This window comes from Callithrix jacchus, chromosome 1 (assembly GCF_049354715.1).
Source record: "Callithrix jacchus isolate 240 chromosome 1, calJac240_pri, whole genome shotgun sequence".
NCBI lineage: Eukaryota > Metazoa > Chordata > Mammalia > Primates > Cebidae > Callithrix > Callithrix jacchus.
Window position 1 is genome coordinate 25,322,476 of NC_133502.1, and position 72,089 is coordinate 25,394,564.

General features: G+C 45.1%; 1 protein-coding gene across 1 annotated transcript; it reads right to left on the reverse strand.

The window, feature by feature from the left end:
• Positions 1 to 19,021: 19,021 nt before the first annotated feature.
• IRS2 (insulin receptor substrate 2) lies at positions 19,022 to 52,696 on the reverse strand. The gene is made up of 2 exons (XM_035293921.3): positions 48,200 to 52,696; positions 19,022 to 21,487 (listed from the first exon to the last, which is right to left on the reverse strand). Exons 1-2 carry the CDS (start codon positions 52,176 to 52,178, stop codon positions 21,483 to 21,485), a joined length of 3,984 nt encoding a protein of 1,327 aa, XP_035149812.1. The 5' UTR covers positions 52,179 to 52,696; the 3' UTR covers positions 19,022 to 21,482.
• Positions 52,697 to 72,089: the final 19,393 nt, after the last annotated feature.

The window sequence follows — 72,089 nt, forward strand, 5'->3', positions numbered from 1 at the left end:
GGATGCTGTGGCCACGGCTTTCAGGCACCACCAGGCCATGGCTGGTAGGCCCTCGGGCAGTGCAGGTGCAAGGTAGAACCATCCTTGCTGTGGACAGTCCACCCAGAAAGCAGTGGCCTTGGGGGTGAGCCAGAGGATGGGGTGACTGAGAGAGGCCCTTGTGGGGATGGTGGTTCTGAATAGAGGTGAGATCAGAGAAGGAGCTGGGAACCAAACCAGACAGTTTTTAGGACGTGGTTAGACTTTGACACTGCGTGAGGTTGGGGCATGTCTGACCCACTTTGTCACCAGCATCGTAGTGGCTTCTTAGTAAAGAACAGGCTGAAAGGGGTAAGACAAAGGGCAGGGGGACCTGCTGGGAAGGGGCCATTACCAACATCCCGGCCAGGCAGGGGTGGCAGAGGTAGCGGGGGGCCTATGAGGCTGGGTGAGGGTGGAGGGGACACCACTCTTGTCACCAGTGCTGGGAAGAGGGAATTGCCATAGAGTGAGAACAGGAGGCTCTGGGGAGGGGTTCTGCTGTGGGGCAGAGGGCTCAGTTTGGGACAATGTTGATGCTTTTGGAGCTCATCAGCCATCCTGGTGGGTGACTCGTGGAGGCCACTGGATATTACAGCTCTGGGGAAAAAAATAGAGTCATCAGCATATTTATAGCCCTGGAACGGATGGGATGGCTGTTGTGACAGTGAGCAACTGCGTCTGAGGCCCCAGCACTTGCAGGGTCCCATGGGAGGCTAGGGCAGTAAGGGAGCAAGCAAACCCCACCCAGAGCAGGTGGGCAGTGAGAACAGATGGCCACTCTGCTGCTCTCAAAACCAAATGCATGGCCAGGCATGGGGCTCCCACCTGTAATCCCAGCATTTTGGGAGGCAGAGGCCGGCAGGTCACCTGAGGTCAGGAGTTCAAGACCAGTTTTGCCAACATGGTGAAACCACCCCCATACACACTAAAAATACAAAAATTAGCCAGGTGTGGTAGCACGTGCCTGTAATCCCAGCTACTCTGGAGATTGAGGCAGAAGAATCACTTGAACCCAGGAGTTTCAGTGAGCTGAGATTCTGCCCCTGCACTCCAGCCTGAGCCACAGAGCAAGACTTCATCTAAAAAAAAAAAAAAAGTGCAGAGGTGCTTTACATCTTTACATAGAGGCGAATGGTGGAAGACGCGGCTATTTGGTGAAACCTACGTGACTGAAGCATTTGCATGGAGAGAGAGGGAAAGGATGGAAGAAGGCAACATGAACTAAATAACTCTCCCTTTTGTTTGCTTGCTTGTAGGTTTGCCTTTATGAATGCCAACATGAAGTTTTGAACCTTAAATTTAGAATAAAAATATGGAACACCCAGTTTCCTAGAGTGAGGGCACCATTCTGAATTTGCTGCCAGTGGACCTGGTGTGGGTTTTGGGGCCAATGTCCTTTTCTGCTAAGACAACTTGGCCTCTTGGAAGGAAAGCTGGACTTGGTTGCCATGACTCAGACTGTTACTAAATTTCTTATGATGTCTCCGCATGTTAAAACAAAATCAATGTGGACATCATGGGTTTAAACATAATTTTGAATGAATGAGGGAATTCAGGTAGATAGTTTCTCATAATGCAGTATCAGTTGGTGAGATCTTCTAAAGAAACGTGTACGGTTCTCTTGGGAATTGTTTCATTAAATCCAAAAGGCAAAAAAAATAAAAACGCACTTCTGATAGATTTGTCGGAGTTACACATAATCATATCTTTCAAGAGCAGATGTGCCAAAATATACACCACGGAGTGTGGCTAGGTGACCCGAACTGCCCACGAATTATCAAAATATACACCGCAGAGTGGCTAGGAGACCCGAACTGCCCACGGATTATCCAAATATACACCGCGGAGCGTGGCTAGGAGACCCGAACTGCCCACGGATTATCCAAATATACACCGCGGAGCGTGGCTAGGTGACCCGAACCGCCCACGGATTATTAAAATATACACAGCGGAGCGTGGCTAGGTGACCCGAACTGCCCACGAATTATCAAAATATACACCGTGGAGTATGGCTAGGTGACCCGAACTGCCCATGAATTATCAAAACTCAAAGTTCGTTCCCCACAGGACTGAGTTTTCAGACCTAACCATGATTCCTCAAACAAATGACTGCAAAGGGCCAAACGTCACATTCTTTGAGGGATCTGATGCTCTTGGCACGGAAGCTTTAATCAGAGCGAGACTCAAACCCACCGGAGTTAAGCTCTCTGAAAGGCTTTATTCCTTGGCAACCATAAGCAGACCTCTACAGCTGACTGTTTTTAAAGGATTATCCCTGAATTATAAAACCACAGTTACCACCTTATTCTTGTAACTCTAACATATCATTTTGAGTCAATTTTTAAAACTTGATACATGAGAGTCAAGATTGAGGGTCAAAGGGTCAGTGACTGATTCTTACCCTCAAAGAGCATATACTTGAATAGAGAATGAAACAAGTGCTCCGATTCAGAGGTAAATACTATAAACAAAAACCAAAGTGCTTTGAGTCAGTCACTTGTTGGAGGGATCAGGAAGGTCTTCATGGAAGGGTAACAGTGGAGAAAGGCCTTCAAAAATGGGGAAGATTTTCCCAGGCGGAGTTAAGAACAAAGAGAAAGCAGTTTGTGGGGAGACAGGAAGCACAAATGTGCTGGGAGTGAATTTGAGATCTTCCTGACTCCGGGCTGTGATGGCAGAGAGGACCTGCCCATGAGCTCTCCAAGATGAAGCCGAAGGTTTCATGGCCCATGTTATAAGGCGCTGGAATGCTGAAGTGTAGAATTTGGACTTTATTTGGTAAGAATGGGAAACTACAGAGGGTTCTGGAGTAGAGAAGTGTGATCATGGAAGCTGAGCATCGGAATGATTCATCAGGTGATGCCTCAGAGATTCTCTGAATGGCACATAAACCAGAGACAAGAAGGTGAGTCCAGCTGTTTCTGTGGCCCAGCAGGAAGTTACAGGAAATAAGTGACATCAGTGGAATGGCAAGGGAGGGGTGGTTACAAGTGATGTTTCAGAGAGGAATTGATTGGATGTGGGGAGGGCCCAAGGGAACTGTTGGAAATAAGTGTCCGTCTCTAAATTTTAGCCCTAGTGACTCTGAGAAAATGGTCAAGAAGTGGAATTGGTTTTCAAGGAAGACACTGATCCATTCTGGACACGTTAAATTTAAGATGCCTTTAGAAAAAACAAATTAGGCCAGGCGCGGTGGCTCACGCCTGTAATCCCAGCACTTTGGGAGGCCGAGGCGGGTGGATCACGAGGTCAAGAGATCGAGATCATCATGGTCAATACGGTGAAACCCCGTCTCTACTAAAAATACAAAAAAATTAGCTGGGCATGGTGGTGCATGCCTGTAATCCCAGCTGCTCAGGAGGCTGAGGCAGGAGAATTGCCTGAACCCGGGAGGCAGAGCTTGCAGTGAGCCGAGATCACGCCATTGCACTCCAGCCCAGGTAACAAGAGCAAAACTCCATCTCGAAAGGAAAAAAAAAAAAAAAAAAAAAAAAAAAACAAGAAAAAACAAATTAAGGCACACTGCTGGCAAATGGCACATGTAATAGCCTGGTTTCTGGGATTTGAGATGTGGCTGCAGAGAAAAAGGCAGTAAGGGATCTCCAAAGAAGGAGATCACACAGGAAGGAAGTGAGGAATGAGAAGGTCATTGTTGGAAGCTTGGGCGTCAAGGACATTTAGAGAGCAGAGGGAGAAAGAAGGAGTGGGCATGCAGTAGCCGAAGAAATGTACAGCCACCCACCCTGCAGGGAAGATGAGGGCAGAGTGGCTGTGCATAGGTGTGGAACTGGCCAGACTCAGGGTGGGGCCCTGATTCTGCTAGTGGGGTCTTGTCACCTGAGACATCTATCTGAGCACCCTGTCAGCGCGTCCCTGCATTGTAAATGGGAGTTTTTGCAAGGGTGAAATAAGATGCAAGGTGTTTGGTATAAGATCTTGTGACAACTAGCACTAAGGAATGGTACCTGTGACCTGCATTAGGCAGGGAGGAGTCAACCAGGTGAGCTGCTGCTGCAGGAGGATGAGAGCTCTTGCAACATCATCGAGAAGGCTGTTAGCCCTGCCTTTCAGTGGCTGAGGGTGGCAGAAGCCAGATTGCAAATGGGCAGGGCATAAGTGGTAGGGCAAGAAATAGATGGATATTTTATTTTTTCCCTTCTCTATCTGGACAAAGGTCTTTTTCCTTCCAAGGTATAGCTGATTTTTCTCTCTCAAGAGCTTCCCTGGGGAGGCCCTGTTTTCTAGTGTCTCTGTGGGTCTTTGTTCTTTGCATGAGGTCCCAATGATGCCACCCAGTCATTTACTTTCTTACAGGCATGTTTTCCACCAGCCACCCACACTGATTAGCTGGAGAGTGACTCAAGGCAGGAATGATGCTCTTGTCATAGAACAGCCTCTGCTCGAATGCTTGCTGAACAGCTGGCTAGCTCTGAGCACGAAGCAGAATGCAGGAAGGTGGGGTGTGTGAGTATCAGGGACAGCTTGAAAAAGGTGGGGGCAGGCTCCTGCTTGGGGCACCTCACCTCCTGGATATGAAACCACTTGTGTGGAGCAGGCCCAGTAGCAAGGGAGAGGGCCAGAGGAGAGGGAGTTAAAAAGTCCACATATGGAGTCACCTGAGATGCCATGAAAAGAGATAGGAATAAAGACACATTAATGGGACCTAAATGGAATTACAGACTTGAGGCCGGGTGCTGTGGCTCACACCTGTAATCCCAGCACTTTGGGAGGCTAAGCCATGCAAATCATCTGAGGTCGGAAGTTCGACACTACTCTGACCAATGTGGAGAAACCCCATCTCTACTAAGAGTACAAAATTAGTTGGTCATGGTGGCACATGCCTGTAATCCCAGCTACTGGGAAGCCCGAGGCAGGAGAATTGCTTGAACCCAGGAGGTGGAGGTTGCAGTGAGCCAAGATGTGCCATTGCACTCCAGCCTGGGCAACAAGAGCCAAAACTCCGTGTCAAAAAAAAAAGCATTATAGATTTGACTCGTAGTGTCACCTGCCACCCAGAGTCAGGATACCCCTTACCACAGGTTACCTGGGGCCTGGAATTGGAAATCTATCAGCCTTTCTGGGTTGATCTCTTGCCTCAGTTTATGCTCCCACAGCCACCTTGGGATCAACGTGGAAAGAAAAGCATGAGAGACTGTGCAAGGGAAATGGGCTGGGAGGATGAGGAAGAGGGGAGGGACGGGAGGTGCCTACCAACAGGACATGGAACTGAACCACCACACAAGCTCATGTCAGACACCAGCACACCTTGACCTTTGCTCCCAAGTCCGTGAGTCAGGATGGGGGTTGGCGAGTGCTCATCCTGCTGGCTTCCTGCGTGTTTGGGACAAACAAGCTTGATTGACACAGGCTTGCCAGTCAGCAAGGTCAGGGGACCTCTGCCGGAGTCAGCAGCAGCCCCCATAGACTGGTGATGTTTGCATTTATTTACTACAGATTAAATGACAAAGATCTCAAGTAAACACCATTAGAGGGTAATTAACATTGCTGACCCCCCAAGTAGAGAGCAGTTATGTGCCTGCAGATGATCGAAGGAAGGTCTTAGGACCACATGAGTTATTTAGACAAACTCCTCTACATTCCTTTGTATCTACTCCTAGCTATTAGCTCAAGGTAAGAGGATTAGGCTGCCTTCAGCCACAACCTCTTCCAAGAAGAGGCCTTCCAAGAAGGTTTGTGTTTTCTGTAATTTCTCCCACTATTCTGATCGATCTCCTGCAGATGAGAAACCTGATCTTTATGAGACGGGAGACAAAAAATTTGTGGATGAATGGTGTGGTGTCACGCAAACTCCAGTTGAGAGGCAATAAATATCTCGCATCTTCTCAGCTGCATTGACTTTCTTACCAAATGTGGCAATTGCATCCAGCAAAGCGTCAGGCACATTTGCAGAAAGGGAGAAGGAAAGTTATCCAGGGCCACACTAGACTGAGATGGGGTCACGAGAAGAATCAAGACCATGATGTTCACATGGCTTTCGGTTGCTTCTCCCCAAGCTCTGGAAGGCAAATCTTGCATGGACTGCTGGGATACAGAGGTGACTGCAGAGAGGCCTAGGGAAGAGGCAGTCATTTGGGGTGAGGCTCCTCCTCTCTTTCAGGGTGATTTTACAGATGATCCTTCCCACCAGGATCCTTCCAGAAGGGTCTGCACTAGATCCTCCATCAGACACCCCTAGTGTGGACCAAGACTCGCAGCATTCCAGCAGCACCCTAGCCTCAGAGCCCAGACAGCTCAGGGTCTCAGCCTCCCCGCTGCCATGTCTGTGAGTCTATCTTCATGTTCTGCCTCTGGGCTTTTAAACCTTGTTACTGTGCCCCCTGGGTAAGGCAGAGTTTGAGGAAGAACGAATAAGAAAGGGCCACTGACTTTCAGGAGCTGTCTCCTCTTCTCAACGCACGTTTCCTACCTGCTGTGTGGCTCACATCACCTGCCATCTTTGTCCGAAATGTGCAGCCTGGCCCAACACTGGCATCACCCAGGAGCTCCTTAGAAATGAGGCTCTCATCCTCCACTCGACCTCCTGAATCAGAATCTGCATTTTAACAAGATCACAGGGAGATTTATGTGCATGTTGACATTTTTATTAGGTGCAGTGGCTCATGTCTGTAATCTGAACACTTTGGAAGGCCAAGGCAGGGAGGATCACTTGAAGCCAGGAGTTCAAAACTAGCCTGGGATACAAGGGTAGTTAATTATTGAAGTGCTCCAAGGTATGCCTGTAAGTATATTTAAAGTGTATATTGAAATAGTTATTGTACCTTTATCTAGAAAATAATAACTTGTATGTTTCCTTTGTAAAATAAAAACCCACATGTGACTGGTATACAAGAAACCAGCTGATCTAAAGCATAAAGGCAAAACTAGTAGACTGCAAAAAAGGATGGAGCTCACTCTTCTCAATCTCTACAAACCGTGTGTGTGTGTGTGTGTGTGTGTGTGTGTGTGTGTGTGTGTGATGGAGTCTCGTTCTGTTGCCGAGGCTGGAGTGCAGTGGCATGATCTTGGGCTCACTGCAATCTCCACCTCCCAGGTTCAAGCAGTTCTTCTGCCTCAGCCTCCCAAGTAGCTGGGACTACAAGTGTACACCATCACACCTGGGTAATTTTTGTATTTTTTAGTAGAGATGGGTTTTCACTGTGTTAGCCAGGCTGGTCTCAAACTCCAGACCTCATGATCTGCCCACCTTGGCCTCCCTTGCTGGGATTACAGGCATGAGCCACTGCACTTGGCCAAAACATTTTTTAACATTAGCTAGGTATAGTGATGTATGCCTGTATTCCCAGCAACTCAGGAGGCTGAGATGAGAGAATCCCTTGAGCCTGGCATTTCAAGACTGTGGTGAGCTCTGATACCACCACTGTGTACCAGCCTGGATGAAAGAGTGAGACCCGGTCAAGAAAGAAAAGAGGAAAGGAGAAGAGGAAGGGGAAGAGGAAGTGGAAGGAAAGAAAGAAAAGCAGAATTATAATTAAATGACACTTCACCCAAGGTTTTCCAAATAAAAACTTCCAAAGAAACTAGCCAACAAACATTCTTACCTTTCAATAAAGGACTCTCTTGACAATTTTAGGTGTGCAGCAGAGCACCAAAGCAAAACAACACCGACTGTTGCTGTTCAGCTTAGTGACTGACATGGCTTCAACACCTGCCTGGTACAGTGCTTCGCTCACTCTTTAAGTCTACCATTATGCACTTTTACTATTTCACTACCACCCTAAAATTCTAAGCAGTCATATTCTCATGGCTACTGATGATGAAGACCAGGAGGTTCCAAAACATCAACCTTTCTTTGGCCACCGCCCCACCTGACTTGAACCAAGGTTTCCCGAGTTCATTTCCTGGGGCCTTTGATAATTCCATGCCTTCTCCACGGGCCACAGATTGAGAAGAGTGAGCTCCATCCTTCTTTGCAGTCTACTAGTTTTGCCTTTATGATTTAGACAGCTTCAGATCAGCTGGTTCCTTGTATACCAGTCAGAAGTGTGTTTTTATTTTACAAAGGAAACATACAAGTTATCGTTTTCTAGATAAAGGTACCATAACTATTTCAATATACACTTTAAATATACTTACAGGCATACCTTGGAGCACTTCAATAATTAAAAGTTTCACCTGTCTGCCTGACTGCCAATGCAAAAGAAACATAATTAAAAGTTTTTTTGTTCCTTCTTCAAGATAATAGTTTATAGAGTAGCTTAGTGAAACACTGAAACTCCAGAATGGAAGAGGATGTGTGAAATCCCCTTTCCGGTGTGAACTTTAATTCTTAAACAGTCAAATGAAAGCACCCGTCCGCCTCTGCAAGATGCTAACCATCTGGCCCCTGCATCCTGCCTGAGTCACCTGATAAATAGCTGCAGGTTGCTTTAAGCACACTGTGCCTAGCACAAGCTGTTTTTCTCTGCTACTCACTGCCTTTAGGTGTAGATATTTACTCCCAGGGTTGAGCATACTTTCAGCCACACCTGGATGCCTCCAGCTAATTAGGAGGAAACTTTTAGTGGAAAGGAAACAGCACACCTTTGAGAAGCCAGAATGTGTATGCTGGAGAAAGGTTAAGTGGGAAGAGAGGGGACTTCTCTCCTGAATTGAGTAGCTTTGCTTCCTACTGGAAAAGTGTGCAACTGAGAGGAGGCAGAGATGCTAAAAAGCTCTGTGGCTGCTTCCTGCTGTATTCAATTAGCCTTCCAGAGGATGCCAGAAGGAAGGTTCAATTACCAGAGCAGCTCCAGGACTTAAGAGAATGCTGGAGGGCAAACCAAGGAGGCTGCCATCTTGCAGCCCTGGTGAGACCGAGGCAGGGGAGCTGTGTGACTGGATTATACACAGAAGCATTATTTTAGTTTCTGTTGAACTGGCTGGAGCTATGCACGCTACCCTTTGCATGGGGTATTGAAAAGTCACCTAATTTTAGAAACTCAGAAGGGGAAAGCGGTAAGAAGTGGGAGAGCACGTCTCTCTGAAATGCCCAAGCATTGGCCTTGCTGGAACGGGCCTCATCAGGGGAGCGGGGCCACTGGCCTGGGAGCAGAGGAGGAGGCCCAGGGCTGGCTCTGGCCTCTTGGCTGGACGTCATGGTTTCAGGCCTAGCAGATAAAAGCAGGAGGCATTGACTGTGAGCCAAGAGCTCAATGTTTTCAGAAAATGGACTGGATGGGAGGAAAGAGGGTGAGTATGCTTTCACAGCAGTAAACAAAATAATGGCCACCTGCCAGGGAGGAGTGTGCGGACATCTCCAAGCAGGAGATCCTCGAAAGCTCCACAGAGTGGCTGAGGAAGCCTTCTTAGGGTTATGGATGGGGTGGCCGGGCAAGGGCTACCGTGCCCCCATGTAGCAATGGGCATAAGGCCTCAGCCACACCCAGCAGGGAGGCCAGCAGCAGAATCCCAGGCAAACACCCCTAGGGTTGGCTCCTCACGCCTCCACTCCCCGGCTCAGCTCCCTGAAGGGCAGGGCGGTGGAGGAGAAGCAGAGCCAGGCGGTGCCCTCAGCCAGCTCTAGCTCAGGCTGCTGGGGCTGATGGGTGGAGCTCGTGTGGATGAAGCCCCTTACCCCTGAAGTGAAGGTTATGGTGTTCCTGGAGGAAGGGCATGGGGCTCCACTCTTAACTGAGGCTTCCCATCCCCTGAGAGAGGGTGACAAGAGGTGTCCAGACACATCCATAGAGACAAAGGAGTTTGCCAAGGCTGGCCACAGGAGTTTCTCATCCAATGCCTTTTAAATGAACTGGTCTCTGTCGCGGCTAGGGAAAGCCTGCTCTCACACACCCAGCACTACACAGTTACAAAACAGATCCAACAGTGCCATGGCAGACCTCACGGTTTCTGGGCAGTCTCTGGCATTCGTGTGAAAAGACAGCCCGAGAGGTTGAATTCTTTGAAAGCCTTATCTTCGGTCATTTTAATAGGATATGACAATCTCCTCTCCTCAGCATGTCGATAAATTTTTATGACCCTTTACTGTCTGAGTGCAGGGGTCCTGCCATTGCTTGTTTTTATTTTCTTTTAGATAGCATGAACATGTTTAGCAGATGTAACCAATGATGGTAATTAAGATTATAATAATACCGATAGCAATGTTTATATCCATGGATACAGAAAATACACAGGCTGATATGTTATTACTTGTAGCCATAAAATGAAAGATCTTAAACGTGTGGGTGGGTGCGTCCGCATCGAGATCTTATTAGAGTGAGTACCCAACCCATTCGGACACAGGTTTCATCGGAAGCCTTTTGAGTGGTCAGACAGCAGTGAGAGAGCACCTGTTACCCTGCAGCACAGAGCTGTGCCTGGTCATGGCAAGGTGCACTGGCTCTCGGGCTTCAGAGAACAGCTTATCAGTACCGTGCCCGTGTGCAAGGACAGGACTCCTTGATGCCCTGGAACCTCCACTCTGACAAAATCTCCTTGGACACATCTGCACACAGAGAATCAATTGTACTCTCAGCTGTGGTTTCTGCAGCAGCTCTGGGTCACAGGAGAAGCCAGTGCATTGTTGAAACAGAAGAGACCAGGCAGTGCCCGGATGGAAACCAGGTATTGAGCACTCAACCCCATTCCTATGCAGGCAGGTGTCACACACACCTTCCGCTGGCAGGCACACTGTCTACATGAATGCCTAGCCTCCCTGTGCCCTGCCTTCTCTCACAGAATATGTCGGCACCCCCAGAGAATACACCTTCAACGCCAAAGGGGAGTTTCTGTCTGTCTGCTTCACACTGTCCTTCCTCCTCTGCCACCCCTTCTCTGTATGAAGAAGGGAAGCAAAGCTCTTAATGATCACCCTTAAATGGCAAGGCTTTGATAGACTGTTTCTATAATTGGTTCTCATTTAAATATGGGAGTTCTAATTAGAAAACTGTAAGAAGTGGAATGAGAGGGCAGCCACCAAGTCATGGCCATCTTTCCTGGTCTCTGCCCCGGGGACTCTGCACCTGCTGAGCCCCTCTTGCTTTGGGTCCCCACAGCAGGCCCCTCGGAACTCCGATCTAGTGTTGCCTTCTCAGAGAGGCCTCCTCTGACAGCCTCAGGAAAACAGCCTTCTCTCCCAAACCTCTGGGCTATCCCTCCCTGTCTCATCTTCATCTCATGATTTGTATTTGTTTGCTGATCACTACAAGAAGGCCTTATGAATGCAGGCACTCAGGCTTCTTCCCCACTCTGTCTCCAATTCCAAAAGCATATAGGATGAGGAGGAGGATGCAATAGAAATTAGTTGCAGAAATCAATCAGGGAGAAAGGAAATGTGCTCAGTGAAGTGTCTCAAATATGCAGCCTACAAGACTTAAGCAGAAGACTCACAAAGTAGCCAACTTGCCCAGCAGGGGCACCCATTTTGACACTTTCCCCTTTCACCTTTCTTGTGGATAAAGCCACTGTGTTGGCTGGAGCTTCAGGAGCCACATTGGATTATGAGGCAACCTCGAAGACAGAAAGATGTGCACTGAGAAGGCTGAAGCTGAGTGATGGCGGGAAGGTGGGTCCTTGGAAGTGATGGAAACCCCGTGCCAGCTTTGGAATGCCCACATCTGTTTAGTTCCACCTGAGAGAATAAAACATTGTACCTTCCATCCATTGTTGCTTTGGCTTTTCTGTTATATATAAAGGTTTCCTATACATGCAAGATATCAGAGAACCATCGGAATTCAATATTGGTCACTTATTGTAACTCAAAGAATGCGTTTTACTTCTCTGAACGACGTTATGCCTTCCTAAAGCCAATAAAGCAGGGTAATTATTGAAGAAATTGTGCAAATATACAATACAATCATTCAAAGCAACCTACTCTCTTAGACAGCAAGTGTTCTAGTCGTTTACAAGACAAATGCATTCATTCAAAATATTCAACGAAGATTTGTTGATGGCTGGGTGCGGTGGCTCAAGCCTGTAATCCCAGCACTTTGGGAGGCCGAGGCGGGTGGATCACGAGGTCAAGAGATCGAGATCATCCTGGTCAACATGGTGAAATCCCATCTCTACTAAAAATACAAAAAATTAGCTGGTCATGGTGGTGCGTGCCTGTAATCCCAGCTACTCAGGAGGCTGAGGCAGGAGAATTGCCTGAACCCAGGAGGCGGAGGTTGCGGTGAGCCGAGATCACGCCATTGCACTCCAGCCTGGGTAACAAGAGCGAAACTCCGTCTCAAAAAAAAAAAAAAAAAAAAAAAAAAGATTTGTTGAGTACCTACCGTGTGTCATGTATTGCGTTAGGTCCACTAAAACACAGTGGGAAAGAGTTGGAAATGAAATAAATGCTTTGAATTCTGACTCGCTGCTTATTAGTTGTGACCCTGAGCAAGGTGTTTCACCTTCTGAGCTTCAGTTTTCTTAACAGCACTTAGCTCTCAGATGTGTGGGAATACGGAATAAGAGGTGGATAAATGTCTTCACAGAGTTACAGTAACACAGTTGCAGTAACATGGTTTTGCTACCACGTCTGCAGCGTGATCCTTTCCCTCAAAGAGCCCCTCGTGGGAGAAACATAGGTAAACAGGTAATATCGTGAAACTTGGAAGATGCCGTAACAGAAGGATAAGCAGAGTGCCTTGAGAATCTGGAGAAGAGAGTCACTAGCTCTGTTTAGGTGAGTTGAAAATGGTTGCATTATAGTCATTGGAACCATTCACTGGCTATTTCCAGTTTTGCTTCTCCTGACATGTGACTTGTCTTGAAGAGTCAGTACAGTTTTCTAGATGAAGAAAGAGGTTTTAACACTCCAGGGCGGATGAAATGGTTTTATAAAAAGCACAGAGTCATAAAACAGTTAAAATGTGGTGATCGGCTCAGTTCCACCGTGGCCCACACTGGGTTCATCGGGGGGGTGGAGGTAGAAGGTGAGACTGGTTAGGAAGATGGGTTTGTATACTTAGGGCACCTTTGCACAAGGTGAATTCCCCCAGAGTAATTTGAACTTGAAAACCATTCATCAAAACCTCTCGATTTGGTAAACTAAGAAGGCTGGAGAAATGGCACAGAGGTCTTTGGAAAGGAGCACAGGACCGAAATGTGGTCTCCACAGCCCATTTGTTGCTCATCTGTTGTCTAACAGGCAAATCACCTCTCAAATCTGAGACATGTCAGGGAACAGAGCATATAAAGAAGTTTCTGGAAGAAAAGTTTTGAGTTGTTTGCTTTGCTTTCAGTAACAAAATCCAAGCATTTAATAGATGGATAAAAATAAGCACGTTGAAAGAACCAGTGGCAGGAGATGAATCAAGGTAAGCGAAGGATAAATATTTTAAACTCATATAAATTACATTATAGAAAAAAAATGCGTTTTTTTTTTTTTACCTTGAAAATGCAGAAAACGTAACTGACGTAAATGTGAAGGAGGGGAAAAAGAAGAGAGAGGTGAATGGAAATGAGGTTATGAATGTCCTCGGATTTCAGAGGAGGAAGTGAAGCAACGTTGCAGAGCATTTAAATGTGTATTTTTAAAAATGCTTCTGAACTGTTGCATAACTTTCCTCAAGGGATCTTTTGGGAAATAATAACTCTGGGTAGATAAACATTTATTTTTAGAATCAGCAATTCTTTGTCTTCTCATTTTGTTATATGGACTCTTCCTTACTTGAGCTGGATACGCTTTATGTGCTCTAGGAGGGCTTAGGTGCAGTCACGGGAGGGGTGGAGTGGGAGGGTCAGGGCCTGGAAGATACACCTGGGGAACTGGGCAGAAGCCGATCACATGGTGCCAAGTGTCTCAGGTCTATCATGCTCAGGAATTTTGACTTTTCCTAAAAGATAATGGGTGGGAGGGGAGGAAGGAGAATTTGAATCATACATGCATTTACTTTTTTCTTTTTTGAGATAGGTTGTAGCTGTGTTGTGCCATCTGGCCCCCAACTCCTGGGTTCAAGTGACCCTCCCACCTTAGCGTCCTAAGTAGCTGGGACTACAGGTGCCAGCCACAGTGCCTGTTTGATAAAGATCACTTTGTCACTTTCGCTGTCTTGTCTTTACAAATCTCTTCAAGCAACGTGATTTATAGATGCTCTATCCGCATGATCTTATGAACCCAGATGATCGTCAGGATTGACCTCACATTCTGCTCCTTCCTTCAAATTTCAGATCTTTCCTTCAGATTTCTAAACACTACTTTAGTAAACACTTTACAGACTAAACTAGGCATAAGAAACTATCATGATTCTTTTTCCTGATTCAATCCAGTGCTCCGTAGTTCTCCCATCCTCAGAGAAGCCAGGACAAGGCATGGGACGAGGATGTCGGGCTTCAGGCCATGCCCCATGCAAGTCCAGGGGAGCTGCTGACACAGTAACAAAGCGGGTGGTGCCTCCTCAGCTGTGTGATGTGGAGCCCATAGGGGAGGGGCCAGTTGAGTTTATGTGGTCTACATCCCCTCTCCCATCACTAAGAAAAAAGAGAGCTGCAAAGTCCTATTTTTTAAGGCCTCCAGGCAATGAAATCGACAATTGTCTCAAAGTTGATATTTAATAACTTTATTACTATTAAATTACTTTTTATGGAAATAGAAAATGCTTTTGGAATTGTATTCTACCCCTTTTTCTGGTTTTCTCTTTTTTTGAGAAGGTCAGCGGAGCAGCCTTCATATCCAGAACCCCTAATGTTAGCAATACTAATCAATCACCCTGTAGTTTCCTCTTTTCCAATCTAAATAGTCCCAGCTCTTTCATGTACCTTCAAAGGTCCAATTTTCCAATCCTTTGTATCTTGATGTTTTACAAAACAGCTTCCCATGTTGCACCGAATGAATAACAAAAGCAAAGATATGTGAAGCCCACAGTGGTAGAATTATGCTCTGAGTCAGGAAAATAACAATTCCATCAACGCCCTTGTCTTTTTGATCATGCTAGATTCATACTTTGTTGTACTTGTACTGTATTATAAATCCCCCTTTCAAGATTGCAGTTGATGGAGATAGTACATTAGCGATATAATTGCATTTGAAAAGGGTGGCCCTTTCATTTTCTGCTGCTGTAGCAGACACTGTTCATTGCTCCTGAAGGAACAGTACTCCTTTTTCCTGGTGACCAATGCCCAGCTTTTGTTCAACTGTCTCTTTGTGGGATGCTGACTCCTCCCAGCCCTGGAGGGTGCATCTCTTTCAGTGCAAATCAACCATCCCCTTCCTCATAATCAATGAAACCAAGATCATGGCACCCAATCCCAGACAATAGGAGGTAAGGCAGTCAGCTGGGGGTGGCGTGGCTCTGGGATCATTTGCATCACTGCAAAAAGACACCCAAGGAAGAGACACTGTCTTCGCTGGACATTATTCTGAGAGAATATGCTTCCTGGAGCTGCTGCAACCACCTTAAAAACATAGGGGGCCAAGTGTGAGAAATGAAAGCACAGATCTGGAGCATGGCTGAGTAGAAAGATGAAGAGATCCAGGGCTTCTGTCCACGCCACTTAGCTGCCTAATTGACTAGCCCTGGGCTTCCTGTTGTGAGATCATACATCCCTTTGAAATTTGGTGATTTTCATTGTGTGGTCCCAGACCAGCATCAGTATCACCTGGAAATTTTTAGAAATGCAAATTTTGAGGCCTTTCCCCAGACTTGCTGAGAAGAATCTAGGAGGGGAGTACAACCATCTGTTTTAACAATCCCTCCAGATAATTCTAAGAAGTCCTGAAGTTTGAGAACTACTGCTCTGAGCTTGCTGTAGTCTGAATGTCTGTGTCCTCCCACCATTCAAATATTAAAATTCTAATCCCCAAAGTGATGATATTAGGGGGTCGGGGTCTTCAGAAAGTGATTCAGTCATGAGGGGAGAGCTCTCATGAATAGGATTAGTGCCCTTATGAAGGGGACCTCAGAAAGCTAGGTCACCCCTTTTATCATGGGAGGGCACAGACAAAGTGTATTCTGTGAACCAGACACCACATTAGCTAGCAGCTTGTTCTTGGACTTCTCAGCCTCCAGAACTATGAGGAAAAAATATTCTATTGTCTATAAGCTACCCAGTCTATGGCATTTTGCTATAACATCCCAGATCAGCTAAGAGCCATTGAATTGGGGGTTCAATAAACCTGCAGCTAAATACATGCTAATTAATACAGCTCCTTGTTTTATGCATCTTTTCTAGAAAAATCTATCAGTCAGTATGTTTTCTGTCAATGTCAGCTGAGAATTAACAGTGTCATAACTGGGAAGGTCTGGAGAGACAGGAGCAGGTAGTACAGTCCCTGATATGTGGTTGACGCACCCTGACAGTCTGGTAAAGAGTTGGGACAGGTTTCCTGGGGTGTAAGCAATTTTGGTAAAAATTTAGAACTTCTTGAGTTCCAAGGTGAAAGGAAAGGATTTTGAAATACAGAAAAAGGAAACTTAGGAGGCACAAACTCAGACAGAGCTATGGTCAGAGGAACTAAGTGCCTGAAATAGGACAGAGAGTTTCCACATGCAGCGGAAAGACCGTGAGTAATCTGAGAGCTCAGGTAGGAAAGTAGGACCAGTGTGAAATGAAGGAGGCACTAATGATAAGCAGACAGGAAACCACCAAATCGCTATTTAGGGTGATTGGGATCTGCGGAAGGAAACGAGGCTGAAGAGACAAGAGGAGAGACAAGTCTGGGAAGGTCGACATCTAAAAGGAGCTCCTAAAGGGAGGTTTTATGTTTTCAAGCTACCCACAGCAGCACACTAGTTCTATCATCTGTGCATCACTGCCAAAGAAGAACCATAAACATCAGATTCCACTTGCTTACAGCATTCAGAGAAATGCTGCTGGAGCAGTGACAGAGAAGACACACTGCACATTCTCAGTGGAGGACTCGTCCCCTCTGTCCTTCAACTGGTGCCATCAAAAAGCTGCTATAATGAGTGACGCCTGCTTCACTCAAATGCTATTGCCCTGGTCAACTAACAGTGATATGTACAAATGAACAACCCACCTAATGTGTGACGCAATGTGTAAGGAAGCTTTGAAGACGGACAAGCTGCAGATCAGCTCAAGGAAGTGACTCAAGTATCATGACAGTACCATGAGCTAAGGCACACCTTGCGAGCTGCCTGCTGAGGCCATCAGTGGGTTAGAACCAAATTCTTCCAAAATTATTGCAGTCTGCCGTCATCTCATCTTGTCATGTAACACTTAACGTTCTGGAAAAGGCCCTACATTGGTTTTGAGTGATCTTTCCAGGATCTGTGAACCTTTGAAACAACTCCATTTCCCTGTACTTTATCCACAGTGCTCTTTCAGGTAAATCACCTGTCCATTCCTACCTTAGAGGAGGCCTCTGGAATGACCGCATCATTTGCCCTTTCGTTGTTAAAACAGTTATCAGATTTCAGGTGTATCAAGCCTTGCAGATGAGTCTCTTACTCTTTGTGACTAACAGGCTCCTGCAGAACAAACCATCCAGGCACAAACAGGGGATGCAGCCTGTGGCTCCCCCATCACAAGTTTTCACGCCACTGTGTGTGCCCACCTTGCCAACTTAAAAACCATTATTTTAAAAATCACCTTCCAAACCGCACTGATTATATTTGTTCAAGAGATAACACGCATATTACATGACTATCGTTTTAGGGCAAAGTGGACAAATGTTTCCAGCAAGGAGGCAAAACTGTCCTGGATAAAAATTCACAGCATCATTATTGTATTTTCTGCTTCCTGAGTTGCTTTTTCTTGGATATGATGATTTTGTTCTTTGTATTCTTGATATACGTATTGGTACACCTTCTTCTGTATGCATGTCAAAGAGGGAGCATTCTTGACATACGCAGTGGTACATCTTCTGTGTACGTGTCATGGAGGGAGCATTCTTGATGTATGTATTGGTGTATCTTCTTCTATGTGCACATCTCAGAGGGGCATTCTTGATGTACACATTGTTGTATCTTCTTGTGTGTGCACTGATGGAGACAGCCTCCTTGATGTACGCATCGGTACATCTTCTGTGTACACATCACAGAGGGGGCATCCTTGATGTACACAGTGGTACATCTTCTTCTGTGTACACGTGTCATGGAGGAAGCATTCTTGATGATGCAGGCATCTGTACATTTTCTTCTGTGTGCATGTCAGGGAGGGAGCATTCTTGATGTACCCATCAATACATCTTCTGTGTACACATCATGGAGGGGGCATCCTTGATGTACACAGTGGTACATCTTCTTCTCTGTACATGTGTCACGGAGGGAGCATTCTTGATGATGCAGGCATCCATACATTTTCTTCTGTGTGCATGTCAGGGAGGGAGCATTCTTGATGTACACATCAGTACATCTTCTGTGTGTACAGCACTGAGCAGAGGTGCATAGGCAGATTCCGCTTCTGGATCTACCACTCACGGACTGTGTGCCCTCAGACAAGTCTCTCAGCTTTTTAATCTCAGGCTCCTCCTCTGTAAAATGAGGAAGGCAATTCCTACCTCCTAAGATTGTCATGAGCTATGGCGAAGCTAATATTTGTCATACATTTAAAACAGTATCCAGCACGTCACACTCTATGTCTTACAAAGTAAATCAAAATCATTTTTTTGTTGTTGTTATAACACATTTGTTTTTCATAAATGTTGCTATGTGGCAGGGATTAACTGGCTTCCAGAATAAAAGTTTTTTGTTTTTTTTTGAGATGGAGTTTCGCTCTTGTTACCCAGGCTGGAATGCAATGGCGCGATCTCGGTTCACCGCAACCTCCGCCTCCTGGGTTCAGGCAATTCTCCTGCCCCAGCCTCCCGAGTAGCTGGGATTACAGGCACCCGCCACCATGCCCAGCTAAGTTTTTGTATTTTTAGTAGAGATGGGGTTTCACCATGTTGACCAGGATGGTCTCCATCTCTTGACCTGGTGATCCACCCGCCTCGGCCTCCCAAAGTGCTGGGATTACAGGCGTGAGCCACCGCGCCCAGCCAAAGTTTTAAAATTAAAAGGTATCAAAGTAATTTCAGAAGTCAAATATTTGCTCAGCTACTCACAAACTCTAAAAGTAGATTGGCTTTATGTTAAACAGAGAATTCATACAGAAAAAAATCTTCAAAGCTGTATTCATTTCATAAATAATGTACTTTATTTTATTGCATATGGCTATTAAGGAGGGCATCCATGATCAATACAGACTAAATACAATGCACTATTCTAGTCCAGGTTAATCTCGTCTCCAGCAGCATCACATCGACCCCTATATACAGCGTGTACAGTGGAAGACAGAGCAAGATAAGTTACGTCTCTTGTCATATCACAATAGCAAGAAATATATTTAACATCTTGATATCCAGAAACGATACGTACCCAAAAAGAAAACACTGTTTAATAACTGTTAAAGTTTATATAGCAAAAAATATTTTAAATTTAATGTAAGTCAGGCAAAATGTACAAAGACCCAATATACATTGTGAAGTTTTAGCAAACATAACATTTATACATTTTGGTTCCATTCTGTAAACTAAATTAAAAATGTAAATATTGCATATGCCTTTTTTTTTGAAATGTACAGGATAGAGGAAAATTTAGTATATTATCCTATGTGTATTTTGCTTGTTTTAAGCTGCAGTATGAACATGAACCATCTGTATAGTGTCATGACTACTCTAAGCATAGAGGGCGAGTTAAATATGCGCCAATACACCGCATTCAGCAGAGTCCATATTCAGTCCCTATTGTACCTGGGGGGAGTTACAAAGCAAATACACCCATCGATGCCAATTCCCAAAACTAAATAAAGACTTCAGGATGTTTTCTACATCTTAATAAAGCAGATCATACATTGAAACTGACCTTCCAGCTAACATTGTATGGCCTATGAGCTGCTATGATGTATAATTCCAGAAAAGGAAAACTTTAAAAATGCTCAGGGAGATCACTTTACATTCAACTTTGTCTTGCAATACAATCCTCTGTTCTAAAGTTCAGCACGGAAGCAGGAAGACTTTTGCATTGCCATTAAATATGTTTTTCAGACATTGAATTTTTTGGTCTTCCTCTAAAAAAGCCTCATTTTATTAATGCATTATTCTATAGTGATATATATCTATATATTTATATATATTGTTTCTAAAAACAAAACAAAACAGAAAAACAAAACCAACAACTCACATCTCCAATGAATTAGTGTAACCTCTCCTTGACTACCAGAGAAGACAGGCACTGGGGAAGCCCCCGCGGGAGGAGAGGTCAACAGCCCTCCGGTCGAGTGTCGGGGGAGCGGGCAATGGCAGGATGTCCTGCTGGTCAAGGTCAGCAGCTGCAGGTGACATCTGCGAGAACTGCCACAACACTGGTATTTTCGGAATACTGAAAACACAGAACGAGGGTAGTCTTGTTTGGAATTTTTCGACAAGTAACACGTAGTGCGAGATTGCTTTTCTTCTTTTTCTTTTTCCATCAAGAACATGGGGGCTGGAATGCCTCTTTTTATCAGTTTTCTTTTCTTTTTTTTTTTTTTTTTTGTTGTTTTTCAGGGCAGCCTCACTGGTTGACATAACAGCATTATATTAAAGGTAACAGATTTTTTTAAAAATTAAATCTGCCAAACCCGGACCACCCTGGAACTGCCAGCACGCCTACAGGGATTTTTGGTTACAGAAAGGCATGCCCAAGATTCAGGAGAGCAGAGACATCTGAGCTTGTAAATAGGAGAAAAGGCGTTTGCAATGTGAAGTACCTACATCAACATCTACATCGAGAAGATTAAACAAGTCTGTTAAAAGTAAAAAGAGATATTCATCCCCTTCCCAAAGCCCTTCCCTCCCACCTCCCACTACCCAATACAGTTGATTTTCAAAAGTAGGTTGCTTCAGTTATATATAATAATTATTATTTAGCAATCCGTCTTCTAAGTCCAATCCCAAATTCCACTTCCGTTGAGAAATGTCAGCCCCACACTGGGCTCTGTGTGGACGTAAACATGGCAGGTACCTGCACTTGAACCCAACAAGCAGCTGTCTACTTGAACCAGTTCACTAAGGCCGAGGACCGTGCTCCAGACGCACAGGGCAGGGGCTACGACAGGAAGGCCTGCCGGACCCCTGCCGCATAAATCCGGCTTTACCTTGAACTGAGGTAGGACTGTGGTCGTTTTGAGTGTAAGCCAGTAAATACCAGACTATACGACTTTCATAGGTACGGGTGCACTCTCTTAGCATGCTGAGGGTTATGTCTGCTTTGCCAAAAGGAAAAGAAGAAATTAAGACACTGGCCACGATTTAAGAAGGCCAATGAAAATATCCAATTTTCTTGAGAATAATTTCTTCGGCTAATTTTGTTAAAAAACAAAACAAAACGCAAACAGCATAATGATGAATGCCCCATCTGGGAACAAGGGAGAGAGGCAGGTGACCGTGCCTATTTGTGCCTCGTCTAACAGAGTCCACAGGTGTTTACAAACGCAGTCAGCACTCAGGTCCAAAAGAAAACTGTAAGCAGCTTTGGGCTGAGACAATGCTGAGTATCTTCCTTTAACGATGTTCTCTGGCGTGTGACATCCTGGTGACAAAGCCAGACAGATCTTCACTCTGAAAAAAAGAGGAGGGAAGTCAACAGAGACCCTCAGGAGAGCAGAGCAATCTCCAGAGTTCCAGAAAAGGCCCCTCTAACCCGCGGCTAGAACCTGGGTCGTTTTCGTAAACAGACACCTTTTCAGAAGCAAACCCGTGTTCATTCTGTTTTCCGGAAATGAATTCAGTGGGAAAACTCTGATAGAAGCAGAGCTGTTGGGTTCATGGTGAGTTGTCTATACAGTGAGGTTCGTATTTTCAACTTCAGAAAAATATTCACCCGTGCTTTTGTGAATCATTCTGTCCAATGATAGAAGGGGCTGCTCGCACTGTGTGTCTGTGTGACCTGAGAATCACCCCTCTAACCCCCAAGGCCTTGATGCTTCCTGTGTTGTGTGGGATACACAGAAGCCACTGCCTTCCTCCCTGGGCTGCAGAGATGAAAAGCCATGACACATGTGACAGTGCTCTGTAAGCTATGTTTATTCTGCAAATGTGCATCATGTTAGGAAAGGGGAGGAACTGATAACTCCACACGTCTGCCCTCAGACAGCTTCCGACGGGACCATCCACGCCCCTTCTGAAAGTGCCCAGCACTGGGACGCTCCGGCACTGCCTCACATGTTGTTATGTAACCCTCAACATTAGGAAAGGGTTATTTTTATCCACACAACTTTCCTACGTTCCCGTTTAAGTAATTTACCCTTTCGCTGTGCTCAGGGGGGCAGGGACTGAGGACACTTGGCCAGATCTAATTGCTTCCTGCCTTCCAGGTTGAAGGAGCAAAATTCTTTAACCTTTTCTCGATTTCCAGTGTTTTAGGCCTATTTTTACTTGATATATTCCTTCTTCAAGGGCCAGAAGAAATTGGAAGATTCTGACCTTTCACAGCGTGTTGTTTTTCCCTTTCTAAGCTTCTCGGCTTTTTAACCATTTTCATCACTCACCCCCATGAAGGTGAGCACTGCTTTGTTCTCAAACAGGTCTATTTCCTTCCTGTGCCTCACCCCCATGAAGGTGAGCACTGCTTTGTTCTCAGACAGGTCTATTTCCTTCCTGTGCAGAGGCACTGATACAAACTACATTTCTGGACACTCTTCTAAAATCATGTAGAATTCTGATCCTAGACTCTTATACTCCATGGCTTACTTTTTTGTGAATCAAATTCTTTTCTATCCATCTTTAGTTCAGAGGACTGAACTCAACAAGACACTTCCGGTGTGCCCTGAAGCTGAGAATGAGTCCCTCAAAACCACGTCTCACTATAAACTTGAGGCACTACATCCCAGAACCCCCGAAAACCCCAAAATTTGCTTGTACAGAAAAAATACTTGACAGTGTATAAGGTAAACATTTTTAAATTCCCTACAATGCGACATTCTGAGGTTGTGCTGCTCTAACTTATTTATTTACTATTATGATTACTATTTTTGAGATGGAGTCTCATTTTCTTACCCAAGCTGGAGTGCAGTGGCGTGACTGGCTCATTGCCAACCTCTGCCGCCCAGGTTTGAGCAATTCCTGTGTCTCGGCCTCTGGAGTAGCTGGGATTACAGGTTCCCGCCACCACAGCCGGCTAATTTTCGCATTTTTAGTAGAGACAGGGTTTCACCATCTTGGCCAAGCTGGTCTTGAACTCCTGACCTCAGGTGACCCACTCACTTAGGCCTCCCAAAGTGCTGGGATTGCAGGCGTGAGCCACCACAGCTTACCTACCTTATTATTTTTAAAAAGCTTTATGTCCATTAAAAATTTTAAAAGTAAACAATGTTCTTCTACCAATGAAACTTAACAGAACTAATTTCCTCCTAAAAACAGATTTGTCTTTCAGTTATTTCACTCATTATTGTTGTAATTTTTCAATCCCAAGAGATGTCAGTAAAAATCTAATTGTTTGTATCCCCTAAAATAAAACAGGCATTTGGTAAAATATACCTTGACTTGTAATTCACCTAAAATGAGCTTGCATTCTGTCCCAAAGGCCCTGATTATGAGAAGAATCCCATGGCCACCACAAAGCAGATAACTGAGACTCTAAAATCCATCGACAGAAATATTTCTAATCAGTTGCTTATTTTGACACTAACAATTAGCTAAATATGGCTGAATTATCTCATGTTAACTCTAAGTCTGTTATCTTGAAAACAGCTAAACAAATAAGTTCTTAAATTTCTCAAACTTAAACACTTTGTCATATTAAATGGCAGGTAAATTACCGCTGAAAAAAATTACTTTCCATTTTCATTTGTGAATTCATGGGGCCACTGACATTTTCATTGTATTTTTAGGCTGCTGTATCGCTGGGAAACTCAACTCTTATCATTGGATCTTTGCGAGCTCTAATTAAGTTGAATGCGTAATTTTATTTTTTGGAAGTAGAATACAGTTATCAAAACCCTAATTTCTAAGCATCAGCGTTATGCAAGCAAAGAGCTGATAAACAGCAAGGAAATAATCTATGCATGCATTTATTCATGCAATGACCTTTCAACCATTTTCTGTGTGTAGGGTCTCACTGATAACTTGGAGGAAGAAGGCTGACAAAAAAAAAAGAGAAAGGAAAGGAAAGGGGGAAGGGTAAAGAAAAAAGGGAAGGGCAAGGGAAAAGGAAGGGAATGGAAGGGAAAAGGAAGGGAAGGGGGAAGGGCAAGGGGGACGGGAGGGAAAAGAAGGAAAAGGAGGGAGGGGGAAAGGAGGGGGGAAAGGCGGGGGGAAAGGAGGGAAGAAGGGAAGGAGGAAGGGAAGGAGGGAGGGAGAGAGGGAGGGAGGGAAGACTGGAAGGAGAAAGGGAGGGAGGGAGGGAGGAAGGAAGGAAGGAAGGAAGGGAGGGAGGGAGGGAGGGAGGAAGGAAGGAGGGAGGGAGGGAGGGTTATTACAGGAAGATGAACCTGTTCATGGTACACTCAAAGGAAGCAAGAGAGCTGAGGCAAGGGAGACTAGAAACAGGATGAACGCCCATTCAGAGCCAGGCCTGGGGTGTCAGCTGTGCAGCATTGCACACACATCTGCATGCACACACATGCACCAGGGCAAGCACCATGTGGATGTGTCTCACCTAGCCTGTCTCCTGTTAGGTTAAAATATAACCGCTTTCTATGGCCACCTCCTTTCATGGTAAAGGGGGAACTGTGGTCTGGGTGTGCTCGGGAGGCACGGGCCTGTGACTCCTGCCCCTCAGTGCCCTGCCTCTCAGAGACCTGCTTGCTCAGACATACCCTACCCCAGGAGGCTGTGGCTGATTCCGGGCCATGCTTCGGGATGCTTGGAAGCACTCTTGCTGGTGTAGACAGAATTAACCAGCAGAAACAATCCCTTGTGGAGCGGCAAAAGGGCAGCAAGGAAAAGGCTGGAGCACACCCCAGATTAGACCCAGATGACTATGACCTGCCAGCCACCGCAGAAGGGTTGGGATGCAACAGAGACCTCAGAAGCGTAGGGACTAAGAACGCATGGTGGAAAAAAGGGATCTGTTTTGAAAACCCAACTATAATTTTTATTCATTTGTTAGAGAAAGAAGGCCTAAGACAGAAGCTTTCTGCCTCAATTGATGTCTCAAATACCTTTTTCCAACTGAGCTGGTGGTAGAATCTGTGCCACACATACTATTAAGGGTCCCACAGGCATAGGGCTAAAATGATTAGCTCTGGTCCAGACACAGCTCTCAGACACCAAACACCAAGCGCTGGTGCCCCTGGTTGAAGCCACCATGGAAGCACGATACCTGCCACCCCCCTGACAACCACCCACTCATCAATGGGACTCCCCTGCCCCAGGAAGAAGGAAGCTGGAAAATACTCTTGTAGCTTCAAACCTAGGAAGAAGAGAAAACGTTTGCCTTTTATGTTCATCTACCTTCAAAGTAAGTCACGTTAACCCTCCCCCTGAAAATCAGCCTGCTTCATCCTGCCCAGGGAAAAAAGCACACAGTTTCCTAACACAGATCATCCGACATCCTCAACCTTTAGATGTGATCAAGCTTTAGGCTTCCTGAAGATTCAGCAAACATTTGGTTATGTTATTATCTGTGTTCATTTTAACAGAAGTAAAGAATTACTCATTTTATGGCTGTTCTGCTCTGATGTTCACTAAGAAGGGAGACCTTTCTTGAGTTCATCAGCTGTAATGGCAAAACCAAAAAGAAAACAGCACGAATCACATGTTGTTCCTGAACACAGTTATAGAACAGCACACACCAATTCTGCCACTACAGGTAGTGTATGTAAAAAATGTTAACTTATTGATACTCATTGAATTTGTCCCATAATTAATTACACACTGTATTACTCTATCCCTTAGAGGTTGCTTTGCAAAGGAATCCATCCACAGACACGTCCACGTAGAGGTTTTGAGCAAACAAACTAAACCAATGAACAGACACCCTTTTGGCAAAGAGGTGAGAGTTGTTCCATATGACCTGTCGTGCAGGGTACCCACTCTGCATCTCCTTTCTGCTGTTGCTTGTGACTGATGACATTCATGTGTGGGGCACAGTCCCCTGTACCACTTACCACAATGCCCTGCAGACTGGCAATAATTCCCCTCCTTTTCTCTTCCACTTAAAAGACCAAGCAGGATGCAAATGAAGGAGACAGCTGTCAGTAAAAGCTCCACCTTCAAACTGCTCAACTTGACTCCCCCAAAAGACAGAAAGAAGAAAAGAAAACAAATCACTAAAAAACAGTGTCATTGAGACAGGGATGAAAGCTTCCTTGTAATATATGGAGCAATGTCCCCACACTGACACGTCACACAGAGCTGCGCATCATGACTGCAATCACAACATGGAAAACTGGAGTGAGAATCCAGCCTACAACATGTTACAAATAAGGGGAAAAACAGAAGGGAAGAAGATCAGTTTGCTCAGCCGATAAAACCAGTCAGCATTTTAGACACAAGTCTGACTCACCAATCCTTTTTCTTCATGATTTCTCACGACCATTTGGGTTTGGAAACGTTTGCCTCCAAGGCCAGATTTCAATGTTCAAAATCCAGGGCCAAATACGCCTGGGTCATGGTAGCTCTGCCCAGGGAGGCCCTGGTTCTCTCCGCACAGGGGCTTACGGCCGCCACACAGGGCCCCGTAGCACGACTGCGGGAAATGGGGCCCCACAGGCCTTTGGTGAGCGGCACTGGACCACGCAAAGGGCAAACTCATGCAGGAGGTAAAGATGCTTTCACACTTTCAGCCACAGCTGCATTAGGAGTGTTACCAGTGCTGACGTGCCTGACAAAAAGGAACGATATGCTTTTTAAAATGTGTGTTTCTAAGCCAGCAGCAAACGTAGTTCAGAAAGCACCTACCCCTTCTGTGAGCTCAAACATACCACACAGGAACATTTGAGGCCTTTTATGCTGAACACACAATTATGAGGGAAAATTAACTTTTCAGTTGTGGGAGCAATTTTGAGAAAAATAAACCTGATAATTTAATATCTCCTGACTTTACTAAAAGCAAGACAATCTAAGAATAAAAAAAAGAAGTAAGGTTGAGTATGATAACAAAACCTAGAGATTCTAAGAAAAACAATTACTTGAACTTTTCTTTTCAATTGGAAAAAAAAAAGGGAAATATGAAAGAATAAGTTCCCCCTGACAAACAGGGGCAATAACTTACCTCCCAGCCCTGCTTGAGAAAGACTGACAACATTCTTTTTTATGAGCTCATCACTGCCACTGACAATTAAAATCATTTCATTTTGAATACTTGTTATTAAAAAAATTCCTAATATCAAGCTGTAACTTGATGTTAATGACACAACACAAAATAGGATGAGACAATCTAGTTGTCTCACAGGCTGGGTTGAGTAAAAGGTATCTTCCGGCTTTAACTCCTGTTTCATCTTTCGCATAAGAATGATCTTAATCACCCAAAACTAGGAGCCATCAAACTTTTACCTACTTTTACCTCTGGCACTTCAAACTCCCTCTATTCATTCAAAGTTTCCTACACAGGAGCCTGTATTAATTTGACAGCACGTGGCTACAGCAAACTGTAAAACACAGAATGCACACAATCCTTTTTGCACTGTTCCTGTTAAAAACCCGGCCATGTGCCTCATGTGAGGTCTTGTGTCTACGGCAAGAGCTGCCCACCGCCCTTGCAGGGCAGCCAGGCCATAGAAGGAACATTGACTGTTCTCCAGCACAAACACCTGAGACACAAACGTCCTCAGAATTGTGGGTGGACCCTTTCTTTTAAATTGTAAAATGTTAGACACTTTTCAGCTGAAACCCAGACCAGGAAGCATAAACAGCTTTCTGACGCCTCCCTGGCAGTCTGTGGAAGAGCAGAATCCTCAATTTCTCCCAGAACACTTTCCTCTCTGCTCCCCTTTGGTGACAGTGAGACGGGGCAGGAGCAGAGACACCTGCCACTGTCACCTGAGGCCCCAGAGTGTCAAGTTCCACACTAAACCACTAGCTCTTTATAAAACTCTCCTCGAAGGACATTAAAGAGCACACTAGCATTTCACACGATTCAGCGAAGCACGCAACTTGATGTGGGCATGCTCCCTGGGGCTGTCTTCCTCACCAGGGGATGCCCAGGCCCTGCCTTCTCACCTCCCTGTCCCCAGCATCCAGCACCTTGCTGGCCAGGTCCTTAGTAAAGCTTATGGGTATTAAATTGAAGTAAAAGTCCCATGTGGTTCATGCCTTTTCTCACAGGCAGAAATACTCCATAAAGTTTTCTAAAAGAGAACAAAGCTTTAGGACTGTGTGAGACCCAGTAGACAAGAAAACCCTTTCCAGTCCACTTGCAGGGTGACTCTATGGCAGAGCACAGTGAACCAAGGCCAGATCTGGCTTGCCTGTCTCTGCAAATAAAGTTTTATTGGGACACCACCATGCTCATGCATTTACACATGGCTGCTTTCACACCATAAGCAGAGTGGAGCAGCTGTGACAGAGGCTACATAACAGTAACCCTAAACTCTTTACTACCTGACCTCTCACACAGTGTTTGTCCATCCTTCAAGGAGCACATGAACATGGCAACCTTTACTAAGACAATGAGAAGAAAAACAGGCAGATTTGCCAGAATATCATCGTATATTTCGACCTGGGTGTTACACTGGGAAAGTAACCGATACCCCTTTAACAATTATCTGCAAGCTTACATACTTTAGAAATGCAATACTGTCTTCTAAAACCTGCACTATCCTGTTACAGACCCTACTGAAAAAGAGGACGGAAGTCAGAGAATCATTCCTGAACCGGCACACTTTTGGGATGAATTTCTCTTGGCTACCGCTGTTCTATTTGCTTTTTCACGCATAACACAGAAGTGCTGAATACATCTAATCATTGCTAATGCATCCTCCACTAGCATCCTTCCTCCACGGAAGTCAAGGTTTACATGTGAGATCTGCAACTCATAAAGCGTCCAAGCCTTTCCTCTTTCTTGGGCCATTTGAGAATGTAAACCTAAGTATTCAGCCCTAAGACTATTTGGGCCAAGTGATATAATGTGCATTAAAATTGCAAATAGCCAATGAACAATGTAATTCTTTCCTCAGATTTACCACACGCTTGTGCGTATGGTTTTTTACTAATGTAAAAAAAATTGTATGTACACCATAAAAATGTTTATATTGTTTGTATCTGAAATTATAAAATCTGATTATTATATTTTTGCTACCAAATTAAGGGAACATAGAATAATTATTTATTCAAAATATATCCATCCCCAAATAGCCTGTTGTTATATATCATTTCAACCGGACCTTTCTTCCTACTTCAAAAGCTTAAATAACTATATCCCCCCTTCCCTGGTCCATAACATCCATGTGATATAGGATGTCAGCTTTGTCTCTCTGGGGACAAATCCATCTATCTAATTTGAAAGCCTCATAAGAATGACCACGTAGCATTTAACTGAGCCATCTAGTAGAATCAAGGTTGAAGGTCCAACTTCTTTTTAGTCATCAAAGTGCAGGCTGTATTCGCAGAAATCAAAGCACACATTCTTCCCAATCAGCCACACCAAAAGCATTCCGCTCCTCCCTGGGAGCTTAGGAATGGCTCCACACCACCATCTCTGTGCTTTAAACTACATGCCATTCCCATGCCTCTCGTGATACAGGTTTGGAAGGTGCTGTGGCCACACCAGAGCCAGACCCCTGGGGCTGGCATCTAGGAACCACCTCTTACCAGCTGTGTCATCTCTACAGTGACATCTCTAAGTCTGCTTCCTCTTATGAAAATGGGGACATGATCTCTCCTACCCTGAATTCCCCAGCGGGGTCACAGGGAATCTGTCAAATGAGATTTCACATATAAAATATATAAATAATCAATACAAAAAATGTATTTCTTTCATTCATAAAGAAGCATGTGCTACTAGTACAACTGGCATTTTGTTTCCCTTTCCTTTCTTTGTGCACCTTCAAATAATGTATACATGTAACCACATGTTATGCTCTGAACTACAGACTTCTGAAGACCAGGCAGCCCTGTGCTCCTCCCACGCTCCTGTCCCGGCTGATTTTCGGAGCGCCGCCGCGGTCTCTCCCAGTGCATTTGTCACCACAGCTCTTCCTCGTTCAAAATTGTATTTGTGAATGATACCACGAGCAGCCACAACTGCGGGCAGCAACTAAACAATGGCCGCACGCACAAGAACAACGGCAAACAGCTCCCGGAATGAGATGAATAAACTTGTTCTAATTGGACAGAAGTGGAACAGAAGTGGAATTGTTTTTCTGGGGTAACCCTAGGCCATTTAAAGCTGCAAAGAGTGCGTTTGCCTAACTGCTTTCTTCATGTCCGGAGGACAGGACAAAACGCCCAGGAAGGGGCCGCACATGTCCACTACACAGGCAGCTGCCCCAGAGAGGACATGAATCCCTTGCCATGTCACACGTGCCAAGCACACGCAATGCATCATCAGCAGGCTGGGCTCTGCCTGGTGCGGGCCGTTGGAGGACAGCACTTCCCCTCTCCCTGCTCCATACAAAAAGGTGCACTAAAATCCAGGTCAATGCTGAAACTCCTCTGCCACAGATGACGGGGATTTACATCTAAATGAAGCAATGCAAATTTCAGTAATGCAAGATGGAAAGCGCCAAGTTACCAACTGTATAAAGTTCATTTACTGAAGAAGCAAATAAGATAAGACAGCAGCAGCTGACAGCCAGGCCTGCCCAGGGATGTGGAGACAGAGGAAATCTATGCCTTTGGTTCCTCCTCCCCAAGCATGTAGATATCCTGAGCTCATCCGCCGTGGCTCCATGTGACCGACTGGCACTGAAACAATGCGCAGGTCATATTCCGTTAATGCACATGCCCATTCAGCCAAAATGCCAAGTGTCTATAAAGTTACTCGAAAACTGAAGTCTACGCAGAGAAAACACACATTGCTCAGCCTCGGCAGAAGCTAAGATGGCAAAGACCGTGTAGACAGTTTCAAATGCTGATGGGCTGGGAGCAGCCTCACACACCAGGGGACACAGACCCCAAAATGCTTTGGTTGGGGACATGGAGGGAGGTTTGGATGAGTGGGCAGCCTAGAAACATGGGCCCCAACTTCTCCTGGAGGGCCAGTGGGGTGCAATGACCTGCCCTCAGCCACTAGCAGTTGGACTCACAGCAAGGACAGGCCCCTTGCTCCTGCCTCTCAGGCCCAGGGACAGAGGCCAGAGGCCGTGCAGATCAGTGTGCAGCCTGGCTCCTGTCCAGGCAGGCCACACCAGGAATGTGGTCACAAACACGTCTCCTGTCCTCCCTTCTTTTTCAGTGAGGAGGAGGAGGCGTGGAAAAAGAAAATACTCAGCAACATAAAGATTCCATTTCCCAAACTGCCCAAAGGTTGGGAAGGGGAGAAATTATCAATTAAAATTAATTATAAATAAAACACTTCTTACATCAAAAGGAAGTTGGACTGTGTATGATGACTGACACAGTCACATGTCCAGTTTCCCAAGGCTGTGCCTGAGTCCTTTAAGGCTTTTAAGAATGGATTTAAGAGAGATATCCCTTTCTAACCACCTCGTTAGTAACCAAGGTGACAAAACTCAGGATTAAGCAGATATGCACTGAATAGACAATGATTCTATCCCATGTGTACAGGCTTATTTCCTTCTCTTCCACGAGAGCGTCACTCAGTGATATTCCATCCTGGAAAATCAGCTCAACCATATCAATATTTCCAGTTATATGATTTTGTGATATCCAATATATATGAAATTCCTATTAAATAATTGTCATTCCCCCCATTTTGCTTAGAGAATGATGAGCCATTTTACCATTTCTACTTGGAAGGAATAACTAGCAACACAGCTCAAGCAGATAACTAAAGAATGAGGTCCTTTTTCACAATTAGTTTTCTACATATTTCGTGAAAACCAAGTCAAATGGTGCCTAAATTCTAAACACAGACCTAAATGCTCAACCATGTTTTTAAAATTATGCAGGCCACGATTATCGTAACTGCACACATTGGCTGGAGCCCATTTATTAAACACGCACTTTACTCACCAGCAGGCTAAGAGGACATGGGGGCACCTGTACACACTGCACCCTCACCTTCCCCAAGCTCTTATGCCCTCAGCAAAACCCATGCCCTCAGCTCTTTGCTGTGAAGCCAGGATCTTCATGAAACAAATGAAATAACACATTGAAGTAATACATTTCCTGTGCAGTTCTTTCTATCTTTTATAATTTTAATTTCCAAATTAGCTGAAAAGTGAAACTGATTTGTTTGATAAGCTGGCGGTTAGCCAGCCCTACAGTTAACTATAATGCAACGGGCGCCCCACCTCAAGGCAGAGTTCCGAACAAGCGGATTCAGCTTTTAGTTTGCCGTAGGGAAAGACTTTGTCTTTTTATAAATGAAGGCTCTGTGTCACTAGAAGATGCAGAATCAGGCAGCAGCCAGGCTTGCCAGGACCATTTCCTCGCTCTACAGCCTGGGAAATCTTCAACAGCAGGAGCTGGGCTCCACGGAGGGGCAGGCACATACCTGGCTTACCATCTCCAGACCTCAGATTTTCCAACAGAAAACAGGGATAACAAGATCCAACCCTCCGCGGAGGTTATCAGGGTTCAGTACCATTTTTAAATGTCGTATAAACTGTGTTACAAGTGTAAGTTTTAGAATAGGGCACACCATTCCGTGATTACCGACTTGCACTTCTGTTTTATTGTTTATCCTTTAAGCACGTCCCAGCGGTCCCAGTCTCAAGGAAATCAAAGTGTCTTCATTCTACTGGATCACTTTCAGCTCCTGTCAAATTTTATATACTTTTGAGAAAGAAATTTGAGTTGACATAGACTCTACCAAGTAAACACCACCACCCAGGAATGCTGTTCCCCACGTTGATGGAATTGCCAAGCCTAAACCAGGAAGAAGTTGAAACCCTGAATAGACCAGTAACAAGGGCAGAAGTTGAGGTGGGAATTAAGCGCCTACCACCCAAAAAAAGCCCAGGGTCAGATGGGTTCACAGCTGAATCCTACCAGACATACAAAGAGGAGCTGGTACCATTCCTTCTGAAACTATTCCAAACAATCCAAAAAGAGGGAATCCTTCCCAAATGATTTTATGAGACCAACATCATCCTGATACCAAAACCTGGCAGAGACTCAACAACAAAAAAAGAAAACTTCAGGCCAATATCCGTGATGAACATAGATGCAAAAATCTTCAAAAAAATACCGGCAAACCCATTGCAACAGCACATCAAAAAGCTTATCCATCAAGTAGGCTTCATCCTGGGGATGCAAGGCTGGTTCAATATACACAAGTCTATAAACACAACCCACCATATAAACAGAACCGAAGACAAAAACCACATGATTATCTCAATTGACACAGAGAAGGCCTTTGAAAAAATTCAACAGCCCTTTATGCTAAAACCCTCAATAAACTAGGTACTGATGAAACATATCTCAAAATAATAAAAGCTATTTACAACAAACCAATATCTTACTGAATGGGCAAAAACTGGACACATTCCCTTTGAAATCTGGCACTAGACAAGGATGCCCTCTCTCACCACTCCTATTCAATATAGTATTGGAAGTTCTAGCCAGAGCAATCAGGCAAGAAAAAGAAATAAAGGGTATTCAAATAGGAAAGGAGGAAGTCAAATTGTCTCTATTTGCAGACAACATGATTGTATATTTAGATGACCCCATAGTCTCAGCCCAAATCTCCTGAAACTGATAAGCAACTTCAGCAAAGTCTCAGAATACAAAATCAATGTGCAAAAATCACAAGCATTCCTATATACCAATAACAGACTTAAAGAGAACCAAATCAAGAATGAACTGCCATTCACAATTGCTACAAAAAGAATAAAATACCTAGGAATACAACTAACAAGGAATGTAAAGGATCTCTTCAAGGAAAACTACAAACCACTGCTCAATGAAATAAGAGACGACACAAACAGATGGAGAAACATTCCATGTTTATGGTTAGGAAGAATCAATATTGTGAAAATGGCCATACTGCCCAAAGTAATTTACAGACTCAATGCTATCCCCATCAAGCTGTCAATGACCTTCTTCACAGAACTGAAAAAAACCACCTTAAACTTCATATGGAACCAAAAGAGAGCCTGCATAGCCAAGCCAATTCTAAGCAAAAAGAACAAAGCTGGAGGCATCACACTACTGGACTTCAAACTATACTATAAGGCTACAGTAATCAAAACAGCATGGTACTGGTACCAAAACAGAGATATAGACCAATGGAACAAAACAGAGGCACCGGAGGCAACACAACATATCTACAACCATACAATCTTTGAGAAACCTGACAAAAACAAGCAATGGGGAAAGGATTCCCTGTTTAATAAATGGTGTTGGGAAAACTGGCTAGCCATGTGCAGAAAGCAGAAACTGGACCCCTTCCTGACACCTTACACTAAAATTAACTCCAGATGGATTAAAGACTTAAACATAAGACCTGGCACCATAAAAACCCTAGAAGAAAATCTAGGCAAAACCATCCAGGACATAGGAGAAGGCAAGGACTTCATGAACAAAACACCAAAAGCATTGGCAACAAAAGCCAAAATAGACAAATGGGACCTAATCAAACTCCACAGCTTCTGCACAGCAAAAGAAACAGTCATTAGAGTTAATCAGCAACAGAATGGGAAAAATTTTTTGCAATCTATCCATCTCACAAGGGGCTGACATCCAGAATCTACAAAGAACTAAAACAGATTTACAAGAAAAAAGCAAACAAGCCCATTCAAAAATGGGCGAAGAATATGAACAGACACTTTACAAAAGAAGACATACATGAGGCCAACAAACATATGAAAAAATGCTCATCATCACTGGTCATTAGAGAAATGCAAATCAAACTACACTGAGATACCATCTCACACCAGTTAGAATGACGATCATTAAAAAATCTGGAGACAACAGATGCTGGACAGGATATGGAGAAATAGGAACACTTTTACACTGTTGGTGGGAGTGTAAATTAGTTCGACCATTGCGGAAGACAGTGTGGCAATTCCTCAAGGACCTAGGAACAGAAATCCCATTTGATCCAGCAATCCCATTACTGGGTATATATCCAAAGGATTATAAATTGTTCTACTATAAGAACACATGAACACAAATGTTCATTGCAGCATTGTTTACAATTGCAAAGACCTGGAACCAACCCAAATGCCCATCGATGACAGACTGGACAGGGAAAATGTGGCACATATACACCACGGAATACTATGCAATCATAAAAAATGATCAGTTTGTGTCCTTTGTAGGGACATGGAAGAACCTGGAAACCATCTTTCTCAGCAAACTGACACAAGAACAGAAAATCAAACACTGCACGTTCTCACTTATAGGTGGGTGTTGAAAAATGAGAACACATGGACACAGGAAGGGGAGCATCACACACTGGGGTCTGTCTGGGGGAAATAGGGGAGGGACAACAGGGGGTGGGGAGTTGGGGAGAGATAGCATGGGGAGAAATGCCAGATATAGGTGATGGGGAGGAAGGCAGCAAATCACATTGTCATGTGTGTACCTATGCAACAATCTTGCATGTTCTTCACATGTGCCCCAAAACCTAAAATGTAATAAAAAATAAAAGCTCTCCATATTTTTTGCAAGGAGTCTATCACCCTCACTCAGTGCGACATGTGAACTAAGGTCAGCAGCATGGCTGGACAGGCTCCATCCCTCCCAGTCCCTTACTATCTCCTTCTCTTCACCTTCTCCTTTGAGCCTTAGATCTCCACGCCAGCCACACTGGCCTCCTTCCTGTTCTGGAACATTCTGGGCAACCTGCTGGCCCAGAGCCTCTGCACTGCCATTGACTCCCTTTGCCTGCTTCGATTCTCCCCTTAACATCCGTAAGACTGGCTTCCCCTGCCCCTTCAGGTTGCTTGGGTCAAATGCTCTCTTCTCCCTCTCCCTTCCCTGCTTCATTTCTAGAGCATTTCACCACCTGCAATGCTTCATGTCCTAAATGCACCTCAGAATTAAGTTTCCTTCCTAGGTTTCAAAGGCAGACAGTCCACTGAAGACTGGCTCACTTTCTGTTGTTCTTTTTGGCTTGAAAAAGCAATTCTGTTTCTCGGTAGCCTATCCTTTAATATAGCTCAACTGGATGAAGAATTTTTTGAAGTATTCTATCTGTAACAGTTGTCACCTCTGTAATGGAGAAAAATGCAGAAATTGAATGGTTTGGATCAATTTAAAAATTAAAGGGAGATCTCATCATTTTTGCCACTGTCCTTTCTGTTCCCAACTTTATACTTTTCTTAACCACCCAATGAATAAAGTTCCTATTGGTTTTTTGTTTTCTGAAAAGAACCATAAAAGGTGGCAAAAGTTGAGAATGGCAGGGGACTCACCTGTGATCAACTTCCCCATCAGTCTCATGGATGGGTAACTTGGAGCTTCCTAACCCAATGGGACTTCCTTCTTTCACCTACACTGGCCAACCAGGGAAGGCAGGGCGGGGCAAAAGTAGGAAGTAGCCCTTTGAGCGTGGGGCTGTGGCTGGCAGAAGGGAGGGGGCTTTCCTGCACAGGCCACGGATGCCTCCAGAAAGAATGGGATCAATACTCTTAACACAGGCTTCAGGCCCACCTATGGATTGCACATCTGCCGGAGGTGAGACTTCAGAAAATACCACCTTATTTGGAAGTTACTATGACAATGACCATTTGTAAAGCAACCGTGAAGCATAACATTAAAAAACCTAGGATTATATAAATATTTGTGGCTAATATCTAACCTCTAATGGGTTATGTTTACAGTGGCATGCAAGTAGCTGAACTGAACACCTTTTAGACATGAGCTTTCTTGCACGTGTATCCAGGAAAGCCAAGGGAAGGGTTATGAAGAGAAGGCATGCGTTCACAGAACTATTTCCTTTACCATGAAGGAAAGTGGGGCATCTTTGTTAAGCTATCATTAAGGAAAAGCAGAGAAGAATCAGGAGGCATTGGAAAAGGAGCCCAGAAACCCAACAATGGGAAGTTTCTGGAACACTACCATTTATGACAAAGACTGAGCACAGAATGAAATACCAGGAGAGCTTGGAGTCAAGGCCAAGAGCTCAGGGCAAGCTAACATCTAGGAATCAGGATAGCAGCAGAATCAAAGCTACTAGTTTTCAGAGAAGAAAAGTCACAAACGCCATCTCATCTGATGCACCCTAGGCTGGCACAGGGGTGAACGGGTAAAACATCTGAGGGGTCCCAGCTGTGAATGGGACCAGTACCGTGAGTGTTCCAGCAAGGATACCCACAGTCGCAGCAGACATCCCATGAAACACCCCATTCTCTGTGCTCGGCCAAGACTGCCTGCAGGGTGGACACTTAAGAAAAGGATCCGAGGGGCTGCCCAGAACATGGCGCTCAGTGGAATGCTGCCAAGTTGACTCTGAAGGCACCTGGGAACAGAGGCCGGGCTTCGCATTTCTTCTGCGTCTCCCAGGACATCTATGCTCGCGCAGACACACGCTGAACTCTCAATACACTGATCGGCTTAGAACATCAACGGTGTTCTGCCTTTTGGAAATGGCTGAAGACCCAATGAATTCTAAACAGTCCAGATGACCTGGACGCACCAGGACTCACACAGACGAATGCATACCACCCAGACTTGTCCTAGGAACTTAAATGCTTCCTGCTGGGAAAACTTGGACATTTTATTGCAGTGATCATTTCACCCGGAACTAAGAACAGTGATAAACTAAGCTGCAAATAATAGTAAGACGGCAAAATGAACTAAGGTGTATCCTTTCTGCTACGCCACTGAAACTGTGTCCCTAAACACCAAAATGCCCTTATGTTTGGAAGCTACAAAACCTTTAGGAAAAAAATTCTCATTTAAAAAATTTCTTAAAACAAATAATCTCAACGATGTCTGCAAATTCATTGATGTTTACATTTAAAAGGATTTTGTGTAACTTTTGTATCTAGTATTTCCATACAGTTCATTATTAAAGTTTTAATTTTTTCTCTTTTGCTTTCTCAGCTAGCTAAATTAAAGCCAGTTTTCTGAAACTGACTGCAATTAAAATAAATGTACAATCCTGGATTTAGAACACTTTAAAAGAGAAAATAAGATTCGGTACTTCTGCAACTAATACATTTTGCTAAAGCATACCCAAATATACTTTCACTTGAACTATAAATTGAGATGTCTACTTGACAACATAACAAAAGTTATTCAAACAAGTTTCAGCATACTCCTCGATATACAGAACTGGAAGAGGGTATGGGTAGCTTGTGGATGTCTTCTATTTCATTTGCATATGGAAAATGTTATTTTAGGTCACTTTTATGCAGGAAGACAATGAAAGGTGAATACCTACTAGCATACCAGAATAAAACTGAAGCAAAGCACTTTAGTAACTTATTTTTCAGAAATGCACCCAAGTTGTGGAGTAAGAAACTGACCACAGACTCTCCTTTTCCAGCAATGTCTGCTGTCTAGGAAGTTCAGAAGGCCTGTAGTGTGCACAGTACACTAGGGTCCTAGTACCTCCATTTCTGACTTCTTCCAACCAAAACAAGCTGCTCGATACACTCTAATCCATGACTTGCTTAATCCTGCTCATTGCCTGGAGTTTCTAAAGGATTATGTGCATGGCTTTTAAATTTAGTAAGGAAATTCTGGCCTGTTTCCAAAACTTTTCTCCCTGCTTCACAATTCCCGTTATTTATCCATCCATCTGGGGATGGGAAGTCCCGAACGAAGAAAGGAGGGCAGAGAGCCCCACCCAGCACACGCTGGGCCAAGGCAGGGCAGGGCAGTCATGGGTGAGGGCGGCCACTGAGATGATGGGATCAGGAGTGGCTTCTACCGCATACCCGGGAGTTCATGGGGTCAAACGGTCCCTGACTTCAGTCCCTATCTTGGTAGCTTCATAGCACGGAGCAACACAGGTGCATGCTCTTCCCAGGTCCTCTGCAGAAGCCGAAAGTTTGCAGAGGGACCCAAATCTCGCTGGAGAAAAGGCTTCTGGCGTATTCATGAAGACCCCCACGCCCCTCGTCTGGATCAGTTTTTCTGGCTAACTTGGTGAGTGTTCAACAAACCCATCACTGCAAGATGGGGTGCCCTGAGCTTGGCTTCCTTCATAACCGGGAAGGAGGTCATTCACCCCGACAGCAAAATGCTTTCCCACTTTGCTCACCCTGCCAGGTCTCCAATCTCAGCTGCTGTCTGGTGGGTCACGGGACTCACTGCTGGGGGTGCTGGCCAGAAAGGAGGGGCTCTCTCCTGCTGCTCAGGGGCCTGACAGCTCACAGAAATCAACACTGCACTGCCCACAAGAGCTCCAGGCCATGGATTTGCCTATTATATTTTTTAAAGTGTGAGTATCTTAGGAATTTTTATGAGTTTGCTAAGGTGTTTCTTTCTGTTTTTGAAAAGTGAGGTTACAACCATGTCATTAGAAAGGCGGCAGCTCCTGTGAACTTAAATTTGTATGAAAACTATTTATCTTCACATAAAAAACCAGCTAAATGTTTTTTTTTTTTTCCTGAGAATTTGAAAAAAAGAAACAAAAAACAAAAAGGCACTGATGAAATACTCAAATCCCCAGAAGATAACCACCTAGCAACAACTGATTAGTTATTTATTGGTCCTTAGGCAAATTCTAAATTGGTTAGTTTTCAAATAAACTCATTAAATAGGTTAATGACTCATTTCTTAGGAAAATGTTAATGGACTTATCCATAATGGGAAGTGTATGATATTTCACTTAAAGAACAGGCCCCTGTCTTAGAGACACAGAGAGCAGTGACCGAAAGCACCCACTGACTCATCAATCACTGCGTCAGCACCCAGGCTGAACCTGTTACACAGAGCAGAGACTTCAATTCTGCCAGATAATGTCGGCCTTTAGATTTCACTTAGCCCAGTAACTTTGTTCCCTTTTCTTTAACAAAGTAAATACATGACCTTAAATATTTGCCAAATCTTCTCCCCTCTCAGTAAACACCATCCACATGGTCATGGGCAGCCATATTTCTCCGATTTATAATGTGTTTCAATATTAAGAATTCTGCATTCTCTTATTTCTGTCTTTCAGGGTATCTTTTAGTCTATGTATGAAGCAACTTACTAAAATGGTCCAAGGTAAAAAGACTAATGTCACTTCTACAAATACTAAGTTGACCTAAGGAGCACAGGTGCATCCCGGGAGAAAGTTATTCATCAGTATACAAAGAATCAACTGAGATGTGTCATTGTTTGTATCACATTCTCCTATTCTTTCTTGATGATATCTACAAACAACTCTGCCACCAATTAAATCAGTGACCTTGACTAAGACTCCCGACCTCCCACAACCTGTTTTCACAACCTTAAAATAAGTAAGTTACATTATATCAACAGTTCTCAACTCTTTATTCTCAAAACACCCTCGTGTATATTTTTCTAATTGTTGCCACCTGAATTGCAAGAGTTTTAAAGTATTTGATGGAGGTAGCGGTGGGGAGGTATCTTCCCAAGTATCATACACAGTTTGTTTTACTAAGATATAATCAAAGACAGTCAGGGGAATCTAAGTTTTCCACTTTGTCAACACACCTAGAGGTCCAGGGAGCATGATGGGAGTTTCCGGAACAGATCCACCACCAACTTGACTGTCAATTCTAAAATCCACTAGCAACACGACAGCCCTGAAAGCAGTATCAAATCCTAGACTCTGCAAACCGGAGGATATAAAACCTGATTAAAATAAAGAGAGGGCTTTCCTACAATGTCTAGTCTTCCTCCTCAATTGTCCCCATTTTACTGTGAATTGATACCAAGTGGAAGAAAAAGGGACAGAGGGAAGATATAAGTAACTATCACTCCAGCAAAATATTAACTTGAATGTTGCTTGAGGTAAGGGTCTAGAATAAAATCCCAATGTAATTATTGCATGTGAGCTTTCCAAGCAGACAATATGACATAAGAGAACTGAGCTAGAGATACTAAGATGCTATGAGGTTGAACCTGACACTCCTTCTCCTTTTGGCTCAGAGATCTTGGGCAAGTCATGTGTCCTCTCCATGCTGTGGGTTCTTGATTCCAGAAAACGGGGTTCATGGTGGCTCTCCTACGCCAAGGATTTTTTTGAATATTATATAATACTATGTACAAGAAAATGTCCTAACACTATAAAGGGACGAAAAACACTTTTTGAATTTTACACTTTTACCTAAAGAGGAGAGGGGCAGGCAATTATCTGTCAATATTGATCCCAATAATGGTACACTGTCATTAGAGTCAACTTCGACAACGTTTTTTCAAAATCTTCAGTTACCAGTTGTGTACCAAGTTCTAGGATTACCTGTTACACTTATGGTTTGGAGGCAAAAGATCGACTTATTTAAGTCTACAGAATGCATAGAGAAAACACTATATCATATTATTAAATACTAAAGATTCTACATTAATACCATGCAAAACAATGAGTCATTCTTTTCTTTTCTTTCTTTCTTTCTTTATTTGAGGTGGAGTTTTGCTCTTTGTTGCCCAGGCTGGAGTGCAGTGGTGCAATCTTGGCTCACTACAATGACCGCCTCCCTGGTTCAAGCGATTCTCCTATCTCAGCCTCCTGAGTATCTGGGATTACAGGCACACGACACCATGCCCCACCAATTTTTGTATTTTTAGTAGAGATGGGGTTTCAACATGTCGGCCAGGCTGATCTCAAACTCCTGACCTCAGGTGATCCGCCTACCTTGGTCTCCCAAAGTGCTGGGATTACAGGCGTGAGCCACTGCGCCCAGCCAAGAGTGAGTCATGATTTTGATGTAACAAAATCTCATAGTGTAACAGAATTTTAAGGTTAAAAAAAAAATCACATAGCATAATGAACTCTATCATAATATCTGTTTTTATGCAATGAAAACAATTGAAATTTCATAACACACCATAACTGACTCAAGTATTTGTATCAATTGCATAGGGTTAAAGTAACAGTAGACTATGATTAAATTATAAAGTTTCAACATGAACAGAAAACACATCATTAATGCTTGAATTTCAGTTACGGAAAAAAAATCACATGGAGCCTCTTGGAGCATGACTGGATAAGATATTATGGAACCACACACATACACACACACACACACACACACACACACACCAGCCCCAAATATTTATTTCTGGAAAACCCAATACTCTTTAAAATGAATATTAAAAGACCCACCATTTACAGAGTGCAATGCATGCGATTACTTATCTTTGAAAAACATATTATGGGTCAAAATAGCTGACCAAATATTCCAAATTTTAGTAAAAACACAGTAAGCAAGGAATATTTTATAAACCTTGTTTGTGTATATAGATATCATACATGACATAAGAAAACTGAACGAAGTTTGCAAGGCTTCACCTTTATCCATTCAAGTTTTACAGTGTCTTTGGACACATAAAAGTGACTCTATACAAATTTAGTATTTTTCTAGTCTAATAGAAAATTAATCAGAAACACCAAATTGACTATTTTCTCATTTGTAAACATGCAACCTGTAAGTTTGAATCCAATCTATTACAGAATTCTTACGTAATGAATTCACTAAAGGAAGAAAGCTGTGGCACAGAGAAGTATCTTGCATTTTTTTTACACCCACAGAGCAGAATGTTGGTATACAACATATACTCCCACCCTCTATACACTAACCTGCACCTATGCATTTTATCTTAGCACCCAGTTAATGTAAGTCTCTGTAGCTATCATGAAAGAAATTGAAATCAGTAGCATTCATCATCCTCATCATCTCCTTCATGCCAAATGACTTCACCAGTTTTCTTCAGAAAAGTCTAACTCTGAACTCCGTGAACAATAATCTACCTTAAATGAGTCAGAGTAACCACTGCAATCTTGAAGAACCCACTCAAACCAAATATAGAATGTCCCTATCTAAACTTGGATAGCATTATTTTCACAACAATCATGATCTGACAGTTAATATGTTTATAACCAATACTTTTGAACATTCAGAAAATTTTGTTTTCATTTGTTCATGAAAATACCAATATTAAAATGCTTTGTTCATCTTGTATAGGAATATTCATTTTGCTGTCATCTGTACTAGAGAAATTCAACACAGAACCCACCCCTATTTGCTTCACACGGTTTTCCTTACTTTAATTGGTAATGCAGATAAAAGAATGAAGTTACATTTCCCGTAAGTTTCTAAGGTGAAATGGGAACACTTGATTCTATGCTACTCCCCCCACAAAAAACCCAAAACAAACAAACAAACAAAAACCCTTTCTCCTTGCCAAATCTGATACCAAAACTGGCTGGCTCTTAGAACTATGCTTCTAAAGAAAATGCATTCGTGGGAATTTTAACAGAAAACCCATTATACTCACACTGTTACTAAAACTTCTGCAAGTTCTTCTCTTCAGAAAAAAAGAGCCTCATTTTAAATACTGATACTTCTAAAGAAAATAAAGCATCAATTCTCTACTAAGATTTTTTTTGCGGGGGGGGTAGAAAAACAAAAGAATCACATATTTTCTAAAACTGCAGAATGACTACCCTAATTAAATCAATCCCAAAGAATGAAACCCCAGACTAAACAACGAGTAAACAACTGCAGGGTTCTGTTTTTCTTTCAATGAGTTCGGCAGTAAGAGACGATTCTTAAAATGTGTATTCGAGGCCAGGCGCGGTGGCTCACGCCTGTAATCCCAGCACTTTGGGAGGCCGAGGCCGGTGGATCACGAGGTCAAGAAATCGAGACCATCCTGGTCAACATGGTGAAACCCCGTCTCTACTAAAAATACAAAAAATTAGCTAGACATGGTGGCACCTGCCCATAATCCCAGCTACTCAGGAGGCTGAGGCAGGAGAATTGCCTGAACCCAGGAGGCGGAGGTTGCGGTGAGCCGAGATCTCGCCATTGCACTCCAGCCTGGGTAACAAGAGTGAAACTCCGTCTCAAAAAAAAAAAAAAATGCATATTCGAATTATGCAGTTTCACCTTGTCAACATCTCTTAATACATAAACAAGTTCTAAAAGGTAATCGGAAATTCAGTCTCCATATAGTTTCAGGATTACCATACCGTTTTCCCTGTTACTCTACTATGTAATTTAGAACAGCACTTTGTTACAATCTGTCCCTAAATATCTAAGAACAGATCTTAAGTTAAATAAAGGGGGAAAACAATGGCTGTGGGGAGACTGGAGTGGAACCAGCAATGAAGCAGCAAAGGTAGCATTTTCTAAGGTACTGGCTCCATTTTCAGACTACTCTGTTACTGTCTGTTTCAATTTAAGGGCACCCACTTATAAAACTGTCTCTCCTGTATACATTCATGGTTTCAAAGCAGTAAGTATCAACAATTGGATTTATTAGCATCTTCCTTTAGAAGACCTTAAAACACTCTTGATGTTTATGATCTCATTTACCTTCCAGCTTGTGACACAGAAAGGGGAGGATTATAATTACCCCCATTTTACAGACAGGGAAAGTGAGAAGGAAGGATTAAGTGGCTTGCCCATAGTCACACAATGACTCATTAAGATCAGCAACTAGAAACCTGGTTTCCTGATTCCTGGTTTAGTGTTCCACATACTATGCTTCCTTCTATGAAGTACTATTTTTGTAAAGGTTTCTCTTTCAATAAAAGAAACAGAGTAAGTCATGTGACTTTCATTCACGGAAGCCCGTGTGTGTTTTCATTAGCACCTTGGTTGTCCGCTCTTGTGACTAGAGTGGGAGCAGTGCACACAGTATTATCTTATTGCGGCCAGAGCCAGCCAACTAAAGCAAACCAGCACCTGCCACAGCAAACACAGCGCTTGTGAGGTTTGCCAATCACTCACTGGATTTCTGAATTTAGGAAAATTCTCTCCTTTATGACTTCAAAAGGCAAACTTTTTCAACATAAATTATGGTTTTATTGTCAGTTTGGAAACATGTCTCATCATTCTTTCACCATAGGATAAGAATTGATAGTCCTTGTATTAAACAAAATTTAAATATGGATACTTTCAGTGGTAATTCTTAACTAACCTGTTTCATACACACACACACATATATATATATATGCCATTTTTAGAATAAAATCCCACTATAGAGGAACACTAAAACAGCATACTTTATGGTGTTCACCAATCTACCATCCTAACACAAAAACATATAGCGTTAATTTTAAAAATCAGTTTTAAAGCACAGGAAATTCAGTAGCATATTTCCAATTCCCAAAAAACAACAAAACCTAACAGACTGGTTAGAGTTTTCCACAAGTACACACACCAAAAAAGCATGATAAGTAACCTTCACTTGCCCTCAAGTAAGATGCACAATTTAGAGTTTGCTCCGGACTAACAAAAACAGAGGTACCTGAGATATACTTTGTAATTGGCTGTTGCACTGAGACCCACCCTATTCACAATTCCATTGTAAACAACTGCCAGACAGGGCTGGACTCTTACCTCTCCGCTGCCACTTATGCAAATAGCAAACATTACCCAAGTAACCCCAGATTATTATGCATCAGCATCACTAATGATGTCGTCCCACGCAGAACACAAGAAGCTCAGCGTGGAAACACAGGCCACTTCTAAGAGCCAGGCAGGGCAGGGGGCTGCCCAGGAAGTGCTTTCTCTATTTCATCTTCAAAGACATGCTTTGCAAGTCTGCCTTCTACAAATCATTTCCTCAAAGGACGCTTATCTACCACTATGAACTCTGTATTCATGAGCACCACAAACACATTTCTAGTGTATGTGTGAGCTAAATAAAAGTGGATGTTCGTCCCAAGTTTGTAAATGTTTCCTTTCTGTCTCAACAGACCACAACTTTGGCCCAACGTGGACCAAGGTGACTAGCCTTTCCTGTTCTCCTGTTCTCTGTGTTCAATTTAGTTTACTAGAAACCCAATGGGGCAGGTATTGCTGTCTTCAAAATGTTGTTTTGGCGTAGCAGACTGACTACAGTTATCTATTTTGATTTAAAGGAGTCCTTTTACTTCTTAGAAGAGGGTTCACCCTGATACCCACACAAACTTGGACAAACAGCAGCCCCAATGATCTCCCATCTCTGTTCAGCAGCCACAGAATACACACAGTCGTTTGTACTTCAGAATCGAGAATCATATGGACTGAAAGGAATTTTATGCTGGTGGGAAATCTTAAAAACTCAATCCAGTCTCTAAATAAACTTATCTCTTAGAGTTCAAAATTTTCACTAGTCTCAAAAGGGCATTATCTCCTATTTGGATTCCAATTCTGAATGTATCAACTTGATCAGAAAGGCCTTGAGTCCCTCCAGGCCTGTAGACACAAATTACAGCTCACATCTGCTGCTATGGCAGAGCCCACGGCCGGGGCCCCACCTCCACCCAGTCCAGGTTTGTCCCACCGACTCCACTGAAAGCAGGAAAAGGTGTCATGTTCTCAGGCTGCTTTTCTGATGAGAATCAGATTCAGGCAAGACGCAGCCGCTTTCATGTTCACTCCAGCATATATCCATTTGTACACTTCATGAACGTGTGTGTTTCTCCACTCAATTATACTGCTGCTGCTGTGTTTATAACGGTCTGTGTCTCATAAGGCAGCTAATCCTTCAACTGACACACTCGCAATAGTGTTTAACCCAACCGAAGTGACCTTCAGCTGAGAACCGCTGTTCACGGGACACGTTCTGGCAACTTCCAAGGATTTAACTGGATGCTGAAGCACAGCACTCCTGACAATTCTCTGTGACTTTTTTCATCTTCCAGTCTATGGTTTTAATAAAGGAAATCGCCTTTCCTCTATTTCACTAGCATAACAGGAGATTCACCCCACAGCTATAATTTCAAATCCCATGGACCAACAGTTCTAAATACACTATAAAACAGATATTAGATTTGGATAGCATTAAACTGGTCTATTTAGGAGCAAAAGGCTGGGAATCCCACTTTGATCCTCATCTTATGACCCTTGAAGACTGCTTAAACCTTAGGCTCACATCTAGTCCAAAATCTAAATAACACTATTTGTTGCTGTATGTTTCACTGTTCCCACAAAGCCTCCATCCTGCTAGGAGCCCTACAAAGAAAACAGCTACAAAATGAAATAAACGCTCTGAAACTGAACATTCACCTTTCCCTTTCATCGCCCCCATCCCAAGGACCATTCAAAGTTTACACAGCCAGAATGCACCACCAGCTGCAAAGTCAGCCCAGCTCTCTCTCCTCATGGATATTTGATGAGAACGACAAGAACAATACCAGGCACCCTCCTATCCCATCGTTCTTGAGAAGACCTGTGTTTTTTGTCTTTCCCTTGTCTTCTCCAAAGCACTGGTTCTAAATCCTGGCTACACACTCAGATCATCCAGACAACTGAAAAATGCCCTCCCTGCCTCACAGCCATCTCATGTTTTGCCTGAATGTGTCTGGGGTGAGGCCCAACAGGCAATTTTTCATTCCTCCCCAGGTGAGTCTCCCCTGGGACAGTGTCCTCAGAGAGTTGTCCCCGCGGCCAGCAGCATCAGCCCTGCGTAGAGACTCACTAGAAATGCAGAGCCTGAGCCCCGCCCCAAAGCTACAACATCAGAAGCTGCGGGGTTAACCCAAGCAGGAGATCCCTGTTTCAGCAAAGCCCCCAGGTAACTCGCACGTATGCTCAGGTAGAACACCACTGCATTATTAGGCTGTGCTTATGCAGCCCACCGTGTCACCCCTCAAGAGAAAAATAATGCCTCCGATGGAAAAGCTCCTGCAGTGGATGTGTCAAATTCAAACGGTTAACTGTGGCCGTTAGCAGCCACCAAAATGGATGCTCATTTCTTAAATGACTTTCAGGTCTGAACCTCCAGGCTCACCAAGAATCAGGAGGAGCACGGCTCCAGAAGCATAGGGAAAGGTGCAGGCTGTGGCTGGGGGCAGCGGTGTGGACCCGCAGGTCCTCCCCGAAGAACGGACCCAGGTACCCAGAGGAAGACAGCCGGGTGAGCCGCGGCCTCCAGGGCCGCTGGTCTGAGAGATCTTCTACTGTATGAAGGGACGGGGGACTGTGGAGCGCACAGAATGGGTGAATGGGTGGGGCCTCAAAAAAAATCACTTCCCTCCCACGCAGAAAACGTCACTTGCAACTCAAAGACGAGTTGAGTGTTCCTGGAAATTCTCTTAAGTTAGAGAACAAGGTAGCCCATGGAAAAACAAAACAAGGGCCAGAGTCAGGCTGATGGCTTTTGGGTCAAAGTCCCCAAGAAGTGAGAGCCGTGAAACCCAAGGGGCCCCCCACCCGCTGCCCCACCCCTCCTTCCCACAGATGCCAAGGCAAAGGGCCTCACCTTTCACGATGGTGGCCTCCTTTAAGTGGTGGGACAAAAAGTCGATGCTGGCGTACGTGTTAGCAGGGGGCAGGGTTCCGGGACCCGGCCCCCCGCACCCGCCGCCCGCGCTGCTGACACCCACGGCGCTGATAAGACCCCCGAGGCTTCGGGTCCGGCCCCAGGAGCTCTTGTCTCCCGGCTGCGGGAGCTGCGGCGGTGGAGGCTGCGGCTGCGGTGACGTCCCGGGTTCCTCCCTCACGTCGATGGCGATGTAGTTGAGGCCGTTCTGGAAGCCGGCAGAGGTCTCCCTGCGCATTGGGGAGCCGCTGCTCCCAGGACAGCCCACTAAGCCCCCAGGCTGGCCCGGGGTCCACGGCCGGCCCTGTGGGGCCGAGGGGGGCACCGGCTGCACCTGTCGGGGGGAAGTGGGCGGCTCCTCGCTCCCTCCAGGGCCGCCGCCCATGCCGCCCTCGCTGCTTTTCCTGAGAGACACGTTTTCCACGGAGGCCGAGTTGTGGCGCTTGGGGTTGTGGGCGAAGGACGGGGACACGGGGGTGACCGTCGTGGTGGAAGAGAAGGTCTCGGAGCTGTGGCGGCGGCGGCCGCCCTGCGGATCCGCGCGGATGACTTTGGCACCGCGGTGGGGGTCAGGGGGCTGGCCGGCCTGCAGGAAAGCCTCCACCCCGGACACCTGCTCCATGAGGCTCAGCCTCTTCACGCCCGCCGTCGGGCTGGCCACGCGAGCGGCTTCCGGCTTCGGGGGGGCTGCGATGGGCTGCGGCGGCGTGGCGGCCACGCCGAACGCCATCTCCGTGTAGTCACCATTGTCCCCGGTCTCCGAGGACGTCGACGAGGCGGCGCCCGGGCCCTGGGTGGCGGTGGCAGCGGTGGTGGTGGCCAAAGCGGGGGGCAGGCGGTACAGCTCCCCCGGGGGTGGTGGCGGCGGTGGCAGCTGCAGCGACAAGGATGGGGACGCAGGCGGGCGCGGGGGCAGCGGCGGGTACGGGGAGGAGCCCTCGGGGGACAGGAGAGCGTCCAGGGAGCCCACGGGGTGGCCGCTCCGGGTACCCGGCTTGGGAGACTTGGGGGAGCTGAAGTCGAGGTTCATGTAGTCGGAGAGCGGGGAGCGCTGCCGGCTGTCGCTGCTGGTGCCCGGGGTGCCTGAGCCCAGCGACGAGGCTGGACTGCTGGCGGACAACAGCGAAGACGACGAGGCCGCGGAGGCCAGCAGGGGAGGCGCGGGCGGAGACAGGCGGGTGCCCGGCTCGCCGAAGTCGATGTTGATGTACTCGCCGGGGCTCTTGGGCTCCGGAGGCAGGGGATACTCGTGCATGCTGGGCAGGCTGGGCAGCCCCTCCAGGGACAGGCGCGTGGGCCGCACTGCCCGCCCGCGCTGGCCCAGGAAGCCATCGGGGCGGCCGCTGCCAGGCCGCGGGGGCAAAGGCACTAGTGGGTGAGGAGGCTGCGTGGGGCCGGCCCCCGGCGTGGCCTGAGGCTCCAGCCGCTCCTCCTCCAGGATGCGCCCCACGGGGGAGCTCATGAGCACGTACTGGTCGCTGTCGCCGCCGCACGTGTAGGACGCCTTGTAGGAGCGCGGCAAAGTGCTGTAGCAGCAGCCTGGGACGCCCCTAAGCGGCTCGCCGCCGGCGTGCAGGGCCGCGGAGAAGAGGTCCGGCGGGGTGCCTGCGTCGCCGGGGGACATGTTGAGGTAGTCCCCGTTGGGCAGCAGTTTGCCATCCGCCTGCTCCATGGGCAGCTTGGAGCCGCACCACATGCGCATGTACCCGCTGTCCTCGGGCGAGCTCTCCGCGGGCGAGCTAACCTTGTAGCTGCCCCCGCTGACAGCGAAGGTTCTGCCGGCTGCAGAGGTGGGCGCCGGGCCCGCAGGACCCGCGGGGGGCACGGCAGCGGCGGCGAGGGCCCTGGGCTGCAGGATCTGCTTGGGGGCGGACACGCTGGCGGGGCTCATGGGCATGTAGTCGCTCCTGCAGCTGCTTCTCCCGCTGCCCGCAAGGGCCGCGCCAGGCGTCATGGGCATGTAGCCGTCGTCTGCGCCCAAGTTGCTGCTGGAGCTCCGGTGGGAGCCGATCTCGATGTCCCCGTAGTCCTCTGGGTAGGGGTGGTAGGCCACCTTAGGGGAGGACGCAGGGCAGGACGGGCAGAGGCGGCCCGCGCTGCCCGAGAAGGTGGCCCGCATCAGCGTGTACTCATCCAGCGAGGCAGAAGAAGGCTGGGGGACCGGCCGCTGCCGGGCCGGCGTGGTCAGGGAGTAGGTCCTTTTGCGCAGCCCTCGGTCCAGGTCCTGGGCCGCGTCCCCCGATACCCTGCGGTAGGGGCGGCCGCAGTGGCTCAGGGGCCTGTCCATAGTCATGTACCCATACAGCTCGCCACCACCGCCGCCGTCCCGGGCCGGGGGCGTCTCCGCGATGGACTCCGGCGTGTTGCTCCGGTGGCTGCAGAAGGCGCGCAGGTCGCCGGGGCTGGAGCCGTACTCGTCCAGGGACATGAAGCCGGGGTCGCTAGGGGAGCCCGACGCGGAGGCGCTGCTGCTGGAGGGCCGCTGGCCGGGGCCGTGGTGCAGCGGGTGCGGCAGGGGCGGGTGCGCTCCCGGCAGCGGTGGGTAGGAGCCCGAGCCGTGGCCGCTGCTGGACGACAGGGAGCCGGGGCTGGTGGCAGCGGGCGGCGAGTGCGCCACCGGCATGGACATGGAGCGGCTGTGCTGCAGCGCGCCCCCTGCCGGTAGCAGCGCCACCTTGCTCCCGCGGCCGCCGCAGCCGCCGCTCAGGGTGTGCGAGCGGCTCAGGGGCGCGCGCGCCGGCCCGGGGCTCAGGGGGCTCCCGGCCACCGACACCGGCCTGGCGCCCGCGCCCGCGGCCGCCGCCGCCGCGCCGCCGTCGCCCTCGCTGGCGGTGCGCACCCGGCACGAGCTGCACTTGGCGGCCGGCGGGGTGGCGGCCAGGCTGTCGGTGCGCGAGCGGCGCACCAGGCCCGTCTGGCTGGGGGGCAGGTTGACCAGGTGGTGGTGGCGGCGCGCGCCGGGCACGCTGATGGGGTGCGTGGCCGACGACCCCGACGACTGGCTCTTGCTGCGCGGCCGGAACTCGAAGAGCTCCTTGAGCGCCTTCATGGCCTCCAGGATGGTCTCGTGGATGTTCTGCGCCACCACCGAGTCGTCCGCCTGCATCCAGAGCTCGCCGGGGCCCGTGACGGCCGAGCGGCCCACCTCGATGAAGAAGAAGCTGTCCGAGTGGCCGCAGCGGCGGATGTTCATGAGCTGCAGTGTCACCGACGGCTGCTCGCAGTTGAGCTTCACGAAGCCGATGGTGCGCGCCGACAGGCACAGGCGGTACACGCCTGTCAGGTTCTTGCTCTGGCCCAGACCCTTGGGCTTCAGGTTCACCTGCCACACCTCGCGGTAGGCGGCCGTGGCGGGCGCCACCAGCCCGTAGTTGTCCTCGGCCCCGGCGGCGCCGGCGGAGCCGCCCAGGGCTGCGGGCAGGGAGCCGCTACAGGAGGCGGCGGGCGCGGCGGCGGGGGGCGCGTCTCCGGCGGCCGCGCGGCCCTCACTGACCAGGTCGGTGAGCGCGCGGTACCAGCCCTCCTGCTCCTGCTCGTTCTCTGCGGCCACGGCGAAGTACTCGTCCTTGGTGTAGAGGGCGATCAGGTACTTGTGCTTGGCGTCGGCGCGCTTGTTGATGTTGAGGCAGCAGTCGAGCGCGATCACCCGCTTCGGTGCGCCCGCCTTGCTCCGCCACTTCTTCTCGCTCTCGTAGTACTCGAGCCGCGGCGGCTGCGGCGCCGACCCCCCGCCCGCCGTCGCCTCGTCGCCGCCCGCGCCGGGCCCGCGCAGCACGAAGAAGCGCTTGTGGCCGTGCTTCTGCTTGCGCAGGTAGCCGCACTTGCGCACGCTGTGGTTGTTGTTGTTGTTGTTGTTGTTGAGGTTGGGGCCGTCTCCGCTCGCCGGCCCGGGCGGCCCCTGCCGCGGCGGGCTCGCCATCGCGGGCGCTTCAGGCCGCGCCGCCCAGGCCCGGCGCCCAGGGGCTGGGGCGAGGGGCGGAGAGGGCGCGGGCGGGGGCGGCTCCCTCCCACCCTTGCGCCCGGCCGCCCGCCCGAGCACGCGTCCCTCGGGCCCAGGCGGCGGGGAAGGTCCGGGGAGGCCCGCGGGGGCCAGCCCCGCTCGGCGGCGCCGCGCCCTCCGCGCTCCGGGGGCTCCCGAGGATGCCCGACGCGGGCGGTGGCCGCCCCCCGGCCCGGCTGCCTGCGGCCGCTGCCTCCCTGGCTCTCGGGCGGCGCCTGGGGACGCGCTGGCTGGGCCGGGAGTCGGGGTCCCTGAGCCGCGGGGCCGAGCCTAAGGCGCGCGCGGCCGCAGCGGGGCTGCTGCTGCCGCGTCGCGCTCCGGGGAGCCGGGGTGCGCCGTGGCGCTCGGGGTCCGCGCCGCCGCCGGGGCTGCTGCTGCCGCTGCCGCTGCCAAAGGCGACCCGGGCTCGTCGCGGTCCCCGCCGCACAGTGAGTAACACATCGCGCACCGAGTGACTGAACTAAGAAGAGCAAAACAACATGTGACTCGGCGTTACGCAGGCACACACGGCGCTGCCGCCCCGCCCCGCCGCCCCGCATTGGCGCCGCGTCCCCCGACGGACGGCTCGCTTGGCCAATCGGTGAGCGGCTCGCGGGGGCGGGCCGCGCGCCCCCGCCCCGCCCCCCTTTCTCCCCGGGCCGCGTTTCCCGCCGTCCCCTCCCCCTACAGCGGAGGCCCCGGCCCGGCCGGGCGGGGTGGGGGCGGCCCCGGCCTCATTAATCAGCGGCTCGCTCTGGATGCCCGCGGAGGAGATGCCACCCAAGGCGGGAAAAGGGACGCGGAGGAGGGGCGGGGCTGGCCGCGGCGCGCAGGGCCGTTCGCTCCCTTCTTAGACTCAATTAATTGGGCTCGAGCTTCCGCCGGGGAGGGGGCGCTGGGCGGGGCCGCGCGGGGCGGGGCGGGGGATCCGGACCGGCGGCGGGGGCTCAGGCCTCGCGGGGGAAGCCGGGGCGATAAACAGGGCTGTGCTCTCGGGACGCGGGGTCCCCAGTTTGGGCGAGGGCGGCCGCTCACACGCTTGGGGTGGGCGCGCCCCCTCCGCGTCCCCGTACCCCGTTCCAGCCCCCCGTCCCGGTACCCCGCAGCCGCGGAGCTTGGGGAGGTTCCGGCGCCGGCGGCCGCGGGTTCGCGAGCCTCGCGTTCGTCCCAGCGCTCCGGATCCGGAGCTGCGAGCGCCCTTCCCTGGAGAACAGCGGGGCTGCGAGGGGCGCGGAGGGGTGCTAGGGTCCCGCCCGCTCGCGGGGGCTTTCCGGGGCGTCCTCGGCGCCATTCACTTGTCAGCTTCTCGGGAAGTTGGATTCGGGTTTGGGAGGTAATGGGAGAAAGACAGCGGGGACGACAGGCGGAGAAAGTGCGGTTTCAGTTACGCCGGAGAGAGGGCGGGCCCGCGAGCCAGCGGCCCCGGAGCCGGGAGACCGAGCAGGCGTCCACGCAGCCCCCGCGGGAGTCCCCGTTCTTTCCGCAGGGGCGTCCTCTCCCCCCACCGCTGCGGGAGTCCCCCCTTCCTTCCACACCGGGGCGTCCTCTCCCCCCGCCGCTGCGGGAGCCCCCCCTTCCTTCCACACCGGGGCGTCCTCTCCCCCCACCGCTACGGGAGCCCCCCTCTTCCTTCCACACCGGGGCGTCCTCTCCCCTCGCCGCTACGGGAGCCCCCCCTTCCTTCCACACCGGGGCGTCCTCTCCCCCCGCCGCTACGGGAGCCCCCCCCTTCCTTCCACACCGGGGCGTCCTCTCCCACCGCCGCTACGGGAGCCCCCCCTTCCTTCCACACCGGGGCGTCCTCTCCCCCCGCCGCTGCGGGAGCCCCCATTCCTTCCACACCGGGGCGTCCTCTCCCCAACAGGAGCGCCCCGCGCCCAGTGTACAGGCAGGTGGGCGTCCCCTACCTGTGTGCCGTGCAGACGGCGATGGCCAAGTTGGAGATGCCCTTGGAGCACTGCTTCGGATTCTATCTACGAGGCTTTTGTGACTTGAAAAGCCTATAGCAAATAAGCACCCCTACAACTGCATCTCTTCAGTGACCAAGTCAGGGTGAGGTGAGGGCTCCCTGACTTCAGACCCGAGCGGGTTGCGGACCCCGTACAACGAAGAAAGCTCAACAAAATAAGCCTTGCCTGTTTTTTTAAAAAATTATGTCTTCATGAGATTATTTACAGCAATAATTTATCTTAATAATCTTGGTTTTTTTAAGCTCCGGATGTTTACCTGTGAATGTCCTCTATCATGTATACAAGTATCTAAAATGTAATAAAATCCTAATCTAAGAGAAAATAAGTAATTTTTAAAGGGTGGTACATATTTTAACATATTTTTGGAACATGTGACTTGAAGATTGTGTTGGCTAATTTTATGTGCCAAGAGAGCCCTGACTAGTACAAATATTATAACATTATTATTTTTACATGTCTACAGTTCAGATTATTGACTAGTAGCCTGAATTTGGGAAGAATATTCAGTATGGCAAATATCACACAATGTGACTCAAAGAGGTGTTTTTAAAGTTGATCCGTTTTTAAACCATACCTTTAAAAAATAATACTTCAAGGAATGCCATTTTAAGTCTGTGCACCTGTATGTGTGCATGTGTGCGTGTTTGTGTGTAATAAATTGTGTGTGATTGTGTGTGTGTACAGGTATGATTGTGTGTGATTTGTGTATAGGTATGATTGTATAAGATTGTGTATAGGTATGATTGTGAATGAGTGTGTATAGGTGTGATTGTGAATGTGTGTGTATAGGTGTGATTATGTGTATGGTTGTGTGTATAGGTATGATTATGTGTATATGATTGTGTATGTGTGTAGGTGTGATTATGTGTGTAAGATTGTGTATAGGTATGATTGTGAATCAGTGTGTATAGGTGTGATTGTGTGTGTATAGGTATGATTGTAAGATTGTGTATACGTATGATTGTGAATGAGTGTGTGTATAGGAGTGATTGTGAATGAGTGTGTGTATAGGTGTGATTGTGTATGGTTGTGTGTATAGGTGTGATTATGTGTATATGATTGTGTATGTGTATAGGTGTGATTATGTGTGTAAGATTGTGTATAGATATGATTGAATGTGTGTATAGGTGTGATCGTGTGTATAGGTGTGATTGTAATTGGTTGTGTTTGTGTGTATAGGTGTGTGTGTATAGGTATGATTATGTGTGTGTGATTGTGTGTGTTGGGGGCACCACCTTTATGAACGTTGTGCTTTGACGTTCCTTTTAGGTCTTGTTACCTTTTTTGATGTTCACAAATGTTGCCTAGCAATATGTCTACTCAGGAAAGATGAGGGATTCTTATCTTGGAGCATGAAGAAAATGTGGTGTAGCTTAATTGGCTTTGTGATCATTTCCATCCCACTTTATGAGGATGTAAATGGACCACCTCTATGTTCCTGTATGTTGCCAACAATCTATAGACAGTGCTAAAGGGGCCACAGCCTTTGAACACCATCGTGGTTTCTTCTGAGAAAGTATATTTTACAATATTTTTTCTTTTTCATTTTGACTTTTAATATGAAGTTAGATTTTCATATCTGTATTGATATTTACTTGCTGTGCCCGTCACACATTAGCAAGTGTCCTGTTTGCTTGTTTCTCCGGGCCATCCCAGTGTTAAAGGCCAGTGTTTTAAGCTAACGTGTCAGCAGCTCTGGATTGGCAGTTAGCACTTTCCCCAAGTACTGCCTCAGTTACCAGACTGGGGACAAAAGAGAGAAGGGTAAAGGATTATCACCTATATCGGTGATATTCTGTCATAGCATAAATTTCCTACAGCAAACTGGAAATGTACTTCTGCAGTTAGAACCTCTAAATACAAATGTGGGTGGTAACAATTTCAATTCTCATTGAGAGCCCATGAAACAAACCAGCAGTAAGGACCTGTAATTAGAGGTATCCCAGTTTTCTTCCTAACCCGAGGAACTTGTTTTCTTTCCCCCTTTCTATTGCCAGATAAGCCATTTATTTGTTTAAAGCTTGTTGTACACCTTGTGATTTTCCAACTGTTCTTCCATACTTTTTCAGCAAAAGTCAGCTAATAACATCTGCCAACATACTCTGCACGCAGGACTAGCTGCTGCTGGCATGGCCTCTTGCCAGCAAACAGCCTGGTTGAAATTTTTTCTCATGGTCCAAGATCTTTCTTTGGAAGCTTTCTTTCCTTTCACAGCTAATAAAATAGCTGTGTCTTTCAGCAGGGAGTTTGTTTGTTTGTTTTTTCTATTTTCAACAGAATCGCATACAATAGTGATTATTTTATTAAAAGTCTTCTGAAATAATTACTTTTCATGAAAGAATCAATTATATAAAAGTGTAGAGATTAAAAATGTTACAGGTTCACAATACAAATACTGGTATCATTACCAATAATGAACATCATTAATTCTTTTCTTTGTTTCATATAAGAGAGGCAAGTATGGGAGGAGAAAGGTGGATAGCATTTTATTGCTTGTGAAATTTTCTTTCTTTTTTTGGTTCTTTGACCTGTAGGTGTTCGACAGTATTTTGTATTTAGGTGAACTCAATCTAAAAACTAAGCAGATTAAGTGGAACGGTACATAACGAGTTAGAATAGCTTTAATTTAAAAGGTATTTTAAGAAGGAAAGATTTTTAACTTCACAGGTTTCTGTCAAAGGATATATTTAATCTTTAAAATGAATGGCACCATTTCATCTTATTCCATTTTATTGGATAATGTTGTTCAGTAGCTCACTTAAGGAATTGCATTCCTCTGGTGAATGAACTGTGGACAGACCTTTCCCCATCTAAGATGTATAAGGAGACTTCTTGCACTTTACCAGCAGTTTTTTTTCTGCACAAATTTATTTGCTAATGTTTCAACTGAAATTTCACAAGAGTTTTGTAACATGCTCACTCTGTATGTGCAACAGAACGACTTACATGAGAGGATGTAACTGCTGTTTGGATCATTTACTGTGCATGGCATTGCAAACATTTAAAGTATCAGGATTTGTTAATGGAATTGATCAGCCCCTTGGAAATTATAAAGACTTTCTACTTGAGTGTTTATTCTTCTTGTTAAAACTATGGATCAGTCTCTCTCCTAGATGTTCATTGGATGAGGGAGGCTTTTCTAAAATAAAGATTAGTTAATGTGCATATATGGTAGAGCAAACTACTATAATTTTTTAAAGCCTATCAATTGAATTAATACTGTTTAGAAAAACATTTATATAGGAGGTACAAATGAAGCTAATCTACTGTTCTAAACATTTCTTCACTATAAATATAATTATGTTGAATAAATATGGAAGTGTCCAATTAAAAAGTGACTGCAGTTTAATATTTTTATTAATACGCCTCTGGATTTTGTGTTTGAATTTTGAGAATGTGTTTCTAGATTTAAGAAGCAACAAAAGCTGGTTTTTTTCCCCCAGAAGCACCTTCCTAGACCATTACTTTTCCTTGGAATACTCAGCTTCTGTAATATAATACACTTATATTTTGCATGATTAAATTGATGTCCTGTGTGTTGCTTGATATTGATATCCTAGCTGCCGATTAAAACGTGTTTGTGTTTTTTTTCATGCCAGAGCAGAACAAAATTGTCTGCTTCTCAATCTGCACATCATAAGCAGATGACATTAAAAATGTCTCTAAGATGACACAGCTATATTTTCTGAGAGAGGGCGGGAGGATGCCCAAGAAGTGTGGCCGGGAGCGTCCTTGTACAGAGTACAGATGTTATGAAGGGAGGAAGATCAGCCTGTGTTCATTGATTCACCTATTGATTCCAGGAGCAAGCTCACCCTGTTTTATACACTGCTCAGGGGTTAAACAGGAGGAAGGGAGCCAGCCTGCTTTTTTTGCCACGTGCTCTGCTGTTTGGTGGAACTGTGTTATAGTCAGAAACCTCCCACTTTTCTGCAGGTATTTACATGCTGTTTCCAAGGCTAGCCCTCTGAGTCTTTTCTAGAGTTGTTTTGAAATTCAACCTAAAGATAACAGAGGAAATGTGACCCTCTCTTGTGAATGCTGCCACCAACTGGCAATGTTTCTTCCCAAGGCAGATTCAGGGCTCTGGTATGAGTTGTCACAAATAGAGTGGTGGTTGCTTTGAGAGAAAGGTGCTTATGGCCTGACATAAATTTGCTTTGTGTGAATGTTTAAGGAAACTAATAGAAGTAATTTAAGACTAAACAGCAATTTTGATAATGAGTGACTGAGCAAAGCAGATGACAAATGAGGAAAGGGAACAATAATAAGTGCAAGAATTTACTTTTTATGGTTGAATTAAGAATCAAGCAAATATGTTCATATTTTCTAATGCAATTTATATCCCAATTTGCATAGCTATTTACACAGTTTAATAGAAACGTATATCACTGTCCACTTAAGGGTTTAGAAAAACTAGCCAACAAAATAAAAAACAAGAATCTAAATTGTTTACCTAATCAAACATAAGTTATAGTCAAGATTTGCTTGTCTTGCAAGCAAAGTTTCGTGGTTTTTTTTTTTTTTTATCATATTTCTTGCTTACATTGACCTTTAGGTCTCAAATTCTTTTAGGATAAACCAGTCATCTTGAAAGATACTGAAAAGTAAAATTGGAAAAAATGTAGATAATGAAGAAAACATACTCTGAAAAACACATAACAAAAATACATTTTGAAAACATAAATAACAAATGGCAATAAGTGTCAAAGGTCACTATCGTTTTGATTGAGTAAAATTATTTGAACTTATGTACGCATCACTAATTTAGCAATTCTAAATTCACAAATTACACCTTCATTCTTAATTGTTTTACTCTCAATCTTTAGGCATTGCAAATAGAAGATATTCAAGTTAGTGAAAGTGTTTAGAACCTTTATTCAGTAGAGTGAAGGGATCCGAAAACTTGACTCATATGCCACCAAACAGGTTCTTGAGGTGCTTTTATGGATGAAAAAACAGCTGGTATATAAAATATCTATAATAGTAAGAACTTGTGAGAGTAGTTTGTCAGTATACTCAATAAAGATCATGAATTTGACTCTTAACCAGTGTGAGGGATAAATAAAAAGTATTTCGTAATATGTGGCTACTATAAAGATATAATTAAAACACAACTGAAAATTGACTAAGGTCTTTTAATTTTCCTTCTGAGTAATCTTTCCCAACTTGTCCTACAAGTCTTTGTGTATATGCTATGTTTAAGAACAATGATTAGCTATTTACACATGAATTTTTCATTTTTCCTTGTTTAAAACACTTTCATCACACAAATAATATTAACTAAAGTGACTTGAGGGAGTATGGATTCATGAGGTTCACAAGAAAATAAATAAAGCAACAACTTGTGAAATTTAGGGCAGATGCCATGTATTGCCATTTCCCGCCGACTGGTAAGTGGAGATTTCAGTTCAGATAAACACATTCTAAGAATTACGCCTGGAAGTGTAAACATCAGCCTGCATTTTAATACTTGCTGGCTCCTTCGTAAAAGTTTCAAATGTCAGCCCAAGGTTGTCCTCCGAAAAGAGAAAAAAATGTAAGAGTTACATATTGAAAACATCTTAAAATTATATTGTATACTACAAAAATTCTTTTTAAGTAGTAAAAGTGAGAGTTTAAAAACATGATTCTCACTGCCACTAAAAGCACACAGAAAATAAAATATTTGATATTTTGAGACTTGATACTTACCTGTTATATTTTGACAAACTTGTACCTAGTTTTAAAGGTTCTTCACACTAAAAGTACAACACAATTTCAAAATGGCACCCCTGTCTCTCACAATATAAACTTTAAAGAAAATTAATATCCAAATCATCATTTTGCCTTGTATTAAGTAGAATTCTATTTTAGTTATAGGATAATAGAAAAGTGGGCTCACTCTTTGTTATGAATGTGCATTTATGGCTTTTTAGATTCAAAATATAACAGTCAGCAAACACAGTTACTAAAAATGTGCTAAATATTTGTTAAGCCTCAAACATAGAATTACCGAGAACATAGGTCTTTGCCCCATTAGCTTTCTATCTTAGTAATAAGGCACTATTGTCCTCAAATATTTGAGCAGTTTTTTTCTTGTGTCTTTTGTTACAATATTGCCACACATAATTTGAAGATAAAAATTGCCATGTAACCATCATCTGGCAATGTTTTAACTTCCTTAGTACTTAATTTTAAGGTCTGATGCTGCAGTTTCAGCTTTAAGGGTGTATAGTACAGAAAGTGATTTTTATCTTTGAGCCCAGGAAATTTCACAAAGTAGCAAATATCACGTCAGATTACATATTCTGGGAAATTCCAAGAAAAGATGATATAAAGATAGGATAAGAAGGCAAGAGTGGGCTGGGCACGGTGGCTCACGCCTGTAATCCCAGCACTCCGGGAGGTAGAGGCAGGCAGATCACGTGGTCAAGAGTTTGAGACCATCCTGGCCAACATGGTGAAACCCTGTCTACTAAAAATACAAAAATTAGCTGGTCGTGCTGACACGCCTGTAGTCCCAGCTACTTGGGAGGCTGAGGCAGTCAAATCACTTGAACCGAGGAGGCGGAGGTTGCAGTGAGCCAAGACTGCGCCACTACACTCCAGCCTGGGCGACAGAGCAGAGGGAGACTCTGTCTACAAAAAAAAAAAAGAATAGAACTCCATCTTAGTTAAATAGATTTATCCTCTGATTGAAATTATATTTTTCACTTAGAAGAAAGACACGAGATAAATGAAAACAAGTAGAAGGGAAATTGAGAAACTTTTGTTTTAATGTATCGATGTTAAATGTTAACATTTAAACTGATTTGCAAGTGATCCAGAGAGCTGATTTCAGTGTGCCAGCTTCAGTGAGGTCTGTAGCACATCCTCCTGTGATGTTGACTATCTTGTAATGTGCTTCCACAGAGAGCGTCATGCGTGTAATCAAATTCTTACCCTGTGTGCGGGCACAAAGTTGCAAGTCTACATGCTTAATGTGATTGCATCTTCTGCCATTCCTTTCCAAATGTTTATTAAGTACAGTTAAACTATTTGCTATTTGTCTCACTGTTTTCCATTGGGTCTTTTTTTCCTGTAAGTTCTTAAACAAGCTCGCTTTTTTCTTTTCTAAATGGTATTTGCAATCTCTAGCTAATTTCATGAGAGAGAAAAATGCTTTTTTAAAAATCTCCTCATGTTTCTTCACTGAATGGTGTTCTTGATCATGGTTAGACTGTAATTTCAAACAAAAGAAGGCATAATTAAAACATTTTAGATAATAACTAAGGGCCATTGACAAATATGGCACAGCCACTGAACAACCATTAGGGGTGCTTCAACTCAGCACTTGGTTCCAGGTTGTCAGCTGAACATTTCGCAGGAAATGGAGATGGTAAATAAAGTCTCTAAATTTCATTTCACAGAAATTAGTTTTGATGAATCAAACAGTAATTCTATTTAGTTTATTTTTAGGTTGGTTCCTTTAAAAGACAACATTTTAGACTCTTGCTGCTGCCTGGGTGCACAGTGTGAGGAACTGTCTGCGTGGTGGAGAATAATACTGAATAGGTGGTTTCTGGTTATGCTATGTGGTGGTAAATTCACTCTAACCCGATGAAATATTGGATTCTGTCAAATTTATCAATGTGATACTCAAGCATCTACTTTGTGCTAGACACTGTTTGATCCTGATGAGTTCATGTTCTTTGCAGTGGAAACACAGCCCACCACAGGCATGGCATCCGTCAGGCCCCTGCCTCTCGTCCCATGCTGTCTGGGGAGCAAGAGGAACAGAGGCAAATCATACTGCCTTCTGTGCCATGAGTCTCTGACCCGAAAGGCTTGTGTCCTCTGCCAGCATCCACCTAACAGTGACGGGCTAACATTGCTTTCTAAGGGAAGGGGAATCAAATTTCAGACCCTGACAGTGTCCTTAGGAAGCTCACAAATCAGTGGGAGGTGGAGAACCTACATGCACATAGCCAAATCAAAAGGCCAGTTGTGTTAAGTCCAGAAACAAATCCAGACACGAAAGACAAAGTAGTCGATTATAAAGCTGGCAATTTATTTCATTGGAGGATAAGATAGATTATTTAGTCAATGAGTTTCTGGTTTCTGGCATAACCAGAAAATCACCTGTAGACACATTAAAGTTAGATGCCTGTTTCCTTTCACTAAAATGTCAGGTGAAGCAAAAAATATATATATATATTAAATATTAAAACATAAAACCTAGAGAAAAGTAAAGAAATATTGATAAATTTGACTTTCTGAAATAAGATTAGGTGGGGAAAACAGTTTTTTAAAAAACAGCAAAAACAAAGTTAAAGGACAAGCTGGAAGGAAATTGCAGCCAGTATCATGGATGAAGAGCTGATGATATGTATTTAACATTCTAAAAGAGCTCCTATAAAAGATAAGAAACTAAAAAATTCTAAAAATGGGCAAATGACCTGAATACAAAGTTCACAATAATGAAAATGAATGCAAGACGGCTTAAATGTATGAAAGGTTGCTTAACCTTTCTTGTAATAAGATGAATGCAAATTGAAACCACAGTGTGGTAGAATAGTTCACCTATCAGATTGGCACAGATCAAGAAGTTTGATAACACAGTGTATTTGCCAGAATGCTGGAAAACAGGTTTCTACCCCGGGCTGCTGGTGGAACAGACTGAACAGCATCTATGCAATTTGGCTGTATTTACCAAAATGACAAATGCCTTATGTTCCTTGACCCACAGTATAATTTCCAGGAATTACTCGTGCCAATGGGAAATGATTTCTTCACAAGGGTATCATTGCATTATTGTTAGGAAGAGAAATGTATAATCATGCTCATTGCAGTCTTGTCTTGTGATGACAGAGGTTTGAATACTATGCAACCATAACGCAAACGAGGCAGCTCTCGTGTTATACTGACCCAGAATATTTGACTGTATAGTGTGAGGTGGAAAAAAAGCTCCAGAACAGTGTGTATGGTATAATACAGCCATTTTTCATTTTTAAAATGTGTGGGTGTGTGCACAGATACCCGCTGGACGTGAACTCACAAATATGGCCACGTGAGGAGCCAACCTGGCTTCCTGGGGATGGGATGAACTGGGGAGAGGACACACATTTTCTCCTGTTACTTTTTGGACTGTCTGAATCTTGTAGCACAAGTATGAATTAAATATTTAACAGCACAATGAATACCCTTGTAAAAATAATTGACTTTAACTTCTAAAGGCTCAGTAGCGCTTGGTGATGGTTTGGGGGTGGGGGAAAAAGGGAGGACCTTCAGTGTCCTGCACTGTCACTGCGTGAGGACGAGGTCTTCTCCCGAGATGGCGGAGGGAGAGTTAAGAGATTTACTTTGGGCACAGGAGGTGTGACATAACAGAAATCTGAGGGAAGATGTTGGATAGGCTGTTTGAGAGAGGCTTGCAATGGAGATATGAATTTGGGAGTCACGGGCATCTAGCTGTATTTAAATCCCTAGGATTTGCTGAAAGTGACTGTGAGAGATGAGATAGACAGGAGCGCCTGGGATTGGACCCGCACTACTCTAACATTTGGAAGCCAGGGACAGAAAGGTAAGCTAGCAGAGAAAACTTAATGAAGGGGCACAGACTAGCCAGCTGAGGAACCCCGGGAGTGGACAGAAGAGAGCATTGCAGCAGGGACTGGCTGGCCAGGGGTAAGGAGGATGAGGGACCTGGCGATGTGGGAGCCATGTTGATCCAGTGAGTGGTTTCCTGGTGTAAGGAAGATGGGGAGGTTAGAATGCAGGCTGGAGAAGGCATGACAGATGGGGCAGGATCCATAAGAGTGACCTTTTTTTTTTTTGAGACGAAGTTTTCGCTCTTGTTACCCAGGCTGGAGTGCAATGGCGCGATCTCGGTTCACCGCATCCTCCGCCTCCTGGGTTCAGGCAATTCTCCTGCCTCAGCCTCCTGAGCAGCTGAGATTACAGGCACGCGCCACCATGCCCAGCTAATTTTTTGTATTTTTAGTAGAGACGGGGTTTCACCATGTTGACCAGGATGGTCTCGATCTCTTGACCTCGTGATCCACCCGCCTCGGCCTCGCAAAGTGCTGGGATTACAGGCGTGAGCCACCGCGCCCAGCGAGAGTGAACTTTTAATGAAGGAAGTCTTTGCGTGGTGGATTCAAAGTACTGTTTGGCAGAATCACTGGAGAACGCGAAAAACCCCAGGGAAGTCCAGGGGCAAGATAAGCGTCATCCACCAGGAGCAAAAGAGTCAGTGTCCCAGGATGCAGCCGGGTTTCAGGATATGCTATGACTCAGAAAGCATGGGAGTAGTGTTGCGATGCAAAGGACACTTGAGAGAAGACACTGGAAGTATCTGGGAGGTAAAGGAGTGAAACAGGGCTGGGTGAAAGGAAAACTTCAGTTGGGATAACCCCGTGGATGAAAGTGGGTAGCTCTAAGGGCTTCTGCTGTGGGCAGAAATGTGACACATGGTAGTTTGAGGTTTGTTTGTTTGTTTGTTTGTTTGTTTTTGAGACCGAGTCTGGCTCTGTCACCCAGGCTGGAGTGCAGTGGCACAATCTCGGCTCACTGCAACCTCTGCCTCCCAGGTTCAAGCAGTTTCCTGCCTCAGCCTCCCGAGGAGCTAGGACTACAGGTGCACGACCAACTATGCCCAGCTAATTTTTAAAAAAAATATTTTTAGTAGATATGGGATTTGACCATGTTGGCCAAGTTGGTCTGGAACTCCTGACCTCAAGCAATCCACCCACCTCCGCCTCCCAAAGTGCTGGGATTACAGGCGTGAGCCAATGCTCCTGCCAGTAGGTTGAGTTTTAATGATGTCTGTGAAGATGCAAGTTCAGCTGTGTCTGGAGGTGTGGCCTGGCATCTGGGAGGAGCCCCGAAGACCCCTTTTCTGTGTTGCTTGTATTCGCATCCATGGTGAGCGCAGCAGTAGCTGTCATCGGCGAGCAGAGAGGCTCTAGCCAGGGGCCCTCTGGTGAATACAGGGAGAGGCAGAGATCAGGGTGTGCCCAGGGTTCTTCTGCTTGAGTCAAAGCCCATGGGAGCCCAGGCATGAAACCCTAGGGGCTTGCATCATGTCTAGATGGCGGGTCTCCATTATCCCTCTTAATCTCGTGGTTTTCTTGCAAAGCTGAGAAGCCCCATTACTGGGCTTTTCCCCAAAGTGAATGTCATCTTGCAACATCTCTTCAGCTTTGCATTTTTGGAATCTGGATCAGGATCTTCCTCCTTGACTCCTTTCTAGCAGCTTGTTAGAATGCATTCACATAGCAACTGGGAGTGAATGCAACACGTCTACATTTAACACCTCCCTTCCGATAACTTCAGCTCAAACATTTCCGGAGATTTCTCCATTCCAGGACTGTTAGATGCCACCAGACATGTGAGACCAAATGTTGGCCTCATTTTGGAATAGAGATGGAGACTGAGGTCTGGCCTTTCTTCTGGTCTTCGGTCCTGCGGGCTGTCCCTTCTCCACTGCACCTCCTCCAGGAGCATTCCTGGCAGCCTCTGGAACCTGTCCTGGGCAGGTTTCGATTCACTCTTCATGCTTGATAGGCTTTATCAAAGAGCCTGCTGTGTAGTAGGCGCCCTGAACTCTTTGCAGGATTGTTCTTCTACGTTCTCAGATTATACTTCTATACATTCATTTATTTTTTTCTGATTAAGGGCTTTTTGTGTGACTACTGAAAAGTTCACATCAATTAACCCATTAAAGCCCTGTGAAAGCTCCTGCCTGGCACCGTAGACACAGCCAGTACATATTGGCTGTGATGGTTTGTGTTCTGTAACACACTTGTTTGCAGGCCACAAAGGTGGGGCCCTACGAATCCTCTCTGTTCAAGCTGGTATCTGAGGCTACGGGAAGCTTGTGTTGTAACGACATGGAAATTGCAGAGGGTGTGATGGAATGAATGACCAGGAAAGAGAAGAGCAAAGCATGTTGGGTGCAGGGAGGTGACAAAGGGAGTATAGGAAGGAGGAAGAGGGGCCTATTCGGCCTCCAGGTTTCTGGAAGTACCAATCCTGGAGTCTCTTGGTGAAGGGAGTTGGCCAAGGCAAGGGAACCTGAGCCCTCTTTGAAGAAGTCAGAGGAGATTTATGACTAAAAAATGACAAGTTATGCCATGTTATGTATTTTGAACAAATATGTGTAAATACATGATTTAGATAAATTAGGTATTTATTAAATATCTCAAGATTTGGTTCCAGAAGAGTACAATTTGTCTTTTGACGATTCCTAGAGTGGGGGGAAAAGAAGGGCATAAAGCCATTCAGAGAAAGCTGAAGGCTTTTAGAGGAAAAAAAATCTAATTTTGCAGCAAAGAGGATTAATCTGTAAAATCTCCTAGACATGTTACTATAGTAATCTAGAATTTGTTTCTTCTAATTCTTCATTTCTCAACACTATCAAGATGAAGTGTGTAATCTTTAGAGGCAGAGAGAAGTCTATTTGCATGTGTGGAGTTAATTCAGAGAGGGAGGCCAGAGGGGATTCCAGCCGTCCTTGGTCACTTGAATAAAGCCACCTATTCCCATGGCTTTCGGTTTAGGGAGTAGAAAAGCCTCATTTCCATGACATCAGGGTTTTTCATATTTGGAAGTCTACCTTCCAAGAATGAATGCCATATAATGCAAATGAATCATTCCTTGCTACCTGAACACTTACTTCCTAAGTTTATATTTAACTGTGTAAGGACACTTGTATTAATGTAGGAAGCTTATATCTACGCAGGGAACAATATGCGTCCCGGTAAGGTAGAAAATGTTTTCAATTTGCTTTTTATTGTTTGGAGGCCTATTCAATTCAATGCAATCTTATTTATTCAGTGATATATATTAAACAGAAATGTATTAAAAATCTACCATTGGAAAGTACTAATTGTCATTGAATGGCATTTATTTTTTTTTGAGATGGTGTCCCGCTCTGTCACCAGGCTGGAGTGCAGCGGCATGATTTCCGCTCATTGCAACCTCTGTCTCCCATGTTCAAGCGATTCTCCTGCCTCAGCCTCCTGAGTAGCTGGGACTACAGGTGTGTCCCACCATGCTCAGCTAATTTTTGTATTTTTAGTAGAGACGGGGTTTCACCACGTTGGCAAGGATGGTCTTGATCTCTTGACCTTGTGATCCACCCACCTCAGCCTCCCAAAGTGCTGGGATTACAGGGATGAGCCACCGTGCCCGGCTGACTGAATGGCATATTTTAAAATGAATAATTTTATGTTACGTAAATGTTACCTAAAAATATAATAGAACTGCCATGATTAAGATGTTTTATCGACACAGAGAAGGTTAAAGTAACAATACCTTAACTACTGTCCTGTAATAAATAGAAACATAATATTTCTTCCAAAGGACATTCTTATTTCCAAAGATGAAACAGAAAGAAAGTGGAAGAAATTAACAGAGAAAATGGGAAAAAAGACAAGAAGTGATAGATATGCGAAACTCCAACATTCCAAAGTTAAGGGAAAGAGAATAACCATGTTGTGCCTCTAACCCTAGAAGATTAAAAACAATTGTTTCTAGCAAATTGACCACCCTTCTTTCTGAAGGTGGGTTTCGGCAAAAAAGGTGCTGTTTTCAGTTTTTACCATGAATTACCTGGGGCGCACTTGAAGAGAAGGCATTGTTCGAATGCATTAAAAGTGTCTGAGTGAAGGCCGCCGCTTGACTGTCCTAAGAGGCTTTTAACCCCAGCCACATAATTATTTCACAACAAACCACGGATCATTTATCTTCCCTATCAGTTTCCCAGAGTACCTCATAGCTCACGTGTGATACTACGTGGGATTTTGCCACCTAACATCAATGTCCTCAAGAGGTGGACTTGAAGGGACTGGTGGTGATTTGTTGCATTTTGAAATGCCACACATATTCTATAATATTAAATTAATACATGTTTATTGTAGGACATTTTTAGATTCCACAAAAGTGAATAGAAGACAGTTAAAACTAGCAATCTCCCAGAGTCAGCCATTGCTAGTACTTCAAGAACTTTTGGTCATCTTTTTATATACGTATCTATTAATATTATTCTGCAGAATGGAAACTGTACTGCTTGTGCAGACATTAATCTGCTGTGAAAACACAAGATGTCATCAATCTCTTGAAACGTGCTTTTTTTAATGGCTGCCTACTATTTCTCTACCTCAATGTAACATGATTCATTTAACCACCATCTACTTGCTCATTTTTGGAGTTTCTAATTTCTCGCAATTAAAAATTTAACTGCCCTGGCTAATGATTGTTTGGAGGGTGGTTCTTACATTGATAAGTAGGTCACCGTACATCCAGTTGTGCAGCTAGGAACCTGGAAATCATGCGTGCAATAACTTTCGCCCCCAATCTCCATCCATTACCAAATTCTGTCAGTTTTCTGTTCTTAGTATCTCAAGCTTATTCACTTCGTTCCACTCCTCATAAAGGCTTTTGCCCAATATTTTTGAATTCCTTATTAGTTCAGCAATGTACTAGGTATTTATTATCTATTTTTCACAGCTACCCTAAGAGGCAAATATTGTTACTGTTCTTCCAATTTTTCTCTCAAGTATTTGATGAAATTCAGTTTATTAGCCTTAAGAACTTATTTTACTTTTTGAATTTTTATATTATGCAATATAGTACACACATAAAAAAGGTGTTTGACATATACATATAATTATAAATAATACTTTAAAATTGGTGTAGTCAGCTCCAAGTTTAAAAAAATAGAACATTGCCAATATTTTGAAGTCCACTGACGAGCCCCAGCACTATCTGAAATTTTGTGGTTATTAGCCTTTGGCTGTATTTATGGTTTTCCCAGACATGTATATAAACATTTTGCATTGTACTTACATTTAAGCATTATACAAATATTCTCATCCGATTAATGTTCTTCTGCAGCTTGCTCAACATTATGGACTTTTTATTGAGATATAACTTATATACCACAAAAATGTACAACTTAGTATTTTTTAGTATAATCACAAGGCTGTGAAATCATCATCACAGTCTAAGTGTGGAACATCTTCACCTCCCCAGAAAGAAACCTCAAGAAACCTTGTGCCCACAGCAGTCACTTTGGAGTTCCCCTCTCTTCACCCCTGGTGGCCACAAGTCTGCTCTCTGTCCTCGTTGATCATTATGTTTTTGAGAAAAATGTATTATGATTTATGAAGTCATAGTTCATCTTTTTCAACTAATAAATATATAACAGTTTTTCACGTCTGCCAATAGAATTTTTTTTTTCTTTGAGACGGAGTTTCGCTCTTGTTACCCAGGCTGGAGTGCAATGGCGCCATCTCGGCTCACCGCAACCTCCGCCTCCTGGGTTCAGGCAATTCTCCTGCCTCAGCCTCCTGAGTAGCTGGGACTACAGGCACGCACCACCATGCCCAGCTAGTTTTTGTATTTTTAGTAGAGACGGGGTTTCACCTTGTTGACCAGGATGGTCTCGATCTCTTGACCTAGTAATCCACCCGCCTCAGCCTCCCAAAGTGCTGGGATTATAGGCGTGAGCCACCGCGCCCGGCCTCAGGTCTGCCAATAGAAATTTAGATTATTTGTAGTTGTTTATTAAAGTTTTTATTTGAACATTATTTGTTTTTAAAAACAGTATGTTTAACAATTACATACATCTCAACAATTAAAGTGCCTTTTAACAATTACTTACGCATACGTATATATTCTTAGGCACACTGCTTTGGACAGAGGAATAGAGTCGCCAGGGTTAATTCTTCTCACCTTTAATTTTAATGTGTAATTTAAAAAATTACTTTCTAAAGTGAGTGTACGGATTGAAACTTCCACCAACAGGGTGTTGTTGTCTTTTAAATTTTTTCCCGTTGGATTGTAGGCATTGTTTATAGATGCCATGTATTAATCTTTCATGCAAATCAGTTTGTCAAATTTATTATTTGTCTTTTTATTTTCTTTATGTTTCCTTTTGAATGAACATCAATTTCAAATTTTAACTGTAATTTATCAAATTTCCCTTTTGAGTTTTGTGCATTTTTCATCTTGTTTAATTTTCATTATTTACTCCTGTATTTTCTCTCTCCTCCCTCTCTCTCTCTCTCTCTCTCTCTCTCTCTCTCTCTCTCTCTCTCTCTCTCTCTCTGTCTTTAATTCACCTGCATTATGTATTTGTTCATGGTGTCTGATACTGGCTCAATTTCAGGGTTGTTTTTTATTGTTTCTGAAGCATGTTTTGAGTATTTGACTTTTCCCCACTGGTCTGAGTGGAGCTTCTCGGATATAGCAAGTCTCTAGGTTTGCATGGGTCAGTCTCTGTGCCCTCTGTTCTTTTCCATTGATGTTCTTTTTGCTCGTTCTTATGCCAATACCACACTGTGTTAATTACTATATTTTATTAATAGATCTCACTTTCTGGTAGACCATTTCTTTCACCTACTTCTTCGCCTTCGTTCAGGAGTGTCTTGCATATTTGTAACTTTCTTTTCCTTATGATTTAACATTAGCTTGACAAGTTTAATAAACCACCTTGTTAGGACTGAGCTACAATCAGAAAGATTGGACATCTTTAAGATACTGCATTCTCCTAGCCAGGAATATGGCACATTTCCCAATCTCTTTAGCGAATTTTAAATATCTTTTTCTAAATTTTTATAATTTTCCCCATAGATATCTTTAAAATATTTTGTTAGATTTATTCCTAGGCCTTATATCTTTTGTTACTCTTGTAAAAGGTATCCATTTCTAAAAACTACATTTTCTCTCTGTTGCTTAGGTATAGAAATACAATCAATTTTTAGTTTACCTTGTATCTGATAATTTTGTTAAACCTCATATTAATTTTAATGCTTTAAAGATGTTTGGAGGGAAATATTTTATAAATATAATACACAAATAATACCATTTTGGGTGTCACTTACAAATTTTCTCATCTTTGAACTGGCTAGAGCCGCCAGTGTATGATGTAAAAGCAACCTTGTCTTAACGCTTTTTGAAAGGGAATGTTCCAGATTCTACCCTTTGGTACCACGTTTGCTCTAAGATTTTGGTAGTTTCCCTTTTTTTCAGTTTAAAGAAGTTCTCCTCTATCCCATGATGCCAATGATTTTCAGCTGAATGGATGTAAAAATTTATCCAATATTTTTAGTGCTGCTGACACGATCTTAGGCCTTTCTATTCTGATATATAAGGATGGCAAGCTACATCAATTACTTTTTCAATGTTATACAGAATTTACATTTCTGGAATGGATTTAATTTGTTCATTCTTTAACTTCGGGTTCCCCTAAAAACTGACCTCGAGAGAAGGGCCCAGCGTCTGATAGTTCCAGCATCCGGCTCTGGAGCTGTGTGGCTGAGTCATCATCTATTGGTTTGTTTGCTGACTTCCCACCTTTGTGCCTAGATATTGAAGTCACCTTCTCTCCCTTTGAAGTGCAGAGACTTTTGTGTGTGTTTGCTGTTTCACTCAGCATGGCTCTTGGAGTTTCTGGCAGCATGAGAAGGTCCAGAGATACTCTGCCCTTCCAAGAGCCCTCAGCATTGTCTTCTGCCTTTGGGGCTACTGAAACCACAGCATAAGGTGTGAGGACATTACCAGGTTCCCCCAGAGATGTCATTCCTTGCACTGGCTTTACAAGACATGCCTGCCACCTTTTGTTTTGTCCCCTGGGATTTTCCCGACTGTCTTGCAAGGTCGTTATGAACTTAAAAGGATGTGGATTTTCACTTTATTTTATACCTTAGAGGCATTTTATAGCAGAAATTTTTCAGGGCATCAAGACTAGATGTTTGCCCAAAAGGGAAAACCAGAGGCTTTCAATTTTTTAAATTCTATCTAAAAATCTTTTTTATGGTTCATTCTTTGTTTCTGTGCTAGAAAGCACATGTAAGTATTTTATACATAGTCTTTAAATGACATTTGATGTGATGACGGTGTCACACCAACA

Excerpts from the sequence above, each read along its gene's own strand:
- IRS2 (XM_035293921.3), bottom strand. The coding sequence starts at position 52,178 with ATGGCGAGCCCGCCGCGGCAGGGGCCGCCCGGGCCGGCGAGCGGAGAC.